Raw genomic sequence first — 70,624 nt, 5'->3', positions numbered from 1 at the left:
ACTCCCTCTCCCTTTTTTTAACAAAATATATATATATATATATTGTTTATGCCTATCAAGTTTATAAAGGTAAAGGTAAAGGGACCCCTGACCATTAGGTCCAATCGTGGCCAACTCTGGCGTTGCGGCGCTCATCTCGCTTTATTGGCCGAGGAGCTTCTGGGTCATGTGGCCAGCAGGACTAAGCCGCTTCTGGCAAACCAGAGCAGCGCACGGAAACGCCATTTACCTTCCCGCCAGAGTGGTACCTATTTATCTACTTGTACTTTGACGTGCTTTCGAACTGCTAGGTGGGCAGGAGCAGGGACTGAGCAACGGGAACTCACCCTGTCGCCGGGATTCGAACCGCCAACCTTCTGATCGGCAAGTCCTAGGCTCTGTGGTTTAACCCACAACGCCACCTGTGATCAAGTTTATACATTTCACTAATTTCGCTATCATTTTAACATTTCAAAACTTGACTTCCTCCCCCCTTATTCTACGGCCCCTTAAATTAATAATTTTTTAATATCTTCTGCATATCCAAATTGACTTGATCATTTATGCATCTGCTTTAAATATATACGCTTCTCAAACTGCAGGTTATTACAATAATCCTGCCAATGTTCTTATCTGTTTACAGTTTATCTGCAAATATTCAATAAGCCATTTCCATTTTTTAAAAAAGTTTATCTTGATTTCTTATTCTTCCGGTAAGTTTCGTCATTTCTGCATATTCCATAAGTTTTTGTATCCATTCTTTCTTTGCTGGGACTTCTGCTTCGTTCCATTTTGGGGCAAGTAACATTCTTGCCACTGTAGTCGCATACAGGATCCATTCCGGAGCCCTGGGCCGCTAGCCAAACAGCGGTTTGCACTTCTGTGCATGTGCAAAGTGTGATTTAGCGCTTCTGCACATACGCGAGCGGCAAACCCGGAAATAACCCATTCCTGTACTTCCAGGTTTGCCGCAGACATTCGCCAGAATGGACACTAGACAAGGCCGATGTTCACGGAGGTATTACTGTACATGAATAAGTTTCTATACATTCTAGGTAGTTGTGTCCCTATAATTGCCAAAAGAAAAGATTCTGGGTGTGTGTTCTTTTACAAACGTTATTTTTCAATTCATTATACCGTATTTTTCGCTCTATAAGACGCACCAGGCCACAAGACGCACCTAGTTTTTGGAGGAGGAAAACAATAAAAACAATATTCTGAATCCCAGAAGCCAGAACAGCAAGAGGGATCGCTGCGCAGTGAAAGCTTCTGGCATCTGGGATAGCTGCGCAGCCTGCATTCGCTCCATAAGACGCACACACATTTCCCCTTACTTTTTAGGAGGGAAAAAGTGAGTCTTATAGAGCAAAAAATACGGTATATCATTTCCCGGTAAGCTTTAACTTTCCCACAAGACCACCCCTCCCAGAACTCCCTCCCTTACATTCTTATGGAACCTCCCAGTCCAGTAGCAGTTCATCTGGATCCCTAAGCCAGGGTTCAGCAAACATTTTTCAGCAGGGGGCCGATCCACTGTCCCTCAGACCTTGTGGGGGGCCGGACTATATTTTGAAGGGGGGAAATGAACGAATTCCTGCGCCCCACAAATAACCCAGAGATGCAATTTAAATAAAAGCACACATTCTACTCATGTGAAAACATGCTGATTCCCGGACCGTCTGTGGGCCGGATTTAGGAGGCCATTGGGCCAGATCCAGGCCCTGGGTCTTAGTTTGCCTAGCCATGCCCTAAGCTCTGTCTGTCCACTGTGAGAACAGGATACAGTGGTACCTCGGGTTAAGTACTTCATTCGTTCCGGAGGTCCGTTCTTAACCTGAAACTGTTCTTAACCTGAAGCACCACTTTAGCTAATGGGGCCTCCCGCTGCTGCCGCGCTGCTGGAGCAAGATTTCTGTTCTTATCCTGAAGCTAAGTTCTTAACCTGAAGCACTGTTTCTGGGTTAGCGGAGTCTGTAACCTGAAGCGTATGTAACCCGAGGTACCACTGTAATGAACTGCTGGGCCATTGGTTTGAACCAGCATGTCCGATTCGAGCTAGTTAGCACATACAGGGTTAAAAACATGAGAGCCAATAGGCCCAGTATCCTGACTTCCTCAGCGTGGCCAAGCAGGTGTGCCGATGGTGATGAGAAAGATGAGTTCAAGAAGTTAAAATAACAATAATATCCTGTCTCGGGTCAGCATCCGCATCCCCAGCTTTGGTGCCAAGTATGGTGTCACAGAATGTTTATGAACACTCAAATAGCTCTGGGAGAATCATCTGTTGGTCTGGAGAGATGTCACAAAATGCTGAAGAACATTCCAACAGCTCCGGAGGAAGTGTTGCTCACAGGATGCTGGCGATTAGCAAAATTGCAGGGATGAATTGGGAAAACATCAGGAATGCCGGCAAGGGGGAGGGGAAATGCCACCTATCAGGAGCTCAGGAAAGCTTTCTGTCAGGGTTTGGGAAGTTGTACCTGTTTCCACAGCTTACCTTTGGATCTCTGCTAGCTGCTGTTATTTGCTCACGTTGAGAGATAAGAAAAACAACACCGTCCTTCTGAATGATGGCGCCATGCCAGGCAGTTCCTCAGACTCCCAAAGCAAGCATCACCTGCGTGTTTTTTTTAAAAGAAAGGGCGAGATCGTCACATCAATCAAATCAACGACTGCCAAGAGGGGAGGGGGATCAGATCAGACAGAGAGAAATTGCCACCGCCTCATATTTATCTCCCCAGTGAAGAAAATAACAAGAATAACGGAATTAAAAAAATTAAGTAAATCATTATTGGCCCAGAAATGGAAACAAGAAGAATTACTGACGAAAGAAGAATGGCAGATGAAATTAATGGACTATGCAGAATTAGATTAAGATGGCAGGAAGGATTCGAAACCTGCAGGAACAGAGATTCTCAGAAGACTGGAATAAATATGTGAACTATTTGAAAAGCAATTGTAATTAACAGATTGTGCTAGTAGGATTACAAGAAGTTTTGTAAGGAGAAAAATATGAAATATTGCAAGCAAGATTATGAAGAGAGTTATTAGTTAAGATAATTAAAAGTAATAGTGAAATTAAGAAATGTAAATTAAGTGAAAAAGATTGGAAAAATTTCAGATGTGATTGATAGAAGTCAAAAAAATGTATAAAATATGAAATTGTGTTAAATGATTGCTGAAAATGATAGGTTAAAAAATTAATAAATATATATATAAATAAGATAGTCTTTCCAGCTAAAATAAATAAATAAATTTAAGAAAATCAGCATGGGTATGATTCCCCAGCTGTGAAGAACCTCCATACTATTGCCTTGGCTGAAAGATTAAAAATAAATAAATACCTAGCAGCTGCCCTATGGGAGACTCCTTCTCCGCCCCAGCTATTGACTGACATGCAGTGATGTCACAGAATGTTCACAAACATTCCAACGACAGGGAGGGAGGGAGGGAGGGAAGGGCGAGGTGTGGAATGTTCTCAGAGGTCAGGGGAGCCATGAAAAGATGTACAGGCAAGCTCATCGTTTGGCAGGTGCCAATCAATTGCTTGGGTAATTGTGAAAGCTCTGCGGACAGTTGTACGTTTTAAATGCACATTGTGACTTGTGTTGCAAACCCCTAAATTTGTTTCCCTGGGGGGGGGGGCAAGGAGCTGCGTGGGTTGCAGTGACCCCACAACAGGTCACGCAAGCGGATAGTCAATAGCAAGCGACCCACCTTGCAGAGTCGTCGCAAGGATCACAACCAACAATCTCTCTGCGAAGGTCTTGCGCAAACGCAAGTTATAATCCGGACATGTTCTTGCAGGGGGGAAAGTCAACCCTCCTGATTAAAAAGCAGAGTTTGCTCCGCTGCCCCTTCTGGAATCGCAACGAGGTGACCTCTTTCCACCAGCAAAACACACACACACATACCAAGCAGTTTGCTCAGAAAGCACACAGATAAATAAATTTTGCATATTAGCCAGGGCCATAAGATTCCCTACCACCCCCAAATCTGTGAGGCTGAGTCTTAAGTGAATTTTTATGGCCAACATTATCAACCCCCCAAGGATACCAACATAGAGGAGAGGCTGACTCCTTCTCCCGAACACTGCCAATTATCTGCCAGCGCATTAGGAAAAGGGGGCAGGAAGAAAAACAGGGTCTTTATGCTGTTTTCTTTTGCGTCGGGTGGAAAACCACCAGGATAGAGTCCCATGCCCCGAATGTTTCCATCAATATTCATGGCTATGACATACAGGTCAACGCCTCTGCAAAGGAAAGCATTGTGGCATCTGGAATTAACACACCTCTTTTGCGTGTGGGTTAAACCACAGAGCCTAGGACTTGCCGATCAGAAGGTCGGCGGTTCGAATCCCCAAGACGGGGTGAGCTCCCGTTGCTCGGTCCCAGCTCCTGCCAACCTAGCAGTTCGATAGCACGTCAAAGTGCAAGTAGATAAATAGGTACCGCTCTGGCGGGAAGGTAAACGGCGTTTCCGTGCGCTGCTCTGGTTCGTCAGAAGCGGCTCAGTCATGCTGGCCACATGACCCGGAAGGTGTACGCCGGCTCCCTTGGCCAATAAAGCAAGATGAGCGCCACAACCCCAGAGTCGGTCACGACTGAACCTAATGGTCAGGGGTCCCTTTACCTTTACCTTTGCGTGTGTAGGGGATCTTTCTTAGTTCCTCAAATGTGGGGTATGCAGGGCTGCCTCCTCGAGGCCGAACCAGGAGCTGCCAAACACAGCAGCTTGGCCAACTGCTCGCCAGGGACCATGGCAGCTGATTAGCTGCCAGCGTCCCGTCAAGGTGGTGGGACCGGACAGGGCCGGCCCGCTCACGGGGGACGGTGTGGCAGTTGACTCAGGCGGCAGACTGGGGGCAACCAGGAGAAGTGGCAGATAGGGCCCTCATATCTATGGAACCGCCTCTCCTGGTCTGCCCCGCAGAGGACCTTAAGGTCCATGAATAATCATAGTTTAGAGGTCCCGGGCCCTAAGGAAGTCAGACTATCCTCCACCAGGGCCAGGGACTTCTTAGTGATGGCTCCGACCTGGTAGAATGCTCTGTCCGATGAAACCAAGACCCTGCAGAATTTAACTTCCTTCCACAGGGCCTGTCTTGTTGTTTAGTTGTTTAGTCGTGTCTGACTCTTCGTGACCCCATGGACCAGAGCACACCAGGCACTCCTGTCTTCCACTGTCTCCCACAGTGTTGGTCGCTTCGAGAACACTGTCCCACCATCTCGTCCTCTTTCGTCCCCTTCTCCTTGTGCCCTCCATCTTTTCCAGAATCAGGGTCTTTTCCAGGGAGTCTTCTCTTCTCATGAGGTGGCCAAAGTCTTGGAGCCTCAGCTTCAGGATCTGTCCTTCCCGTGAGCACTCAGGGCTGATTTCCTTCAGAATGGAGAGGTTTGATCTTCTTGCAGTCCATGGGACTCTCAAGAGTCTCCTCCAGCACCAGAATTCAAAAGCATCCATTCTTCAGCGATCAGCCTTCTTTATGGTCCAGCTCTCACTTCCATACATCACTACTGGGAAAACCATAGCTTGAACTATACGGACCTTTGTTGGACAGAGCTATTCCTCCTGGCCTTTAATTTGAATTCAGCCTGTTCTCCTATTTCCCTTCTCTTCCCTCCCCCTTCCCTTTTATGAAGATCACCTGCTCTGAGACCCCACAGCTAATTCTCCCCTGGCCTCCTCGCTGGCCCAAGTAGGACTAATTCAGCCAGCTAGCCCTGGGGATTATCTAATGCTTATTTCCTTTAAATGGATTTCTGAATTTTGAATTTTATTGTTATTCATGTTTCTTATACTGTATTTTATGCTGCTTTTACAATTAAGTGTTTTAAATTTAAAACGACCTTGACAGATTAGAGAACTGGGCCAAAACAAACAAAATGAATTTTAACAGGGAGAAATGTAAAGTATTGCACTTGGGCAAAAAAATGAGAGGCACAAATACAAGATGGGTGACACCTGGCTTGAGAGCAGTACATGTGAAAAGGATCTAGGAGTCTTGGTTGACCACAAACTTGACATGAGCCAACAGTGTGACGCGGCAGCTAAAAAAGCCAATGCAATTCTGGGCTGCATCCATAGGAGTATAGCATCTAGATCAAGGGAAGTAATAGTGCCACTGTATTCTGCTCTGGTCAGACCTCACCTGGAGTACTGTGTCCAGTTCTGGGCACCACAGTTCAAGAAGGACACTGACAAACTGGAACGTGTCCAGAGGAGGGCAACCAAAATGGTCAAAGGCCTGGAAACGATGCCTTATGAGGAACGGCTAAGGGAGCTGGGCATGTTTAGCCTGGAGAAGAGGAGGTTAAGGGGTGATATGATAGCCATGTTCTAATATATAAAAGATGTCACATAGAGGAGGGAGAAAGGTTGTTTTCTGCTGCTCCACAGAAGCGGACCCGGAGCAATGGCTCCAAACTACAAGAAAGAAGATTCCACCTAAACATATAGGAAGAACTTCCTGACAGTAAGAGCTGTTTGACAGTGGAATTTGCTGCCAAGGAGTGTGGTGGAGTCTCCTTCTTTGGAGGTCTTTAAGCAGAGGCTTGACAACCATATGTCAGGAGTGCTCTGATGGTGTTTCCTGCTTGGCAGGGGGTTGGACTCGATGGCCCTTGAGGTCTCTTCCAACTCTAGGATTCTACGATTCTATGATTCTGTGTTAGCCACCCTGAGCCCGGTTTCATGAACTGGGAAGGGCGGGGTATAAATAAATTATTATTATTATTATTATTATTATTATTATTATTATTGACCCCAAGGAGAGGACCACTAAGCGCAGGAGACAATGGAGGCTCGCCACTGCCTGTTCCTCTCTGGCCTCCTTCTTCCCCCAGCGCCTTCAGTGCTTCTCTGGGCTGCATCCAGTCAACTTGGACAGAGGCGGTGGTTAGGATCAGAAGGTTGGAGGTTCGAACCCACCCCGAAGCAGATGGGCAGAATTCCTGCATTGCAATGGTTTCGGCTAGATGACCCCTGGGGTCCCTTCCAACCTAACAATTATATGATTCTGTGAAATGAGGAGAGGGAGAACAGTGTTTCTTTATCTTCTTCTTTGGCGATCCCTCGTAGCCGAGTAACATTGTCTTCCATAAACACGGTTTTAACAGTGAGTCCGTAAGTGACTGTGGAGACCAATTCTGGATCCCCACATCCTTCCACAGTGGGGACATTGGTTCCCGGCTGGGAGTTGATCACAGTGAGGGTTTGCCAAGCGTGCCTTCCTCTTAGCACGTTTTTCCCTTTGGTCCTGAGTTCAAGCGTCTTCAAAACCCATGACACCTTTGGCAAAGGCTGTTCTCCAACTGGAGCGCTCACAAGCCAGTGTTTCCCAGTTGTTAGTGTTTATACTACATTTTTAAAGATTTGCCTTGAGAGAGTTTTTAAACCTCTTTTGTTGACCACCTGCATTACGCTTCCCATTTTTAAGTTGGGAATAGAGTAGTTGCTTTGGAAGACGATCATCAGGCATCTGCACAACATGGCCAGTCCAACGAAGTTGATGTTGAAGAATCATCGCTTCGACACTGGTGATCTTTGCTTCTTCCAGGACACTGGCATTAGTTCGCCTGTCTTCCCAAGTGATGTGTAAATTTTTTCGGAGGCACCGTTGATGGAATCTTCCGAGGAGATGGAGATGGCGTTTATAAGTGGTCCATGTTTCACGCACATACAGTAATGTTGGTAGTACAATAGAGAACCGTGCAGGCCACTTTGAGCCACTTGGAGTGCTTTATATACATTATTTCCACAATGGGCTGCACGTGATTGGCTAATTCCGGAATTCTCCTGTAGGCCAATCAGGTTGTGGATTGACTTCCATCTGGAGCTGGATTGGGTGGCACCTGCGGACCAATCATACTGCTGCATTGTTCTAGGACCAATCAGACTGCTGTATTCTGAATCCTATTGTTCTAGGACCAATCAGACTGCTGCATTTTAGATCCTATTCAACTCAGTACATAACATGGAGCAAAAGAGGGACATGGATATATTTGCAGCAAAAGCAAATAAGCCGTCGCCAAGAACACCTGCCAGTCTGAAGGATTTGCTGAAACAACTACTGAACTAGAATACAAAAAAGGGAGGTGAGAGGAGGTCGGGGAAATAAATAGATGAAAGATAAGAGATGGAAAGACTGATTTGTTCTTAACTGTTTTTATTTTTCTGTATTTTTTGTCCTTTTTCTTATTTTTTCTTTTCTTTTTTCTATTTTTGTAATTTCTTTGAAATTTTAATAAATATTATTTTTTTAAAAAAGGAAAAGAAAAAAAACACCTGCCAGTCTGTTGGTCTTGGTCTTGCTCTTTCTCAAAAAAGGAAGATTAGCAGTGACAAGATCCACTGAAGGCACAAAGGGGAAACAGGTCGCCCTGGAAAAACAGGCTTTGCGTCTGTACACAATGTGTCTCAGTCCTGACTCAGGAGAGGTGCAGCACATGACCGGCGACCATAATTATTGTTTATCCAGACGCCTGCCCAGTGATCACACTCAAAGATCCACGGAGGGGACTGAGCAAAGATTGTTATTATGATATATTATGTATTATATTAATATATTGTTTTAAATAGTAGTAGTAGTAGTAGTAGTAGTCAATGACAAACCTAGACAGCAGCTTAAAAAGCAGAGACATCACCTTGACAACAAAGGTCCGTATAGTAAAAGCTATGGTTTTCCCAGTAGTGATGTATGGAAGTGAGAGCTGGACCATAAAGAAGGTTGGTCGCCGAAGAATGGATGCTTTTGAATTCTGGTGCTGGAGGAGACTCTTGAGAGTCCCATGGACTGCAAGAAGATCAAACCTCTCCATTCTGAAGGAAATCAGCCCTGAGTGCTCACTGGAAGGACAGATCCTGAAGCTGAGGCTCCAAGACTTTGGCCACCTCATGAGAAGAGAAGACTCCCTGGAAAAGACCCTGATGTTGGGAAAGATGGAGGGCACAAGGAGAAGGGGATGACAGAGGACGAGATGGTGGAACAGTGTTCTCGAAGCTGTCAGCATGAGCTTGACCAAACTGTGGGAGGGCAGTTTGGTGGAAGACAGGAGGGCCTGGTGTGCTCTGGTCCAGGGGTCACAAAGAGTCGGACACGACTAAACCACTAAACAAGAAGTAGTAGTAGTAGATATGGCTATTTATACCCTGTCTTTTTCCCTGACGGGACCCAATGCAGCTTCCAGATAGATAGAGCACAAGACTATCAATCTCTGGGTTGTGGGTTCGAGACCCACATCGGGCAAAAGGTTCCTTCCGACGCTACAATTTTATGAAAACATAGGAAAACCAACCCTTGCAATGCCATGAAACATCAATACGATTAAAACTATGCACATCACTTTGCTGGCAGTGTTTGCCGATGGATCTGGTTGGCCGCTGTAGAAGCAAGGAGGTGGATTGGAACGGCCTTTGGTCTGATCCACCGGAGCTCCTTCTTACATTGCTCTTTTTAAAGGAAGATTGGGCATACGAAGAGCCCAAAGGAGGTCATCATTGCAGGGGGTTGGACTAGATGACCACCAGGGACCCTTCCAAGTCTAGAATTCTGTAATTCCAGTCTTCCTCCAATAGCGGCCAGCCAAATGCAAGCGGGACCCGAGTGCAAGAATGTTCTCCCTTCCTGTGGTTTCCACCAATGGGTATTCCATAGAATCGTAGAATTGTTAAGTTGGTGTGATGGCCTGGGACTCGGGCTCGGACTCGGAGCCAGAGGAGTCTCAGTCCGCACCGGATCCTTTGCCTCAGGCATCATCTGAACCAAGCCTGATCCTGATGAGTCCCAGTCTGCACAGGTTCCCCTGCAACAAGCACCAGCTGGGCCGAGTCAGGGGCCTGAGCCTGCCCTGGCTCCAGATGTGGGGATGACCTCGTTGCCTCCAGCTGAGCCATCACTTACAGCTGCTCTGCTACCAGTTGGATCAGGGGAGGTTGAGGCGGCCTCTGAGTCTAGTAACCCACCAACGTCTCCCAAGCTGCAGAGACTGAGATCTGAGAGAAGGAGAAACCTGAGTACTCACAGGAGGAGTACTCGCCTTCGGGTGAAACAGGGAGGTGAGTCACCAGGGGATCAGGACCGGCCGCTACCCCGACAAAGATAAAAGGCTGTCGAACCCTGTCCCAGGTTGCAGGAGCAACATTGCTGTATGCCAGATCCTGCCTGAGATCCTGTACCTGTTCTTGCCTGGTTTCCTGCCTCGTGTCCTGCCTTGGCCCTGTCGGACTGACTCCTAGCGGAACCTTCAGATTCTGGACCAGTCCTTACCCCCGGGCCCAGCACAGTTGGAAAGGGACCCCAGGGGTCATCTGGTCCATGCAGGTCTGTCCCCCCCATTTCAATCCATGCTGGGCCCTGCTTAGCTCTGCAAACGTGTTTGGCAGTTTTCCTTCTGTGTGCCACTCATGCACACCTATTAACCAGCACACACACGAGAGGCAGAATCCACCCACCAGGTAGACATGTAACTGTTGGCAAGCAACCAAGGAAACGGGGGCAGCTGGCAGGCCCCAGCTGGCTCCAGCCCACCGGCCGGTGTGCCAGGCAAACTCCAGTCCTTGGTGCAGCATGAATCTGTGACCTGAGCTTCAGAAGCTGGGGCACGCTACTCAGCATAGTAAACGCTCCACAAACGGAAGTGGCAGGAGAGGCTGTGTGAGCATATTTACAAGCCGTTTACCTTCCCGCCGGAGTGGTACCTATTTATCTATTTGCACTTTGACGAGCTTTCAAACTGCTAGGTTGGCAGGAGCTGGGACCGAGCAACAGGAGCTCACCCTGTCGTGGAGATTCGAACTGCCGACCTTCTGATTGGCAAGTCCTAGGCTCTGTGGTTTAACCCACAGCGTCATCCGCATCCCTTGCATATTCAGCGTACAGCAGGACAAAAGGAAACATGTCTGACCTCCTTCATGTCCAAAGCAAAACGGCAAAAGCAAAAGCTGTACCCAAACGGAAGTTCCCAGCAAGCTGTGCTGGAGTGTAAACAGGCACTTGACACACAACTATCATGCCTGTTCCTTAAGGTGGAACGGAATATCCTAACAGTAACTTCTTGAGATCTGGAAGGATCTAAACTCTGAAGGACAACAAGGTAAAACTGGGGGCCTGTAAATGGGAGGGGCAGTGGGGTAGGAATATAAGAAGCTGCCTTATACCCCTAGCCAGACAACTGGTCCCTCTCGCCCAGGAATCACAGAATCTTAGAACTGTAGAGTTGGAAGGATCATCTAGTGCCAGGCATGGCCAAACCTGGCCCTCCAGCTGTTTGGGGACTACAGTTCCCATCATCCCTGACCACTGGTCCTGTTAGCTAGGGGTGAAGGGAGTTGTAGTCCCAAAACAGCTGGAGTGCCGAGTTTGGCCATGCCTGATAGCCCAACCCGCCCCCTGCAATGCAGGAATATGCAGCTGTCCCAAGCGGGTATCAAACCTGCAACTTTGGCATTCATTGGTAGCACGCTCTAACCAACTGGCTTACCTGGAGATGGCAGGGCTTGAACCTGGGACCTTCTGAGTACAAGGCAGATGTCCTACCATTCATCTATGGCCTTTCCCCTAAAAATAGAAAGAGAGATACTAGTCCTCAAGGTTCCGGATCAGGGGCTGATTTAAACAGAAACACGGGAAGCTGCTTTATAGCATGGCAAACCGTGGTCCGGTTACCTCTGTGGTACCGCCTGCCCCAAGAATGGGTCACTGGTTGCCCTCCAGATGTTGCCCCACGAGTCTGCCACGGAAACAGCGAGAAAGAACCATAGGCCAGTAAGGTAAAGGTAAAGGGACCCCTGACCATTAGGTCCACTGGTGGCTGACTCTGGGGTTGCGGCACTCATCTCGCTTTATTGGCCGAGGGAGCCGGCGTACAGCTTCCGGGTCCTGTGGCCAGCAGGACTAAGCTCCCGTTGCTCGGTCCCTGCTCCTGCCAACCTAGCAGTTCAAAAGCACACCGGTGCAAGTAGATAAATAGGTACCACTCCGGCAGGAAGGTAAACGGCGTTTTCGTGCACTGCTCTGGTTCATCAGAATCGGCTTGGTCATGCTGGCCACATGACTCGGAAGCTGTATGCCGGCTCCCTCGGCCAATACAGCGAGATGAGCGCTGCAACCCCAGAGTCGGCCCCAAATGGACCTAATGGTCAGGGGTCCCTTTACCTTTTTACTGCATATTCATCCATTCTCCAATTTCTATATCCAACCATATTATCCATGGTCATTTTTACATTACAAGTGAAATCAAAACCCTGCTTTTGTTTCCATCTGCTTACAGCGGTCTCCTAAATAACTTATAAATTACAGTGGTACCTCGGGTCACATACGCTTCAGGTTACAGACTCCGCTAACCCAGAAATAGTGTTTCAGGTTAAGAAGTTTGCTTCAGGATGAGAACAGAAATCGGGCTCCGGCGGCGCGGCAGCAGCAGGAGGCCCCATTAGCTAAAGTGGTGCTTCATGTTAAGAACAGTTTCAGGTTAAGAACGGACCTCCAGAACGAATTAAGTACTTAACCCGAGGTATCACTGTATTCCCATTCTTTTATCAAGTTTTTGCCCTCTTGGTTTCTGAGTTTTCCAGTCGGCTTTGCCATCTCGGCATAGTCTGTTCCTCAGCCACGACTGGACCTAATGGTCAGGGGTCCCTCTCAGTCTTAAGGTAAAGGGACCCCTGACCATTAGGTCCAGCCGTGGCCGACTCTGGGGTTGCGGCGCTCATCTCACTTTACTGGCCAAGGGAGCCAGCGTCTCAGTCTTGCTCAGGGGTTAAAACCGGGAACCTTCATCTCCAACCGGGAACAGCCTTTCTCAACCTGTGGGTCCCCAGTTGTTGTTGAACTACAACTCCCATCACCCCTAGCTAGCAAGGCTCAGGGATGATGGGAGTTGTAGTCCAACAACATCTGGGGACCCACAGGTTGAGAGCCGCTGCCCTAAAAGCAGATGCTCTCCCACTCAACTACATCTCAGCCCAAGAGACATCAGCTGTGATTTCCTTGCATTGCCAGGGGTTGGTCTGGGTGACCTTTGGGGGTCCCTTCCAACTCTACAACTCCCCAAACAAACCCAAACCTGCGCGAACTTCCTAAGCATCTGGCTAAGCTTGGCTGAAGAGCGATGCCCAGGGAACCCACCTCTTGTCGCTGATGAGCAGGAGGACGGACCCGTTCTGGATCTTGGCCTCCTTCACCGTTTCGTGCTCCTCAATCACCCGGGCGTTGTAGAAGAAGGTCTTTTTCCACGAGGACACCCCTTCCCGCACCAGGTGGGCTCTCAGGTCCATCATGGTGTCGGTGGGCCTCACGGTCAGAGGCAGCAGGAGGTCTTCGTCGGCCAGGTGGACCTTGATGTGGTACTTCTTCCACCGGGAAAGGCTCCTCCGCAGGGTCTCCATCCCCTCCGGCTCGGCGAGAGATTCAGGCGAGAGAGAGGCCAGCGAAAGCATGAAGCCGAGAGCAGGGAGACCAGGAACTCCCAGGGAGGTTTCGGAAAGGGAACGCCAGCCTGCCAGGCTAGACAAACCGGTCCGGCCCTAGCCCGTCGGGTGGCATGTTTCGCATTCCAGGCAAGATCTAGCCCTGTCTCCTGTCCCAAGGAGTGCAGAGGCAGAGATCAGGGGCTTGGCGTGCGTCACGATATGGGAGGGCCTATCACCGCCACTTATTTCATAGAATCGCAGCATCGCAGAACAGGAAGGGACCACAAGGGCTATCCAGCCCACCCCCCTGAAATGCAAAGGTTTTTCTTTCTTTTTTCACAATAATATTTATTATTTTCCATACATAAACATAGCAAAAGAAAAGATTAACAATAATAAAGGGGAAAGAAAGAAAAAGAAAAAAGAATATAGAACATAAAATAGAACAAAGCATCACTACAATAACACTTAATTAATTACTCAAAATCCATCTTCATAAACATATTATTTGACTTCCTCAAATCTCTTCCATCTGAATTTCTTAGTAATTATATGTAGCAGTTTCCAATATCATTATTTCATAAAACCATGTCACAGTCATAATCATATTTCCTAACTTTTCTTATCAGACATTTTCTTCTTTATTTATTTAATCCCAATTTAGTCCTAGGCCTAGTTGATTCTTTCAAGGGATTACATATCTTTAATATTACAATATTTATTCAGATAGTCTTTAAATTTCTTCCAGTCTTCTTGGTGTTCCTCTTCTTTCTGGTCGCGGATTCTCCCGGTGAGATCAGCCAGCTCCATAAACTCCATCATCTTCATCTGCCATTCTTCTATCGTTGGTAGTTCTTGTGTTTTCCATTTTTGGGCTCGTAAAATCCGTGCAGCAGTTGTGGCATACAAAAATACTTTTACATCTTTTTTGGACAATTCAGAACCTGTTATTCCAAGGAGAAAGGCCTCTGGTTTCTTCATAAAAGTATATTCCATCATTTTTTTAAAAAACAAAATAAAAAAATTCCTTCCAGTAGCACCTTAAAGACCAACTAAGTTAGTTCTTGGTATGAGCTTTCGTGTGCATGCACACTTCTTCAGATACATGCACACGAAAGCTCATACCAAGAACTAACTTAGTTGGTCTTTAAGGTCCTACTGGAAGGAATTTTTTTATTTTGTTTTGACTATGGCAGACCAACACGGCTACCTATCTGTAACTGGAACTATTTTTTTTAAAATTCATCATAATTTTTTTCCCAGAAGTCTTTAACCTTGGAGCAAGTCCACCACATATGATAGAAAGTACCTTCTTTTTCTTTACATTTCCAACATAAATTATCACAATTGTGGTAGATCTTCGCCAATTTTACAGGAGTTAAGTACCATATGTACATCATTTTCATAACATTCTCCTTTAACATTGTACATGCAGTAAACTTAACCCCTTTCTTCCAAAGCCTATCCCAATCCTGAAAAGCAAAGGTTTTTCACCAAACTCGGGGCGTGAACCCACAACACTGAGATTAAGAGTCTCTGCTCCACCGCAGAGCTTTCCAAACTTTTCGTGCTGGCGATGCACTTTTTTATTTCATTTTTGTTAAATTTTCTGTTTTACATTTCAGAATATTCATTTAAACAATCTTAAAATGTCAATGACTTCCCTCCCCTTCTCTTTCCATAGTTTGTTCTGCATAACATAAAGCCCTGCATATTTTACAGAAACTATACCATTCAGTATTCCATTATGGCATCCATCATAACTTATTTACACTGTTGAATTTATCTTAATGCTGCCAGTGTTTTTAGTTGTACACATTTATTTCCCATATATTCAATAAACGTTTTCCAAACTTCTCTAAACGTATGTTCTTCTTGTTCTCTTATTCTATATGTTAAGTCTGCAAGCTGCGCATATTCCATCAACTATAGTTGCCATTCTTCTTTGGTTGGGACTTCACTCGTTTTCCATTTGGGGGGGCTAGCAAAACAAGTTGTTGCATACATAAATAACCTCTTCTGACACCTGGGAATTTTTACCCTTCTACAAGTCCACCAAAAGCAAAGATATTTCACCCAACCCTGAGATTAAGAGCTTCCCCAACTTATCACATTGGTGACACACTTTTTTAAGACATGCATCATTTTGCAACACGGTAATTCGGAGACATCACCTTGCCAACAAAGGTCTGTATTGGCAACCTTGCCAACAAAGGTCTGGGAAAACTACTGGTTTTCCCAGTAGTGATGTATGGAGGTAAGGGCTGGACCCTAAAGAAGGCTGATCGCCAAAGAATGGATGCTTTTGAATTCTGGTGCTGGAGGAGACTCTTGAGAGTCCCATGGACTGCAAGAAGATCAAACACATCCATTCTGAAGGAAATCAGCCCTGAGTGCTCACCGCAAGGACAGATCCCGAAGCTGAGGCTCCAAGAATTTGGCCACCTCATGAGAAGAGAAGACTCCCTGGAAAAGACCCTGATGTTGGGAAAGATGGAGGGCACAAGGAGAAGGGGACGACGGAGGACGAGATGGTGGGACAGTGTTCTCAAAGCTACCAGCATGAGTTTGACCAAACTGCGGGAGGCAGTGGAAGACAGGAGTGCCTGGCGTGCTCTGGTCCAGGGGGTCACGAAGAGGCGGACACGACTAAACAACAACAACAATTCAGTTTTTCAAGCACACCGGAGGTTAAACTAACCCCTTAGAAGAGATAAGGACACATATCGCTTGACACACCTGCACACTGCAGCCGACACACTAAGGTGTCGCGACGCACAGTTTGCAAAGCTCTGCTCTGCTGACTGAGCTCCCAGGCCGAGCTCAGGGGCTTGGCGTGCATCAGGAATGCAGAACCCGTCACCATAATCATTTTTTTCATACAATCATAGAACAGTAGAGCTGGAAGGGTTCCAGGGGTCATCTAGTCCAACCCCCTGCAATGCAGAAGTCACAGCTAAAATATCGCTGGCGGATGGCTGTCCAACCAGTGAAGGAGGGTTCGCCACCTTCCAATGGAGTCCGTTCCACTGTCAAACAGCTCTTGCCCTCAGAAAGCTCTTCCTGATGTTGAATCAGAATCTCCTTTCATCTGTTTTGAATCTAATGGGTTTGGGATGTTGCAGGACTCCGACTCCCATCATCCCCAACTGTTGGCTCAGGCTGATGGGGCTGGAGTCCAGCAAGATCTGGAGAGCCACAGGGTTCCCCCCGCCCCCATTCCTGAAGTCCCATGGTTCTCCCGTTATTTTCACAACAACCCTGTGAGTTGGGCTAAGCTGAGAGCTTCAGGACCAAATGCAAATTTGAACCCATGTCTCTCCCAGGTCCTAACCACTGCATCACACTGTATTTAGAGCTGACCCGACTGAAATGAATTGGACTAACTTACTCTGTGGGTTTTAGTCTGAGGAAAACTTAGCTGGATAACAATGCAGAGGATCTGTAGTTGCACGTGGCAAAGATTGGGAAGCAAACACAATCCCTGTAATATTTCACAGACACCAAACACTGTAGGCGAAATAATCTGTTCTCCTCATCAAGGGCGAAACCTTTGGGATAAACAGACTCCCTGCAAAAACGACAACAATACAAAGAGAGATTTCTGAACATTCTCAGCTGTTCTTCAGCGGCGAGGCTGTGAAAGGAAGGGCACCCTTGTTTTACGCTGCGAAGGCTTGTTTTAGTTTGGCTGCGCTTCCGAAATATGCAACAAACACAGAGGAACTGTTAAAAGATGTTGCCGTTTTCCCTTCAGGTAAGAAACCCAGGTTTCCGAAAGCATCTCTAAAGGGCACCTCCACAGAGGCGCATATTTTTGTCATCAATTTGCTTTACACTGTGCCGCCAACGTAGACGGGAAATGTAGGCAGGGGTCTGCACCCAAGGAGCTTACAAACTGAGACAGACAGCAGAGAAACAGAAGGAGGGAGGCGAAATGCGAAGCTGACTGCAGGTTTGTGGGTGTTCTGGGCAAAGTGTCTTCAGATAGCTCTTTGTAGGCCTGGTGGAGACTAAGACCATAAGACTAGCCTGTTGGATCAGGCCAACGGCTAGGGAAGGGCTGCCCACCCATGAGGCAAGTTGAGACGACCGCCTCAGGCAGCGCCACAGAAGAGAAGCAAGAGATAAAGCTACTGGGGGTCAGAGAGTCCGACTAGGACCTGGAGAGCTGGGTTCAAATCCTCCACTCAGGCATGAAGCTCACTAGGGGCCAGTCACTCACTCTCAGTTTAAACTACTCCACAGCTTTGTTGTGGGGATTGAATGAGGAGAAGAAGAACCTTGAGCTCCTTGGAGGAAAGGAAGGAGGCATTAATGCAATAAATGAATAACTAAAAGGTATAGGGACTCCTGACCATTAGGTCCAGTCGTGGCTGACTCTGGGGTTGCGGCGCTCATCTCGCTTTATTGGCCGAGGGAACCGGCGTACAGCTTCCGGGTCATGTGGCCAGCATGACTTAGCCGCTTCTGGCGAACCAGAGCAGCGCACGGAAACGCCGTTTACCTTCCCGCTGGAGCGGTACCTATTTATCTACTTGCACTTTGATGTGCTTCCGAACTGTTAGGTTGGCCGGAGCAGCAGTGGTGTAGCGTGGGGGTGCAGGGGGGGCCGGCCACACCGGGCACAACATCTGGGGGTTAGGGTTAGAGGGCGCAAATTCACGGGTTAGGGAGCGCAAATCCACGGGTTAGGGGGCGCAAATTACTTGCCTTGCCCAGGTGCTGACAACCCACGCTACGCCACTGCGGAGCAGGGCCCGGGCAACGGGAGCTCACCCCGTCACGGGGATTCAAACCGCCGACCTTCTGATCAGCAAGTCCTGGGCTCTGTGGTTTAACCCACAGCACTACATGAATAACTAAAACATGGCAAATGAGCGCATGCTGAAGGAAACAGCACCTGTTGGATTTCTGCCACGAAGCTGTTTCAAAGTTCAAAAGGTCCTCTGAATTCCTAAACGCTCCACCACCTTACTTCTCTTCCCGGCGGTGCAGCAATAAGACCGCTGGCGCTATTGCAAAGCTAAGCAGGGTCCTGTGCGGTTTCAAATTGGACGGGGGACCGTGTGTTGAGGTTTCCTGCACGGCAGGGGGTTGGAATAGATGACCCTCGGGGTTCACTTCCGATTGTGCGACCCTGTGATTCACCACAGCCAAGCGCAGCCTTGAAATATTAAGGCTGCCAAGCCCCCGTGCGATCTCCGAACGCCAGTTCCAATTAATTTTGAATTTTTCATTAAACCATTATTAAAAAGCAAGAGGGTAGCCGAAGGAAGGGGGGGTTGGGTTTCAACTCAGTCGGTATATTAACTGCCTTCGTTTTGCCTAAGGACTTTTTATTATCTGTCCCAAGCAATTATGTCAGGAAGTTCTGACGCCTCTTTGCAGGTTAACTGTGAGTTTGTGCATCAACCTGGATCTTTAAAAAAATGGTTTCAGGGGAATCCCCAGGAATCCCTCGATTGCTCACTGGGGAGGGGGCAGAGTTGCCAACAGGTATTTCTCAATGGGAAAATGGGGGCAAGGCTGGGGGCACAAAGGGAGAGGGCTCCTTCCTACAAGGTCGTTTTCTGGTGGAGAAATCTGGAGCCCCAAAAGCGAGATCTTAAATATGGGGGCAGCAAAAACTGATAACGGAATTTTATTTCTCCCTCTCTCATAACTTGTGGGCATTCAGTGAAGCCGAGCGATGGCTGGTGATGGGAATTAACGGAGGTACTCCTTAATAATAATAATAATAATAATAAACTGGGATTCCCCCTTGGACTTTTCATGGGAGGAAGAAGCGAATGAGACAGCAATACTAAAAAGACATATGGTCTAACAGAAAGTGAAGAAGGTGGATATTAACATGAACTGGACGCCTTAAATAGTCGTTTTCTTTCATATTTGGTGGATGGGTAAAGGAGTGTTGGGAAATGATTTATAATGAATTGAAAAAACTGTTTATAATTACTTTCTGCAATAAACCAGAGTCCTTTCTGTTGGGGATAATTCGGACTGAAATTCCCAGGTGTCAGAAAAGGTTATTGTCAGGGAACTGCCATCAGTACTGGAGGGGGAGCACAAAAGCCAGAGGGATTCCAGAGAGCGTCCACGGATCGGGAGGAGCAGCCCATCTTCTGGGGAAGAGAATCAGCGTAGCACCAGTGGAGAAGGGGGACAGGTGGGGGAAGCGGCAAGGCGGTTCCATGACTCCTTGCCTGGGACCAGCGGGGAGAGTAGGGGTCCTCCGTTGCCCACGCCCTCCCTGCGCAGAAGGCTTTCGCGCAGAGAGGGTAGGCAGAGACTAGGCGTCAAAGAACTTCTTTGCTGAAAGAAGTTTAAGAAACGCCCACTGACGGATTCTGCCAGCGATTGAGACAGCCACGGGTGAGTGGCTGTCCGGACAGAAGAGATTCACTTTGGCAGCCCAGCCAGGTGTTTGCACCCAGCCAGGGAGATAGGCACCTGCTTACGCACGAGCAACCCCTTAGAACCATTCCAGTTATTTATGTATGCAACAACTGCAGCCCATGTTTCGCTGGCCAAAATTGGAAAACGAGCAACGCATATTCCGTCAACTTAAGTTGCCATTCTTCTTTGGTCCTCGCTTGTTTTCCATTTTGGGGCTAACAAAACACGGGCCGCAGTTGTTGCATACATAAATAACCTTTTTTTGACACCTGGAAATGTCAGTCTGAATTATCCCCAACGAAAAGGACTCTGGTTTGTTTGCTTTTTGGGAAAGTACTTTTAAACATTTTTTTCAATTCATTATATATCATTTCCCAATACTCTTTTACCCTTTTACAAGTCCCCTCCGCTTCCTTGCATCTCTAGCACTTTTCAGAATCAGTCTTATACATCTTAGCAAGCCTACTCAGGAGTTAAATACCACCTGTGAATCATTTTCAAGTAGTTTCCCTTCAAATAATGTTGTTGTTGTTGAGTCATTTAGTTGTGTCCGACTCTTTGTGACCCCCTGGACCAGAGCACACCAGGCACTCCTGTCCTCCACTGCCTCCCGCAGTTTGGTCAAACTCATGCTGATAGCCTCGAGAACGCTGTCCCACCATCTCGTCCTCCGTCGTTCCCTTCTCCTTGTTCCCTCCATCTTTCCCAACATCAGGGTCTTTTCCAGGGAGTCTTCTCTTCTCATGAGGTGGCCAAAGTATTAGAGCCTCAGCTTCACGATCTGTCCTTCCCGTGAGCACTCAGGGCTGATTTGCTTAAGAAAAGACTTCCTTCAAAGAATAGCATGCTGTAAAATTTCAAATCGCTTTTCCAAAGTTTTCCCCAGCATCAACCCAGGTTGTTGATCTCCCATCAGCCCCAGCCAGAAGGCCCAATGGCCAGGGATACAGGACGGTTCTTTGCCACTGCATGTGACACTCTGAGATAGACTCTCCCTAGAAGGGGAAGAAATGGAGGCAGTGAGGGATTCTACTTTCTTGGGCTCCATGATCACTGCAGATGGTGACAGCAGTCAGGAAATTAAAAGACGCCTGCTTCTTGGGAGAAAAGTGATGACAAGCCTAGACAGCATCTTAAAAAGCAGAGACATCACCTTGCCAACAAAGGTCCGTATAGTTAAAGCTATGGTTTTCCCAGTAGTGATGTATGGAAGTGAGAGCTGGACCATAAAGAAGGCTGATCGCCAAAGAATGGATGCTTTTGAATTCTGGTGCTGGATGAGACTCTTGAGAGTCCCATGGACTGCAAGAAGATCAAACCTCTCCATTCTGAAGGAAATCAGCCCTGAGTGCTCACTGGAAGGACAGATCCTGAAGCTGAGGCTCCAAGACTTTGGCCACCTCACGAGAAGAGAAGACTCCCTGGAAAAGACCCTGATGTTGGGAAAGATGGAGGGCACAAGGAGAAGGGGACGACGGAGGACGAGATGGTGGGACAGTGTTCTCGAAGCGACCAACACTGTGGGAGACAGTGGAAGACAGGAGTGCCTGGCGTGCTCTGGTCCAGGGGGTCACAAAGAGTCGGATACGACTAAACAACTAAACAACAACACAGGCCCTGTGGAAGGAAGTTAAATTCTGCAGGGCCCTGGTCTCATGGGACAGAGCATTCTACCAGATCGGAGCCATCACTGAATTCTGGTGCTGGAGGAGACTCTTGAGAGTCCCATGGACTGCAAGAAGAACAAACCTCTCCATTCTGAAGGAAATCAGCCCTGAGTGCTCACTGGAAGAACAGATCCTGAAGCTGAGGCTCTAAGACTTTGGCCACCTCATGAGAAGAGAAGACTCTCTGGAAAAGACCCTGATGCTGGGAAAGATGGAGGGTGCAAGGAGAAGGGGATGACAGAGGACGAGATGGTGGGACAGTGTTCTCGAAGCTACAAACATGAGTTTGACCAAACTGCAGGAGGCAGTGGAAGACAGGAGTGCCTGGTGTGCTCTGGTCCAGGGGGTCATGAAGGGTTGGACACGACTAAGCGACTAAACAACAACAACAACAACAGATATGGATGTTCCATTTCTTTCTCTCTCACATACACACTGTGAGCCCCCAGCCCGCCTCGGAATCGGAAGGACGAGCCTTACTGAACCCCCCTCTCCCCATACTGTGTCTGGGCCTTATTTACAAATCAAATCCAACCTTATTGACTTAATGCGTTTTCCCCATCAGGAAGACAAACAAGAGCCGGGTCTGAGCATCACAGGGGCAGCATACATTAGGAAAACAAGGGAAGCAATTTAAAAAGGAGGCAGCTGGCTAGAGATAACACACCGATATCTCGGGGGGGGGGGGGACACACCGCATCAATATTAATAAAGGCGCCGTCTCGATACCCCCGTTTTTTTCTCGTTCTTCATCTCCAAGTCCTGGAAAGGGCAAGGAGGGGGAGGGGGCGGAAGCCCTCCCTGAGCCACACATCGGCCTGCAGGGTGGAGGCAATGCTGAAGTGGAATCCTAGACTTGTGTTGGAAGGGACACCGTGGGGTCATCTAGCCCAACCCCAACTTCAGGGGTCACAGAGCTCAAGAATCCCTGACCAGCCGGACTCTGACGGAGCGGAGGACCACCACCTTCCGAAGTCGCCTGCTCCACTTGTCAAATGGCTCTTACCTTCAGAAAGTTCTTCCCAAGGTTTAGTGGGAATCTCATTTCTTGTCCCTTGGATCTGGTGACTTGGGGCCTACCCTTCGGAGCAGCAGAAAACAAGCTTGCCGTCCGGCTTCCGTGGAGAGCCGCTCACAGAGTAGTGTTATAAGAATTTTAAGGTTTCAAATATAGAACGAATATTTATAAATGCACATATATCTAAATAGATGAACCATGTGTCTGAAATAGTAAAAGTAAAGGGACCCCTGACTGTTAGGTCCGGTTGTGACCGACTCTGGGGTTGCTGCGCTCATCTCGCTTTATTGGCCGAGGGAGCAGGTGTACAGCTTCCAGGTCATGTGGCCAGCATGACTAAGCTGCTTCTGGCGAACCAGAGCAGCGCACAGAAACGCCGTTTACCTTCCTCCTGCCTGAGTGGTACCTATTTATCTACTTGCACTGGTGTGCTTTTGAACTGCAAAGTTGGCAGGAGCAGGGACCGAGCAACGGGAGCTCACCCCGTTGCGGGGATTCGAACTGCCTACCTTCTGATCAGCAAACCCTAAGCTCTGTGGTTTAACCCACAGCGCCACCCGCATCCATTTAAAAATGTATATATATATATATTATAAAGGATCACCAGCGGGCCTGATTTAGATGGGGAGGCCATATCCACCCCACCCACCCCCAAGCGACACACACACACACCAAAAGCCAGGTTTGTTAGGCACTTGCAAGGCTCTGTGACTTTTGCCCATGTGGTTTGATTTCAAACTGCACTGGCAAAAGCAACTGGCAGGTGACTGGCGGTGATTGGCAGGTGTGAGGCTCCACCCCTTGCCTCCCAGGCCCCACCCCTTAAGTCAGGAGGCCCCGAAACCCAGGCAGACTGAGCCAGGAATAAACCCGGCAATCTTCCACACCCTTCAGATGGCACCTTGTCAAGCAAGCCTGCTTTCGTTTAAATTCATTTACCGCATCTATCAACAACCTTTCCAAACAGGTTCACGAGGCAAATGTAAAAATAATGATAATAATGCCCAAAAGAATCCAATTAAAACAGTTGTCAGCAAGTGCAAAACTGAGTTTAAAGCTTCTGTTTAAAAATAGTCAACAATTGTCAACACCAACAGAGCGTTGTTGGGGCCTGTTTATATTTTTTAAAATTTCGCCTAGATCTGCCTCCCACATTTCTTAGCCCCAGAAGGCCCTCCAAGGTAGCTGACGATAAAAAACCCATGGTTTATCAAATATAGCACATATATCACTAAAAACAAGAGACACCTAAAATAGCAGGGCCTCCTACTCCGGGATCAGGACTGTCAACACGGGCTGGCAGCAGCTCCTTCGGACGGGTAGATAAATAGGTACCGCTCCGGCGGGAAGGTAAACAGCGTTTCCGTGCGCTGCTCTGGTTCGCCAGAAGCGGCTTAGTCCTGCTGGCCACATGACCCGGAAGCTGTACGCCGGCTCCCTCGGCCAATAAAGCGAGATAAGCACCGCAACCCCAGAGTTGGCCACGACTGGATCTAATGGTCAGGGGTCCCTTTACCTTTAAGTGTGGGAGCTCAGTTGTTGAAGGAAAACATAGCATGACAAGGTATGGAACTGTCTGACTTGGGAGACAATGGAGGAATGCACTTTTGAGAGTGAGGCCAAACTGTTGGAAGGTGGACCAGATGCTCCAGAAGTCTAGTGTCCAGATCAAGGGAAGTAATGGTACTGCTCTATACTGCCTTGGTCAGACCTCACCTGGAATCCTGTGTCCAATTCTGGGAACCACAATCTAAGAAGGATGCTGACAGGCTGGAAGGTGTGCAGAGGAGGGCAAACAAGATGATTAAGGGTCTGGAAAACAAACCTTATCAGGAACGGTTGAAGGATCTGGGCATGCTTAGCCTGGAAAATAGGAGACTGAGAAGAGATATGAGAGCCATCTTCAAATATCTGAAGGTCTGTCAAGTTTGCTTTCTCTTGCTCTAGCGGGTCGGACCCGAACCAATGGCATCAAGTTACGAGAAAAGGAGATTATGACTCAACATACAGAAAAACTGTATGACGGCAAGAGCTGTTTAACCATGGAACCGTCTCCTTTGATAGGTTGTGGACTCTGCATCCTTGGAGGTTTTTAAGCAGATGTTGGATAGCCACCTGTCAGGGATGCTTTAGCTAAGATTCCTGCATTGTAGCAGGTTGGAGTAGATGCTCCATGGGGTCCCTTCCAAGTCTACAATTCTATGATTCTAAGGTTGCAGTGCCTGCTGTGGCGGGGGAGACCGATAGGGGAGAGACATGTTTTGTTGCAGCTGGGGCAGAGGAAGGCAGCTGGTGGCGCTGCTGCAGATGCACCGCGGCATTTCTCCTCTTTGCGCTCCCTCTCAGTGGTCATTCTGGTTACTGAGGCACGACCTGACCATCTGAGTCTAGGCACTGTGGCCAGCTGCAAGGGATTCCAGCACAGCAGGATTGACATTGCTGGGCTTCATATCATGTCTGCAGACATCTTTGTAGCACAGAGTTGGGCTGCCTGAGGGCCTCCCAGTAGGGCACGTCCTTTGGGGATCTTGCCCTCTTCCATTCTGTGGACAGAAACAAGCCTGTGTAGTCGTCGCTGAGACAGGAGTGCAAACAGGCTGGTGATGTGGACTTTGGAGACTCTGTCCTGCTATGTAAGGTATGGACAGGACCCAAGATGATCAGGAAGCAACATTCCTCTGCTACATTCTGTGTTTTTACACTTTCCTAACTTCTTCTTTGGCGAGTAAGATTGTCGTCCATTAACACAGTCTTAACCGTGAGTCTGTAAGGGACTGTGGAGGCCAATTCTGAATCCACACGTCCTTCCACAGTGGGGACATAGGTTTCCAGGCAGGAGTGGATCCCAGTGAGAGTTTTCCAAGCATATGAAGGTGATGGAGTACATGGAACTGGCAGAAATGACTGGCAGAATCCGAGACCAGGGAGAGAGTCGGTAGAAGAAGATTGGAAGAAATTTAAAGACTATTTACAGAAATATTGTAAAATTAAGGATTGTTAGGAGGATGCTGGAATGAAGTTATGTGGCTTTAGCAGTAAAGTTTAGAATTAAGTAAAATTGGATTATGAACAGGTGAGAATGTAAAGTTACAATATATTAAGATAAATTATTAAGATAAAAGCAAAGATGGAAAGGATTTGCTGAAATAACTAATTGAACTAGAATACAAAAAAGGGAGGTGTGAGGAGGTCAAGGAAACAAGCAAATGAAAGACAAGACATGGAAAGATTGACTTGTTTTTAATTGTTTTTATTTATTTATTTATTTTTCTTTTTGTATTTTGTATTTTCTGTTTTCTTTTTCCTTTCTTAATTTTGTAATCTTTTGAAACTTTAGTAAATATTATTTTTTTTAAAAGAGAGTTTTCCAAGCATGCCTTCTTCATAGCATGTTTCTCCCTTTAGTCCTGCGTTTGAGCGTCTTCGAAGTCCATGACACATTTGGTAAAGGCTGCTCTCCAATTGGAGTGTTTGCAGGTCAATGTTTCCCAGTTATCAGTGTTTATACTACATTTTTTTTACAAAGGTCTGTATAGTTAAAGCTATGGTTTTCCCAGCAGTGATGTATGGAAGTGGGAGCTGGACCATAAAGAAGGCTGATCGCCAAAGATTGGATACTTTTGAATTCTGGTGCTGGAGGAGACTCTTGAGAGTCCCATGGACTGCAAGAAGATCAAACCTCTCCATTCTGAAGGAAATCAGCCTTGAGTTTGTTGCATGAGGCAGTGGAAGACAGGAGTGCCTGGCGTGCTCTGGTCCAGGGGGTCACAAAGAGTCAGACGTGACTAAACGACTAAACAACAACAACATACTACATTTTTAAAGATTTGCCTTGAGAGAGTCTTTAAACCTCTTTTGTTGACCACCAGCATGACGCTTTCCATTTTTAAGTTGGGAATAGAGTAGTTGCTTTGGAAGACGATCATCAGGCATCTGCACAACATGGCCAGTCCAACGGTGTTGATGCTGAAGAATCATCGCTTCGACACTGGTGATCTTTGCTTCTTCCAGGACACTGGCATTAGTTCGCCTGACTTCCCAAGTGATGTGTTAAAATTTTCAGAGACACCGTTGATGGAATCTGTCAAGGAGCTGGAGATTGCGTTTATAAGTGGTCCATGTTTCACTCATACAGTAATGTTGGTAGTACAATAGCTTTATAAACAAGCATTTTGGTTTCCCTGCAAATGTACCCATCCTCAAACACTCTGCACTTCAGTTTACTTTCTTAACCAAACCAAACCATAGCGCAGAGTCTTAAACCTGAAGACAGTACATTGGTCTAACTCCATAGCGTAAGATGGCCAAGCTAATATGATCAGAGTGCTATAACTGAAGTGCTATAGAATAAAAAAAAGGGGGGGAGTAAGTAGAACGGAGATTAGGACAGCGTATTTTACCTTGACTGCAACAGAGAATGAATTAAGAAGCTTACGCCTCTTACATCGCTCGTTCTGACCGCTTTGGGGAGCTTCCTTAAATGACTGCTATTCTTGCAGTTAGATGGAGCAGCTTAGCTGCTTAATTCATTTGTGCAAAGGGTGGGGGGGGAGGGATAGGGAGAATTCAATTGCAACACTCCTTGCAATAAAAGATAAGATATATGCAAGTCAAGAAGCAGATTTGTTAATCCACACTGACATCTGGCGGTGGGTCTGGAAATAGCTGGAGGGGGTGGGGGGAATCTCAGGAGTCGATGAGATCACCCGATCTCAAGCTTCCCTCACCCCACTAAACATTTTGCAAATGAAAACAGGGAGGCTGTTGCAATGGATGCAGCAAGGAGGGACGTTAAGTTAGGGGCAGAGCAAATGCAAGATTAAAGAAACTCTCAAAGCCTAGTCCAGATCATTCTGTGGGAGTGGACCCTTCTGGGCTGCTTTAGGGGGGTGCAGGTGGCGCTATGGTCTAAACCACTGAGCCTCTTGGGTTTGTCGATCAGAAGGTCGGCAGTTCGAATCCCTGCGACGGAGTGAGCTCCCGTTGCTCTGTCCCAGCTCCTGCCAACCTAGCAGTTCGAAAGCACGCCAGTGCAAGTAGATAAATAGGTACCATTGCGGCAGGAAGGTAAACAGTGTTTCCGTGCGTTCTGGTTTCCATCACGGTGTTCCATCTGCAGACAAACACCGGCTACCTCGGCCTGAAAGCGAGAGGAGTGCCTCAACACCATAGTGGCCTTTGACTGGACTTGACTGTCCAGGGGTCCTTTACCTTTCTACCTTTCTCCTTTACCTGTCTAGATGAGCATCCACAACTATGTGGCAAGGCAATTGTTTTGCGTTTTGTGCTTGGGCCCAGGTGACCTGAGAGATCCCATCTCCTTCAACGAATCTGGAAGAGGATAAAGCTATTGATGGCTATGTTCATGAAAACAGAACACTTATGAAGACCGGTAGCTGGGAGTCGCAGCAGGGAGGTTGCTGCCGTGCTGAGCTCCTGCTTGGATGCTTCCCACAGGGAAAACAGGATACTAGGTGGGCTCTTGCTAGGCTCTTAATGGTTGCAACTTACTGCCCTCCCCACCACCGCTGACCAAAGTCTTCCACCAAGGATCCCTGCCCATCCCAATGGTTTGCCCTGCTCCGCTTCCTCTTGCTCCATCAACTCGTTCTAGTAACAACAACGGCGTAGCGTGGGTTGTCAGCACCCGGGGCAAGGCAAGTAATTTGCGCCCCTGACCCCTAACCTGCCACCGCTGCCAGCTTCTTCTTGCTGCTGCCTGGGCTGGGGTATTTACGGTAAGGTAGCCACGGCAGTGGCGGCAGGTCCGTGTCAGGTGATCTGAGGCGAGTTGCCGCTGGCACTGCCGCCCAAACGACGCCACTTGCCCGGAGGAGGAGGAGGGCAGAGAGGTGAGGAAAATGCAACATGGCCCAGCAGCAGCGGCGGGGCTGCCTGGCGCGCCCTCCACGGCCCTGACGCACGGGGACCGCGGCGAGCGCTGAGAGCCGCTGCCTGCCGGACGCCTTCAGCCCAGACGTGCGCACAGCTCGTCGGTTCTGCAAGACATGGGGCTCTGCTACAGTCTGCGCCCGAGGCTCTTCGGCGACTCTGGAGGCGGCGAGCGTGCCCCCCCCCCAGATGTTGCGCCCGATGCGGTCGGGCCCCCCCTGCACCCCCAACGCTATGCCACTGAGTAACAAAGGGGGCTTTTGGAATGACTATTCACAGTATGCTATTCCCAACACACCTCTGCCACCTTCCTGAACCTGGAACTCTCTCCATGATGTTTAGGGCTGTCAATCCCACCAGCACCAGGAGTCAGGGCTGAAGTCAGACACAGGTCAGCAACGAAGAAGCAGAGCCGGTTGTCGGTGATAAGTCTTTGTTCAAGGAAACAGGCATACGACTCAACAACGCTTCCCAGTAGGTCATGCCGGTATGGGGCAGTTGCCAGGACTGAAGATCCCTGCCTTCCACCCTTTCTAAGGCTCCTCCTCTCCCGGATGTTTCCAAGCAGCCTCAAACTGCGTATGAGCCTTCTTCCTCTGGGGCTTCCATTGGGGGTTGGAGGAAATGTGGACTGATGGGAACGTACAGTGATATGTGGTGGGATTGTCCGTTAGTTAATGAATTTTGGAAACAGACTGGTATAGAAATATCGGCAATCGTGGGAAGGTGGGAATAGCTAAATTAATTGTTCTTATTAGTCTGAGTAGCACAGAGTTAAAAACAAAAGAGGAATGTAAATGGGTAAAATTGATGGTAACTGCAGCCAGACAAGTTATAGCGAGTAATTGGAAAAATGCAGAAGAGCTAGGGGTGAAAAAACTGAATAATGTTATAATTTTAGAATATCTAACTGTGAAGGTACACAGAATGAAAGTGTTTAAGGTCAGTGAGAAAGAGGAGGATTGGTTTGAGAAGATATTGAATTATTTGGGTAGGTTTGAACAATTTGGGGCAATTAAAATGTTAAAAAGTTGAATAAACCTTGTGGAAAGAGGAGTGTTAACGTATATAAAATTGTACATATTGTTGATTTGAATATGTTATTATTGATTATGTATCAGTCGCCTGGGGAGTTTCACTGTTTGTGTTTTGGTTGTTGTTAAAAAAATAAAAAAGTGTAAGTGAATTGTATGTTGTATGTAATCCCAAGTAAACATGCATGGGTTTGTGGACTTGTCACGCTATGAATGGCCGTTGGCCCACAAAGTGTGAGTCTAGTAGGAGCCCCAGCTAGTGATGGGTGGTCTGCAGCTACCTCTGCCTCCCCCTGCCCCGTGCCACATCTTCTCTCTCTGTGCCACCTCTCCACCTGTCTCAACCTCTCTGCCGCTGAATCTCCACTTGAGGAAGGAGCCCCACAGGTTCTCCACCACAAGCTGCCCTCAGCAGTTCAAAAATAAACATCACTAGCTGCATCCCAAGCAGCAAGCTGTGCACAGCTGGCAGGCCCTAGCACCCATGCGCATGAATGGGCACAGGCACACACACACATGCGCAGCATCAGAAGCGGACAGCGGGGGGTTAAAGGTAAAGGTACCCCTGCCCGTACGGGCCAGTCGTGTCCGACTCTAGGGTTGCGTGCTCATCTCGCTCTAGAGGTCGTGAGCCGGCACCGTCCGAAGACACTTCCGGGTCACGTGGCCAGCGTGACGAAGCTGCAGCTAGTGAGCCACCACCAGCACAGCACACAGAAACGCCGTTTACCTTCCTGCTATAAAGCGGTACCTATTTATCTACTTGTACTTAAGAGTGCTTTCAAACAGCTAAGTGGGCAGGAGCTGGGACCGAACGACGGGAGCTCACCCCGCCACGGGGATTTGAACCGCTGACCATACAATCAGCAAGTCCTAGGCACTGAGGTTTTACCCACAGCGCTACCCGCGTCCCAGGGGGTTAGCACCCTGCAAATGAAAAGCTCGTCCTTGCAGCGCTGTCACCCGTCAAAAATGGAACCGAACAAATTGCAACACTCAACACACACACCCCAAATCCTTCTTTCGCACATTTCACACACCTCCACCTGAGACGACACAAGGCAGTTTTTTTTGCAAGTGGCCTTTTGTGCATTTTGACCCCCTGTTTCTTCCAAGCGGCTCCACTTTTCACTTCCGCTTAACGTGGAGAATTGGAGCATAAAGAGGTTTAGGATTTGGGGGTTTGTTTTTAATCTCGTACAGGTTAAGTCGTAACCAAGTTAAGTAGTAATCCGACAGCACAGACAATTCTACTTTTATATGTGTATTATTAAGCGCTTAGTGGAGACGAGGAGTCTTACCGAGAATTTTTAAAGCAGGTGAATCCCTCCTGGCAGGTTTGCAAATTGAGTGGGGTGGGAGGAGAGGACAAGCCAAGATACCAGAGTGGAAAAGGCAACAGAGGGTAGGGATTGCTAGCTGCCCAGGGGAGGTGCTGTCAAAACCCTCACCCTTGTGATGGCTTTACTAAGCTGGGGGTTGGTTTCCCTGACCAAGCTAGATCAGACTCAAGGGAAGGGAACGCAGAAAGCCATTTTGTACACTGGAACAAGGAGACAAATCCACAAAGCACTGCTCCTCAACCTCCTGTAGAATGGTGGTCGGAAGCAGGGAGCCTCCCCTAATTCAGGGTGGCAAACCGTGCAGTTTGGAACCCAAATAATCCAGGGTTCCAAATAATGCAGCGGGTAGTTCCACACGTCAGACTTTCACCCTCTGACCAGGCAACCAGGGTGGCAGCAAAGGGGGGGGGGCGCAGAGCTCTGTGCATTCTTCCCCACTCACACAGGCTTTACTTGCAAGCACAGCACTAGAAGAGGCACTTATGCAACCAAAATTACCAGCAAATAATAGGGACGCGGGTGGCGCTGTGGGTTACACCACAGAGCCTAGGACTTGCCGATCAGAAGGTTGGCGGTTCGAATCCCCGTGACGGGGTGAGCTCCCGTCGCTCGGTCCCTGCTCCTGCCAACCTAGCAGTTCGAAAGCATGTCAAAGTGCAAGTAGATAAATAGGTACCACTCCGGCGGGAAGGTAAACGGTGTTTCCGTGCGCTGCTCTGGTTCTCCAGAAGCGGATTAGTCATGCTGGCCACATGACCCGGAAGCTGTACACCGGCTCCCTCGGCCAGTAAAGCGAGATGAGTGCCGCAACCCCAGAGCCGGCCACCAGTGGACCTAATGGTCAGGGGTCCCTTTACCTTTACCTTACCAGCAAATACACCCTAGTCAAACCACAGTTCTGTCTTGTGTAGCACTAGGCAAACCCATTTGCAAAGAACAGAATATTTGGGATGCGTCTTTCAATCCTTTTCCAGAAAAGGACCACCTGCTTAACACTAAACTTCCTTTAAATAGAGACTTCAACTTTTTGTTTAGAGCACTGCTTAAACCTCTTCCACATTCCCTGAGGATTAAGATTTCTGTTGTTGCTGGCTTCATTTTTTTCCCCCTCCCCAGAGAATTTTAGATTTTGCTTATTGCAAGCAGCTTCCAAAGTAGGGTACAGGTGGGGCAAGCAGGACAGAGGCTTGCAAAACAAATCCAAACAGTGGTCTGGTCTGGCTTGGTGTCCCCCCCCCCCCCCCCAGTTCCACAAGCAGATATAAATAAAATTAGAACCATCTCACAGAAAGGGCTTCAGAGGCCTGGAGCTTTCACAGCTAGGACGTTACATCTGGTATCCCAAAGGGAAGAGGTTATGTTAAATCCAAGAATATTCTCACAAGTTCGTTTTCCCCGTTCTCTCTTCCTCACACAGGCCTCATACCACACCAACCAAGACTTGACGCTAGAAACCACCAGTTTCCTCCAATCCCTACAGGGGATGTACTGTATTTTTCGCTCTATAAGACGCACCAGACCACAAGACGCACCTAGTTTTTGGAGGAGGAAAACAAGAAAAAAAATATTCTGAATCTCAGAAGCCAGAACAGCAAGAGGGATCGTTGCGCAGTGAAAGCAGCAATCCCTCTTGCTGTTCTGGCTTCTGGGATAGCTGCGCAGCCTGCATTCGCTCCATAAGACGCACACACATTTCCCCTTACTTTTTAGGAGGGGAAAAGTGAGTCTTATAGAGCAAAAAATACGGTAACTTCTCCTGATCTTGAATGGCTGCAAAGTTTCTTCAGGGTCCTGAGTTCCTCAACACTCCTCTAATTCTCAAGCTCCCTTCTGCCTTTGAGCTCTCCTTCATTCTTCCCAGACTTCTCCCTAGTCCTCACTGCCGTGCCATGCAAGGTTTTAATCCCAACCGTACTGACTACTTTCCCTGCCCTCACAGAAGCTGGACTGGGAAGACACTCCCAAAGCTCTCAGAACCTTCTGAGCTATGGCGGCGGCTCAGCCAATCAGAGTTAGAGACTTCACCACCACAAGTGCAATACAGATTTATTGTTCATGGAAAATGGAATGTTTCCTCCGAAACAACTGAGTGGTGTCCTGCTAAGAACACGTTGGGGGGGGGGGAGATGGGAGGCAACAACACACACTTGAGTTCACGTCATACGCAAGCTTTAAGATAGGGTGCTGTGGTTTCGTTTCAGTTGGCAAAAGTTCAAGGCGATGACCAGGAAACAAAATTTGATGCAGTTGCCGCGTCGTGGCGAAGAAGCAAAAAGTCCTCAATAGCGCCGGGTGAATCGAGGGTCGCTGGGGTGGCTTGTTCTATCTGGGCTGGCAAAACTGCTTGGCAGACTGGCTCCCTGTGCCACGGGAGCTGGGGCGGCACCTTGCACGAACCCTCCGCGCCTGAGGACAAGAAGCAGAAAGTTGACTTCCTGCTCAAGGGCTCAGTGCAACACCCTGCACCCTCCTTAATTAATTTTATTTCTTAATTAAATTTGTATACCGCCCAATACCCGCAGATCTCAGGTCGGTTCACAACATAAAATTCCAATATGTATAAAAAACACAGACTACATAATAAAAATAGAAACAACCCAAGAACCCCCCCATTCCACTGTTTAAAGGGCAGTCTTTAAAATCATGGTCTCCGAGTTTCTTAATCCATACATTTTTCCTGACCAACCATGCGTACTAAGAGGCCACTGGGTCATCGTCACTCACCCCAAAGTCTTTTGCATGTGCACACAAACCTATCTATTACCTAACAAAGAGAACAACAGTCACTTAAAATATTTCAACCGCAACCCAAAGCCCCTTCAAGCTTTCCCGGGAGACGTAATGTGGGGTTTTTGCAGGGCGGGGAGCAGCAAAACCCTTTCAGGTAACTCTTACCCCGACATTCCTCCTCTGTTTATCACATGGCCAGGCCCTGTCTGAGCAGGGACACTCCTCTCACCAGCTAAGAAATGAAAAGAATGGGGCAGGGAGGTGGGAGGGAACAAGTCACTAAGGAATTATTGTATTGTTTAAATTTTCTAACAAATGCCTGCAGTCCCAACCACCCTTACCCTTACCCTGAATTCAGCAGGACTTACTTCTGGTTAGGATTGAGTTGCCATGTTTCATTTATTTGTGCTTTTCTATACCCCCAAGGCAGCATTCGTGGTTCTCGTGCTTAGGTTACGCTATGAAACGGCGACAGGCCCAAGATCGCTCAATGTGCTTTATGGCTGAGGAAGAATTCAAACCCTAATCTTCCCATGTCTAACCAGGATGATGCTCTGGTATTCAAGCTCTCTGCACATGGCTTTCCAGCTGACTTCTGCACACAGTTCAAGGTTTGGCTCATACACCTTTGGTCAATCTCCTTGCGTCTCCAAGAGAATGCAGGAAGCTGCCCTATGTCGATTAATTTGTCCATTTAGCCTAGTGTGGCCTGACTCTCATGGCCAGCAGATGGCCAGGGTCTCTCTCAGGGAGTCTTTCATCACCAGCTGTCTGCCCTTTAAACCTGGGGGCTCTTTTGTGCATTTAGAAAGGGAGTCTTCCACCTGTCAGTTTGCATTTCTTAGTACAGAAAGTATTGATCTGATGTGTAGAGATCTTTCCTATTCTGCTTAAGTCAAGAGTGTTCTATGTGGTTTCTTTCTACGTGAAAGAAACAGGCAGGAAGTTCTTGTCTGGGTTATTCCATCTGGGAAGCCGGGTACAGCTGGTTGAAACTGGTTCTGTTATCCTTTCTGTCAAGGTCACGCTGACTATAATAGTCAGGGCTGGAGGAGCCTGGGTTTCTCATTTCCTCTTTCTATCTCTTTGTTCTGGTGCAGTGTTCTGTTCTGTATGTAGTGTTAAGGTTTATATAAGCTGTAAGTTAAATTTAAGATAAGTCTGCTGCAACTGAGTTTCTTATGGACTGTGCCAATCTTGAAGGTATTGGATTTGTGACCACTATGCTCATTTGCCTTCAGCAGTAGTAAAACTCTGCTGGATGAAGCACAACTGCCTCTGGTCTATTTTGGGGGGAACGCTGCAGTGTGTTTAAGTTTTTGCTCCACACACGTCACCACCCAACTCCAGCCCTAGGCTCTTGGGAGCCGTTAGCGGCGAGCCTACAAATGGGGCTTGTTACAATTAATTTTTCTCAATTACAGGCCTGAATCAGACATGCTGAACCTCAGGAAGTGGGAAACCCACCAGGGAACACTTCGCTCCCTTGACTGTGCCACCCTTGCCCTTGGTTCTGAAATGCACCGCTGAACTGTGCTTCCGAACATTTCAAAGGTAGAGAGGGGAGCGCCCTGCAAAGTCTGTTTTGATTTTTTTTTTTTTACCTTGCCACCTTTCATGCTCCCGGCCGATGATCCCTTCTTCCACACTGCCCTGCCAGGAACGGTCTTCGTGACCTTCAAGTTTGCGGCTGTGATCTCCCCAGTCGCGCCCGTCTCTGGATGAGGGAGCCGCCCACCCAAAAGAGAGAAGAGTGCCGTTAGCAAGCATGGAAGGAAGCTAGTGACATTTCCTCATAAATACGACTTGCCTTGACAGTGTACAGTGGTGCCCCGCAAGACGAATGCCTCGCAAGACGAAAAACCCGCTAGACGAAAGGGTTTTCCGTTTTTCAATGCGCTTCACAAGACGAATTTCCCTATGGGCTTTCTTCGCAAGACGAAAACGTCTTGCAATTTTTTTCGCCCCCCCCTTTTCTAAGCCGCTAATAGCCTCTTAGCCGCTAAGCCGCTAATAGCCGCTAAGCCGCTAATAGCGCTAATCCGCTAAGCCGCTAATAGGGTTGCTTCTCAAGACGAAAAAACCGCTAGACGAAGAGACTCACGGAACGGATTATTTTCGTCTTGCGAGGCACCGCTATACTTAGGTCACCTCTGGAGGGGGGGGGCCTCAAAGAGGAAGTCCAGCTCCCTTATGACAGAACATAAGAAGACCTCCACTGGTGATCGGGTGTGGACAGAGGGCAGCCTTAAGATTTAAAACGGTTTAGTGAAATCCAATTTTAAACAGGCGGCAGTTTGCCAAGGTGGCAAAATATGGCCTCCACATTCAGAGGAAGTCTACTTCCGAGTAGCAAGCGCTGGGGATAAAACAAAAGGGGAGCCATTGTGTCTCCCTCCAATGACTTGTTGGCTTCCCAGAAGCATCTCCTGCTGGCTAACCGGTGCCCTTAGAGCCCAGTTCTCTACCATCCAGACACTGCTCGGGTTTTTCTGACTTACTGAGGGCTAGAAAACCAAGGTTGCCTGTTCTGTGCTGCCCAAGAACACCAGAATTCACACACCACTTCCCAGCACACTAGCAGCATTCAAAATTCCCCAGGTGCCAAGCGCATTTTACTACTAGTGCGGGTGTCCAACTGCAGCCCCAACCACATGGAGATTTCTGGGCAACTGACAGCTCCGTCAAGCCTGGCTGACTCACACACAGACCTCCATCATCGCATCAAGGAAAATTAAGTGAAGGGCTGAGTACAGATATATTTGACTGTGCTGCAGGGCTTTCCACAGGCACCCGAAACAGAACTCACAAAGCACTGTTTAGTCCACAGTTAATACCATTTCCATTGTGTGTGTTTCTCCTTCTGGGACCAGACACTGAGATCCAGCGCCGAGGGCCTTCTGGTGGTTCCCTCGCTGCGAGAAGTGCGGTTACAGGGAACCAGGCAGAGGGCCTTCTCGGTGATGGCGCCTGCCCTGTGGAACGCCCTCCCAGCAGATGTCAAGGCAACAAACAACTATTTTACTTTTAAAAGACAACTGAATGCAGCCCTGCTTAGGGAAGTTTTTAATGTCTGACGCTGTATTGTTTTTAATATTCGGTTGGAAGCTGCTCAGAGTGGCTGGGAAAACCCAGCCAGATGGGCAGGGTATAAATAATATATCATCATCATCATCATCATCATCATCATCATCATTATTATTATTATTATTATTATTAGAGCAAGCAGTGCAGTTGAGGCAATAGAATCACAGAATTGTAGCACTGAAGGAAGGGACCCCCAGGGACATCCAGTCCAATCCCCTGGTGAATAGATACAGTGGTACCTCGCAAGACGAATGCCTCGCAAGACGGAAAACTCGCAAGAAGAAAGAGTTTTCCGTTTTTCGAGGTGCTTCGCCAGACGAATTTCCCTATGGGCTTGCTATGGGACCTCTTTTAAAATGCTGGCGGTCGGGAGCAAAGACTTTCGCCTCTTCTGAGAGCCGGCGGGGGGCAAAAGTCTTTGCTCCCCCCGCCTGCCTTCCCGGGACAGCGGAGACTGCTCCGCTGTCCCGGGGGCTTTTAAAATGCTGGCAGTCGGCAGCAAAGCCCTCCTGTCCCCGGAGCTTGCAGGGCAAGCAGGCTGGCGGTGGGAAGAAAAGCCCTTGTCGTCTCCCCCCCCCCCCCAGCCTTCAGAAGAGGTCGGGGGACAGACTGTCCCCGGACCTGGTCTGAAGGCGGTTTCCATAGGAACGCATTGATTGATTTTCAATGCATTCCAATGGGAAACCGTGCTTCGCAAGACAAAAAACTCGCAAGAAGAAAAAACTTGCGGAACGAATTAATTTCGTCTTGCGAGGTACCACTGTATTCTGTTGTGGTGACTGCAAGCTAGGTTTAAGGCGCCACCTGGTGCCTGGCTTCTATATCCGAGTTTCTAACACAGCTCTGCTTTACGGACACTCACCGGGATGGTGGAGGCAACCCTCGCCCTTTGCTGAGCCTCCTCTCCGACCCGTAACTTCCCCAGCTGTCCCGCGAGTGGCGGTCAGGCCCTCCATGCCGCTCGTCAGAGTAGTGCTGAAAAGGCAAGCCCACACAGTTGGAGTAAAGCACAAGGCATTAGCATCTGCAAAAAAATGTTGGGTTTTTTTTGGGGGGGGGTGGACAGCTCCAGCCTATAGGCCACCGGTGAACCATCCTTGCCCTAGCCTGGTCACAATGGCTCAGAGAGCGCACCACCTTACTACAAGGACAGAGATGCACCAGTGGGGTTTTCTTGTACATATTGGGAAGGCTGCAGTGGAACTTCCTACAGACCCAGGAGATTTCCCTATTGGCCTTTCAGCTTTAATCCCCCTTTCTCTGCCTTGTCCATGATGGCTCTTCCGCAAACCCGAGATGACGCTTCAGCAATCAAGCAATGCAAGACATGAAATACGAGTCCATGGTGCTGAAGCAGCCGATGAGAATTTTGTGGTTGGGATCCGGATAAAGGGATCTTAGACCCTGGCTCGCCCAAGGTGTGAGCAATAGACAACCTGGCTTTGCTTCTCATGTGCAAATTGAGACAAATCACCTGCCACTCTTGTTTGGCCTGCCACACTTCCAGCATATTCATAATGCCATGTTCTTACTGCTTTTAATTATTGCTGCTTTTTCATATTGTGGCTGCAAACCGGCCAGAGCAATTTTTTTAGCTGGAAAATCAGAGATAAAAGGTATTCGAAATAAATGTTGTTCTTCAAGAACACATGAAGCCAGAGGTTTGCACTCTCTGTTACGAACAGTTCACTCCATTGCCAAGAGAACAGACCATTATTCAGGTTTGGGCTGTTTTTGGTTCTTGTTTAAAAAGGCTTGGCTCTTCAGCAGTGGGAATCGCTGAAGAGACACAAGTAAAATGTTAGTGCCTGTCTCTTACGGATATCAGGCTGATGTTTTGAGTCTGATTTTCCAGGTATTTGGGATGTGGTGCAGCCAACAGGAAGCGCTCATGTCTGGAAAACATGACTCGAGAACATTCTTCTTAATCTGTCCCTACGCAGCAAGACATGCAAAAGCTCTCACGGAGCAGCAGGCAGTCCCTTCGTTTTACTTGTAATCTGTTTCTCTTTCTAAGAATCCAAATCGCCTTTCTTGACCAGGATCCCCAAATCTCTGACAGCCAAGGCTGTCAACGAGAATGTGGAGTTACACTTCACAGGAATTCCTGACTGGATTTATTCTCAGACTCTGTCAGGATTATCTGCTTTCCAAGGATCCCACCCCAGATACAAAATGACTGAAATGATGCCAACGATGCTCAAACGTGTGAGAATTACACACAGCCCTGTTACATGGAGTGAGGCAGTGCCAGAGCAGGAATCATGCAGAGGTGCGACAGTTAGCTCCTTCTGTGGCTACCGTATTTTTCGCTCTACAAGACGCACCTAGTTTTTGGAGGAGGAAAACAAACAAAATATTCAGAATCGCAGAAGCCAGAACAGCAAGAGGGATCGCTGTGCAGTGAAAGCAGCAATCCCTCTTGCTGTTCTGGCTTCTGGGATAGCTGCGCAGCCTGCATTCGCTCCATAAGACGCACACACATTTCCCCTTACTTTTTAGGAGGGAAAAGTGAGTCTTATAGAGCAAAAAATACAGTACGTGTCTCCCTCTTGCTGCAGCCTTTGCCTGAATTAAATTGCCTGTGGCACTGCCTCAGCCTACTATTCACAGCCTGGGAATTCCCAACCCATACCGTAAGACCATAAACCATTGTGCAAGGTTTTTGGACATCAAAGCATTTTTTATAACAATACTGCTTTGCATGGGCATACCTGTCCATCCCGATCTGGCACAGTTCTTGAACTTTCTCTCCTGGTCGGGAGGGAAGAGAAAATCCATGTTAATGCACACAGGTGGGTAAGCTTTGGAAACAAGCAGGGGACAGGCTGGAACCCAGTAGTAGAGCCACTGGTTTGCATGCAGTTGCCCTGGTTCGATTCCCAAGGTGGGCCGGGAAAATCTGGAGAGCTGCTGGCAGTCAGCGCATACAGCATTGAGATGCATGGACCATGGTCTGACTCAGTCAGGGACAGTTCCCTAGATTCCTAAATTCTGCTGCTGTGCATCTTGTTAAAGGTAAAGGGACCCCTGACCATTAGGTCCAGTCGTAGCCGACTCTGGGGTTGCGGCGCTCATCTAGCTTTAGTGGCTGAGGGAGCCGGCGTACAGATTCCGGGTCATGTGGCCAGCAGGACTAAGCCGCTTTGGGCGAACCAGAGCAGCGGATGGAAGCACCATTTACCTTCCCGCCGGAGAGGTACCTATTTATCTACTTGCACTTTGACGTGCTTTCGAACTGCTAGGTTGGCAGGAGTGCATCTTGGTACTTTGGGATTAATCAATAGGAAATTACGATAACCACCAGCATCTTCTCAACTTCTGACAGGTCATGGCCAGGAGAAACCAACTTGGCAGCTCTTAACTGGTCTGCTATCTGCCATGGTCATGGTGACTCAAGGTCGTTCCACACATTACAAAGCAAGAAACTGAACCGTTTTGGGTTCTGAGGTCAGTATACCAGTACAGCACGCTTGTCTTCAAACACCAAAACGTCACCTTTGCACTTTATGTTTTTGGGTGAACAGCTAAAACTGTGAAAAACAGTGGTGCCTCGTAAGACGAAAAACTCGCAAGACGAAAGAGTTTTTCGTTTTTTTGAGTTGCTTCGCAAGACGAATTTCCCTATGGGCTTGCTTCGCAAGACGAAAACGTCTTGCAAGTTCCAATGCATTCCTATGGGAATTTGGTTTCACTGCATTCCTATGGGAATCCGTGCTTCGCAAGACGGAAAATTCCCAAGACGGAAAAACTCGCAGAACGAATTAATTTCGTCTGCGGGGTACCACTGTAGCCAAAACCCAAAGTGGCCTAGGAGCAGAGGAAGCCGCTTTATCTAAGTCAGACACTTCATCTGCCTGGCTCAGTACTGCTTCCTCTGACTGACAGCAGGTCTCCAGGATTTCAAGCAGAAAGTGGTCTTTCCCATCATCGGCCTGGGACTCTAAAAACATTCTAGTTCTGAATGAAGGGTTGGCTTAAAAGGGAAGACAGGAAAGGGCCTTAAACAGAGACAGATCTAGTTCAGCACTGTCTTCCCTGACTGGCACTGGCTCTCCAGGGTTTCAGACAACCTCTCCCACTCCTACATGCATGTGCCAGGGCTGGAACTGGGAAGTTCCTGCTCTGTCAACTAAACTATGCACACTTCCTTAAAGAGCTGCCTATGAGTGAGGAAGAAGAGCACAAAAAGTTTCCATTGCTCATTTGAACCACAATGAGCCGTGCAGTCATTCCCATGGTCAGAGGCAGTAAACGCTTTTGAATACAAAGGAAGCCACAGGAGAGGGTGCTCTTGCACCTGGGCCTTGCTTGCAGGCCCCCACAGGCTACCCTCCCTGTGAGACGCGAGGGTACAAGGAATCAGGCAGAGGGCCTTCTCAGTGGTGGCACCTGCTCCCACCAGATGTCAAGGAAATAAACCACTATCTGACTTTTAGAAGACGTCTGAAGGCAGCCCTGTTAAGGGAAGTTTGTAATGTTTGCTGTTTTACAGTGGTACCTCGCAAGACGATTGCCTCGCAAGACGAAAAATGTGCAAGACAAAAGGGTTTTTCGTTTTTTGAGTTGCTTCGCAAGACAATTTTCCCTATAGGCTTGCTTCGCAAGACGTCTTGCAATTTTGTTTCCTTTTTCTTAAAGTTGTTAATACCCAGGGAATCCGCACTCCGCAAAATGAAAAAAATCGCACGACGAAACAACTCGCAGAACGAATTAATTTCGTCTTGCGAGGCACCACTGTATTGTGTTTTCAATATTCTGCTGGGAGCCGCCCAGTGGCTGGGGAAAGCCAGCCAGATGGGCGAGGTATAAATTATTATTATTATTACATAGGCATCTGGTCAGCCACTGTGAGAATAGGGCGCTGGTCCAGATGAGCCACCAGCCTGACCTGGCTGGCCCTGCGTGGCCTTGGGTTTCTGACAATGCAAGACACAGGAGGGAAGACTTCGCTACCTCTCCACCGAGTGGTCCTGGTACCGGCTGCGGTCTCTGTGGTCAAAGCCGTGGAAGCGATCTGGTCGGCTGAAATCAGAGTGGTACCCATCATCCAGGGCCACCCGCTTTGCTTCAGGCCAATACGAGTCGTCCCGCCTGCAGGGGAAAGAGATTCAGTAACTCCTTGGCTCCGTCACCCCCATCCTGAGAAGCTGGCCGATGCTCGTTACCCTTCCAGCACCAGGAAAAGACCTTGTGCTTCTCCCATAGTTCTTGAAATGGCAGCTCTGGGTTGTTGTTGTTTTTAGGCTGCTTTTACTGGCACTCTTTTTTTTCCCACTGGTATTTTTAAAAATTAATTCAAACAAACAAACAAACCTCAGCAATCCTGCAAAACTGAAATTAAAGGGTGGCGTAGAATTTAAGAATATTTAGATTTTTTAAAAAAAAAATCCATATGAAAAAGAACCATATTAAGAGACACGAAGAGGCAGAAAACAAGAAAAGTCAATTAAAAAATATTATCATCACACAGTTGCTAATGCAACATGTGGATGAATTGCATCCTACACCTTATCATTCCAAAACTGGATAAAAAAATACCCCGCTTTTCAAGACATAATCCATCACAAAGATATCATAAATAAGATTTTTTTTTTTTAAGTAAAAATCCAGTAAAATCCAATTCCTGAAGTGCTTTTTAATCTCCTCCTCCTAAAACAGAGGATGGGTGCATAGGTGTCTGTAAGCAACTGGGCACATCTCCAGCACAAACTGATAATGCTTTTATACTAGCAATGGCTTTCCCAGGACTTTTCTTTCTGCTGCCAATCTCCCCGGGAGGAACGTGGCAGGGGTCAGTTAGGATAAAAAATCAGCCTGGCAAAGAGTTCTTTGAGCTGTACTTAAGTCAGGCTGACTCCTTTGGAAAGCAGCAAGACTAGAAGCAGCCGTGCGGCTTGGCTTCAGTCTTAGGTCTTTATCTTTATTGAATATAATTTATATTATATTTATATTAAATTTTGCGTTTTACAATTTAGAATATTCATTTGGACATCCTTAAAATATCAATGACTACCCTTCTTATCTTTCCGTGGTTCATTTTACAAAGCATAAATCCCTGCATATTTTATATAAACTAAACCATTCCGTATTCCATTGTTACTTCCATCGAAACTTATTTACACTGTTGAATTTATCTTAAAGCTGCCCGCGTTTTCAAGCGTACACAATTATTCCCCATATATTCAATAAACATTTCCCAATCTTAAACATATGTTCTTCTTGTTCTCTTATTCTGTAAGTTAGGTCTGCCAGCTGCACCTATTCCAACAGTTTTAAGATGTTTTGTTGGCCAAAAATGGAAAACGAGTGACACATATTCCGTCAACTTAAGTTGCCAATCTTCTTTGGCTGGGACCTCGCTCATTTTCCATTTTTGGGCTAACAGAACATGGGCCATGGTTGTTGCCTACATAAATATGCTAGCCATGATATGATAGCCATGTTCAAATATATAAAAGGATGTCACATAGTGTAGGGAGAAAGGTTGTTTTCTGCTGCTCCAGAGAAGCGGACACGGAGCAATGGATCCAAACTACAAGAAAGAAGATTCCACCTAAACATTAGGAAGAACTTCCTGAAAGAAAGAGCTGTTTGACAGTGGAATTTGCTGCCAAGGAGTGTAGTGGAGTCTCCTTCTTTGGAGGTCTTGAAGCAGAGGCTTGACAACCATATGTCAGGAGTGCTCTGATGGTGTTTCCTGCTTGGCAGGGGGTTGGACTCGATGGCCCTTGTGGTCTCTTCCAACTCTATGATTCTATGAAATAACCTTTTTTGACACCTGTGTATTTCTGTCTGAATTATCCCCAACGAAAAGGACTCTGGGTGTTTTTTGGTTTTCCCCCCAATACCCTTTTACCAGTCCACCACATATGAAAGAACGTTCCCTTAGTCTCATTGCAGTCTCATTGCATCTCCAGTACTTACCTGATTTCAGCCTTACGTCTTTATTTATCGGGTCATTGATTTCTATTCTGGCTCCGTACCTGCAGGGCTTCCCAACCACAAGCAGCCCCCCTCCCTGCCCCCCATATGACCAGGAGGGGACCCCAACCCTCAATTTAAAGGGACGACTCAAATGATTGACACGTTTTGCCGCATTTGGGTAAAAAGCGGGGTATTCGCGATTTGCTGCAGGGAAGCAGCCTTTAGAACGAGCTCTACAGTTTTCCGAGGCACAACTCGGCCGCCTCACCTCCCGTCCGTGTCGTACGGCCGCCTCAAAGCCGAGCGGCGCTCCTGCTCGTAGCGCAGCTGCTCATGCTGCCGGCGCAGCTCCTCCCTCTCGCGCTGGATGCGCTCCTGCTCCCGCCTCCTCTCGTGCTCGATGTGCATCCGCTCCCGCTCCAGCCTCTCCCGCTCCATCCGCTCCCGCTCCAGACGCTGCCGCTGGAACTGCAGCCGCTCCCGCTCCCACTGCAGCTTCTGCCTCTCGTCCCGCTCCCGGACGGCCTGGATGTGCTGCTCCCGCTCCCGGCGCTCCCGCTCCCTGTTCAGTATTTAAAATATAGGTTGCGCTCAAGCAGAAACGTGAATACCTCCGCGCTGTGGGTTAAACCACAGAGCCTAGGATTTGCCAATCAGAAGGTCGGCGGTTCGAATCCCCGCGACGGGGTGAGCTAACGTTGTTCAGTCCCTACTCCTGCCAACCTAGCAGTTCGAAAGCACGTCAAAGTGCAAGTAGATAACTAGGTACCACTCCAGCGGGAAGGTAAACGGCGTTTCTGTGCGCTGCTCTGGTTCACCAGACGCGGCTTAGTCCTGCTGGCCACATGACCCAGAAGCTGTACGCCGGCTCCCTCAGCCAATAAAGCGAGATGAGCGCCGCAACCCCAGAGTCGGCCACGACTGGACCTAATGGTCAGGGGTCACTTTACCTTTACCTCTGCTTACGTATCCCTCTGGATACGTAAACTTCGGGATGCGAACGCAGCAAACCCGGAAGTATTTTTCTGGGTTTCGCCGCACGTGCATACAGAAGCGCTCTACGCGCCATGCGCATAAGCACTAAATTGTGCAGCGCTCATGCACAGAAGCGATCCTCTGGTTGCAAATTCCTCGGGATGCAGCCGGACCTCCGGAACGGATTCTGTTAGCAACCAGAGGTAACGCTGAACACCCAAGAATCCTACGCAAAGTTAAAGACCTGGACCTCTACAATGAATAAATCATATGTTTAAAAAACCGGAATCTTCGATCTCAAGGAAGGCTGCATGGGTTTAGGCAAGCTGCGCAGCAGTCTTCACTGAGAATTAATTAAGTTGTTGTTGTTGTTGTTGTTAATTATTTAATTATATATCACCCTATACCCGGGCGTCTCAGGGTGATTCACAGAATTAAATCGAGATATAAAACCACAAAATGCATAATAAAAAATAAAAACAACAACCCAATAGTCTCCCCCCACACACACAAAAACACATTTTAAAAGGGCATAAGGTGTAAATCAGCTCAACCAAAGGCCAGGTTAAAAAGGAACATTTTTGCCTGGTGCTTAAAACGTACAATGAAGGCACCAAGTGAACTTCCCTGGGGAGAGCATTCCACAGACGGGGGGCCACTACAGAGAAGGCCAGATCTCGTGTTGCCACCCTCTAGACCTTAGCTGCATCCTGATCAAATTTGCAGATGACACCAAACTGGGAGGGGTGGCTAACACCCCAGAGGACAGGATCACACTTCAAAACGACCTTGACAGATTAAAGAACTGGGCCAAAACAAACAAGATGAATTTTAACAGGGAGAAATGTAAAGTATTGCACTTGGGCAAAAAAAAGGAGAGGCACAAATACAAGATGGGTGACACCTGGCTTGAGAGCAGTACATGTGAAAAGGATCTAGGAGTCTTGGTTGACCACAAACTTGACATGAGCCAACAGTGTGACACGGCAGCTAAAAAAGCCAATGCAATTCTGGGCTGCATCAATAGGAGTATAGCATCTAGATCAAGGGAAGTAATAGTGCCACTGTATTCTGCTCTGGTCAGACCTCACCTGGAGTACTGTGTCCAGTTCTGGGCACCACAGTTCAAGAAGGACACTGACAAACTAGAACGTGTCCAGAGGAGGGCAGCCAAAATGGTCAAAGGCCTGGAAACGATGCCTTATGAGGAACGGCTAAGGGAGCTGGGCATGTTTAGCCTGGAGAAGAGGAGGTTCAGGGGTGATATGACAGCCATGTTCAAATATATAAAAGGATGTCACATAGAGGAGGGAGAAAGGTTGTTTTCTGCTGCTCCAGAGAAGCGGACACGGAGCAATGGATCCAAACTACAAGAAAGAAGATTCCACCTAAACATTAGGAAGAACTTCCTGACAGTAAGAGCTGTTCGACAGTGGAATTTGCTGCCCAGGAGTGTGGTGGAGTCTCCTTCTTTGGAGGTCTTTAAGCAGAGGCTTGACAACCATATGTCAGGAGTGCTCTGATGGTGTTTCCTGCTTGGCAGGGGGTTGGAAACGATGGCCCTTGTGGTCTCTTCCAACTCTAGGATTCTATGATTCTATATGTTGCAGACCTGCCCGAATGAAACGAGGTATTTAATCTTACCCATATTCTTATGGTAGCAACCACTACTATGGACTTCTCTAAGTATTTATGCCCAAATGTTTCCTACAGTTTATAGAACAGCATTAAATGTATGGTGTCCTCTCAACAATACTGCAGAGGCCCAGCTGCCATCCTCCAGCTTTTTTAAGGTTAAAAAGTGCCTGTATAGGGTAAACCCCCAGGGATCCTTGCAGATTGCAGAGACGGACCATTTTCCCCAGCAAGAGGATCAGTAAGGGCAGTGTGCCAGGCTGCTAGGGAACTCTGCATCTCCAGCCCCAGCAGCATGAGGTCACCTGAGTGTGCTGTCTGTGTCCTAGGCTGCGTAGATCGCTAGGTTGTTTGCAGTAGATTAGAAATGGTTTTTGACTCCCAATGGTTTAAGCCAGGCTTCCTCAAACTCAGCCCTCCAGATGTTTTTGGCCTACAACTCCCATGATCCCTAGCTAGCAGGACCAGTGGTCAGGGATGATGGGAATTGTAGTCTCTGGAGGGCCGAGTTTGAGGAAGTGTGGTTTAAGCAATAGAAAGTCCCACGCACGTGCAAAGCATGAGCACTGATTGGCTGCCCCTGGGCAGATCTTTGAACAGTTCTGTCGGCTAGTGATGAAAGCTTTGGGTTAAAATGCTCAGTCTGTGGAGTTGTGCTTTCCACTCCATCCCAGAACATAGGTCATGGGGTGCACTGAGTAATACAGACACCTCTCTTTAAAGCCATCATTTTGCAACTGGCTACACAAACACACAGAGAGAGCTACTATTCTGTTCCTGGGCTCGGGGTTGCCGCAAAAGCATTAAGTAGGTTCTGAAATAGTCCCATTCCTGTTTTAAGGCACAAACGGGGCCCAGCGGCTGAGTGGGAAGCCTCAAAGGGTTTGGCTGCCCCCCCTTCCCTGTACTGGTTGAGCTGGTTGCCCACCAAAAAAGGCTACTGGCACACTGGAGATTTGCGGCAGACCCTTCGGCATATGAGCTGCCGCAGTGAGGATTCCTCAAATGTAAAAATCAGGAAAAGTCCTTGCCCCTGAAGAAGCAAAAGGGGAAACCCAGTGTAATGGTTCTAGGGGGTTGCTCGTGCGTAAATCGACGCCACACCTGGCTGGGTTACCTGGGTGAACCCTTTCTGTCTGGACAGCCCGTGGCTGTCTCGATCACTGGCAGAATCCGTCAGTGGGCGTTTCTTGAACTTCTTCCAGCAAAGAAGCTCTTTGACGCCTAGTAGCCGCCTACTCTCCCTGCGCGGAAGCCTTCTGCGCAGGGAGGGTGTGGGCAGCGGAGGACCCGTGCTCTCCCCGCTGGTCTCCGGAGAGGAGTCATGGAGCCACCTCGCCGATTCCCCCATCTGCCCTCCTTCTCCACTGGTGCTACGCTGAATTCCTTCCCCAGCAGATGGGCTGCTTCTCTCCCTCCCGGGACGCTCTCCTGAACCCCTCTGGAGCCCTCCCTCTCCCTCTGGCTCCGATGGCAGTTCCCTGACACCCAGGATCCTCCACACCTCTAGAAACTCTGGCAGAGAACTTGAAAGACCGATTGAGAAAAAATAAAATGGAGGGAGCAGGGAAGGGAAGCGACAGAGACCTATAGAGAAGTGAATATATGAGCTCTGGGGTGGGGGGGGGGGAGAGGAGAAATGTAATAATTACGTGTCAGAAAAGACAAAAAGGTACTTGGGCAACGTTTAATCAGCGGAACGGGAAAGGAAGAAAGAGTTTCACCAGCCAGCCTGTGAGCACCCGTCTAAGAGGAAAAATGTGTCAGGCTCTTACATAATAAAGAGCCCTTTAAAATATCCACTTGGAACAATGGGAGCGGCAGGGGGGAAATATGCAGGAGGCTTCACTTGGAAGCTGAACAACCCCCATTAAACTGAAGCAGATAGCACAGATGCCGAGGCAAGTGACAACTGCATAATAGATAATGTCAACGGAGCACAAAGTCATCACTGCATAATGATCTCTGGCTGCTGCGCCAAGGCAGAAATATTTCAAAGCCCGTGGGGGGGAAGGCGCGGAGAGAGAAAGAGAGAGAAAACGAATCCTCTGGGGTGCTCGTGCCATGCATGGAAACAAGGGTGAAACAAATGAGAGTCAGCCCATATTGGAGTTCCACTCCATTAGTGTAGAAAGCCTATCAGTTCCTTTCTTCTTCCAGCCACAGACTTGAACCAAGCATAAGCACGCCTTTATCATTGCTACAACAGCAGCAAGAATACTTATTGCAAAGTACTGGAAGACGCAAGATCTACCCACCCGGGAAGAATGGCAGATGAAGGTGATGGACTACATGGAACTGGCAGAAATGACTGACAGAATCCGAGACCAGGGAGAAGAGTTGGTGGAAGAAGATTGGAAGAAATTTAAAGTTTATTTACAGAAACATAGTAAAATTAAGGAATGCTAGAAGGATGCTGGATTGAAGTTTTGTGGTTTTAGCAGAAATGTTATAAAGGATTAAGTAAAAATGGATTGTTAATTGGTGAGAATGTAAAGTTACATTATATTAAGATAAATTATTAAGACAAAAACAAAGACGGAAAGGATTTGCTGAAATAGCTAATTGAACTAGAATACAAAAAAGGGAGGTGTGAGGAGGTCAAGGAAACAAGCAAATGAAAGATAAGTTATGGAAAGATTGATTTGTTTTTTAATTGTTTTTATTTTTCTGTTTTTTTTTCTTTTTCTTTATTTCTGTAATCTTTCGAAACTTCAATAAATATTACTTTTTTAAAAAAAGCACGCAGCTATCAAGCGATAGCTGCCTTTATCACTGCCTTTTTCTAAAAAAGGACAACAGCACCTTCTCAGCACCAGGACCAAGTGGGCAGCCCTTAAGCTGCACAGGAGATCCAGAAGCAGTTTTGGGGCTCCCTCCAGTGGTTCTACTGAAAGTCACCCTGGGGTAAATGCTTGCCCCAGAGTTTTACTCCTAATAGGAGAGGGGGAGTTTTAAGTGGCACAGTAAGCCCACACATAAATATTCTCTCTCTCTCTCTCTCTCTGCCACTGCCTAATCATAAAGCCCTGACAGCTAGGGCGGCCCCTGTGAACTGCTCTCAGGAATGCAACCGAACAAGTTCAACCCAGGGAAATGAACGAACCTAAGTTAGCTACGTCCATTACATATCACTGGGTCTGCTCTAAGCAGGGTTAATGGAATAGATTACTTCAATGCGTTATAAACAGGGCCGCCTCTGAAGACGGTTCGGAAACTTCGGCTAGTGCAGAATTCACAGGCCAGGTCGCTCATCAGAGCAAGGCAGTCTGAGAATATTGCACAAATCCTGGTCCGACTGCACTGGCTACCAGTTAATTTCTGGTTCAAAGTGCTGGTTTTTACCTATAAAGCCTTAAATGGCTCAAAACTGCAATACCTCAAAGACCACCTCTTTCCATATGAACCTACCCAGACCCAGATCTTCTGAGGTTCTCTTTTGTTTACCTCCCCCTTGAGAGGTCTGGAAGGTGGCAATACGAGAACAGGGCCTTCTCTGCAGTGGCTCCCAGTCTGTGGAATGCTCTCCTCAGGGAATTTTGCTTGCTCATCATGCACCTTTAGGCACCAGGCAAAAACGTTCCTTTTTAACCAGGCCTTTGGTTAATCTGAGTGACATCCTATGCCCTTTTAAAATGTGGCTCTTTGGGTGGGGGGTGTTATTGGGCTATTGTCTTTTATTTTGATTTTATATACAGTGGTGCCCCGCAAGATGAATGCCTCGCAAGACGAAAAACTCGCTAGACGAAAGGGTTTTTCGTTTTCGAGGCGCTTCGCAAGACAAATTTCCCTATGGGCTTGCTTCGCAAGACGAAAACGTCTTGCGAGTCTTGCGATTTCCCCCCCCCCTTTTTCTAAGCCGCTAAGCCGCTAATAGCCGCTAAGCCGCTAATAGCACTAATCTGCTAAGCAGGTTGCTTCGCAAGACGAAAAAACCGCTAGACGAAGAGACTCGCGGAACGGATTCTTTTCGTCTTGCGAGGCACCACTGTATTGTGATATTTTCTGTGAACCACGCTGAGACCTGCAGGAGAGGGCAGTATATAAATTCAATAAATAATTCATCATCATCATCATCATCATTATTATACCCTATGAAAGGTATGTCACCATTCCAAGGCTCACCACCCAGAAGACATTGCTGGTGGACAGCATGTAAATAAACGGTCTGGAGATGTAAGCATACTTGCACTTAAAACAGATGATGACGAGAGGTGCTTTGTTTTAAGGCTGAAGATGACTGGAAATGCCTGCTGGTGTTTATCTCAGAAGCAGGGACACCCTTTTCAGGCCAAAAACTGCATTCCCTCTTGGGCAAGCTTCGGGGGGGGGGGGGAGACAGGCTGATGTTGTGGGCGTGGCCTGGGCGCCAGAAGTGGGTGTGGCAACAGCTGGGACTCTGTGCAGTAGGATACATTCCACCCACCCACAAAACCCAGAGGTTTCCCCGCCACCAGCACCTCAACACCTCTCCATCCCGGCAAGGAAGAGGAATCACAATTTGAGGACACATTTCAGTCAGGTGAAAGCACTCAGAGGCGGCGCAAGGTGCAGCCAATGAAAAGAGAAGGGGGGGGTTGAACCGAAGAGAGGAGGAGGGAGGGTCGCCTTAGGTCCACGGGTCAGAAACTGTGTCGATGCCAATCACCTGTCATTCTGCAGAGGGCAAAATTCCGCAGGTGAGGCGAGGGGGACCCCAACCTACCTCCGCCGCTCGGTCTCTCGGATTTCTCTCTCGCGCTGCCTCTGCCGCTCTCGTTCGCGCTGCTCTTTGATTTTGTCAAAAGACAGAATGTCCTGCTTCTCTTTGCTCTCCGACTTGCGGTCGTGGCTTTTTGTGCTCTGGAGTCGGGAAGAGGGATGAAAGGCAAGGGTTAGAAAGATTGACACAAAAGAACAGGGAGATGTCCATTTTCCTGCCGAGACGACAAGGAGAGAAATTACCACCACCACCACCCCAATTGTCTCTAACTCCCAACACAGCGCTGGTGTAATCCTGTTAGGAAGGGCCCACATCCTTGGCTCAAGGGGCACTTCTGGACAGATCACATTTGAGAACGTAAGCCCAGCCCTATTGGATAGCACAGCACAGAAGTCCATCTAGCCCTGTGAAAAACAGGGGTGCTCAAGTAAGTCGAGGATCTTTAGAACACAGGCCAGGAACTGTTTTTTAGGTCAATGACCACATTCCCTCGGGGCAACGTGCCAGGGCTGTGCACTGGCAGGAGGGCAGCAGCACAGCCAAAAGTGGGAAGACAGACTCTTTTATTTCTGGCACCTCCTTTTCCTCTTTCTGGCACCCATGTGAAATTGGGCTGAGGGGCATAGGCTGCACACACCGCTGCTTAGAAGCAGAATGATGCCTCCTGGAACTTTTAAATCTCTGGGTCCTCCTCTCACTGCCCACAGAGGCTCAGTTAAAACCATTCCAACTACCAGTATACCTGAAGGAGCGTCTCCACCCCCATCGTTCTGTCCAGACGCTGAAGTCCAGCGCTGAGGGCCTTCTGGCCGTTCCCTCATTGCGAGAAGCAAAGCTACAGGGAACCAGGCAGAGGGCCTTCTCAGTAGTGGCGCCCGCCCTGTGGAATGCCCTCCCATCAGATGTCAAAGCGATAAATAACTACCTGACATTCAGAAGACATCTTAAGGCTGCTCTGTTCAGGGAAGTTTTTAATCTGTGATATTTTAGTGTATTTTTGGTTTCTATGGAAGCCGCCCAGAGTGGCTGGGGAAACCCAGCCAGATGGGCGGGGTACAAATAAATTATTATTATTATTATTATTATTATTATTATTATTATTATTATTATTATTATATTATTATTATTATTATTATTATTATCATCATCATCATTACCGTGACGCTATTCCATTACACAAAGGGTGACAGTACTTCTCTGCACATCCAGGGACTGCTGGGTGTGACGATTTATTAGAACTACGAAAGAGAAGGTTGTGGCCCCCTCCCCTGGCCTTCCTTTCTTTGCACCGTCTACTTTCAAGACACCAAACCAAGGGCTTACTCTCTCTTTTGATGTGGTTGTGGTTTTCACACTAATCACCGGCTCTCCTTTGGACTTGTCCATGACTACCGTCCGCTCTCTTCCCCGGCTTTCTGCAAGGCAACAATGGGTTTAGGCACTTCAGACCTCCGGAGCAAGTGCAAAAATCAGACTAGTCATCGCTCTTTATTGGCAGGCAACTCATTTACAAAGGAGTTGCATTCTAAGGCAGCATGAACATCAGAACATGCGTAAGCCAGCCCTGACCCATTCCACCCCCTATTGGTGCTGAAAACGGCGCACGTCAAGAGTCGTGCATGTAACAATCATGCAGAAATGCAGAGCACTGACCACATTGGCTGGGACTGATGGGAGCGGGCGTTCAGCAATATGGGAAGGAACACAGGAAGCCATCTAGCTCAATACTGCCTACACTGACTGCCAGCAGCTCTCTGGGGTTTCAGGCAGGGGGAGGGGGGAAGTGTCTTTCAAAGCCTTACTTATCAGGGAACTGAAGCTGAGAAGTTCTTTAAGCAAAGTAGATGCTCAGCTGTAGCCCTTCCCCTAGCACATAGGCAAATTGAGGGGGCCAGATCCAGCCCAATCGACTTCTAAATCCGCGCCGCGGACGGTCTGGGAATCAGCATGTTTTTACATGAGTAGAATGTGTGCTATTATTTAAAATGCATCTCTGGGTTATTTGTGGGGCATAGGAATTCGTTCTTTTTCTTTTTCAAAATCTAAGCCCCCCACAAGGTCCGTGGACCTATCCCTTGCTTTAACTATCTGACACTTAACAAGACAGAAGTCCACCGATGCTAATGTATGCCGAAGAAAATGGGGCGTGGGGGGATGGAGAGAGAACAATTCAAACAAGGTAAAATTAGAGGCTGTGAGATGCCTTATTGTTCTTATCCTTGATAGATCAGACAGGTTGATTTGTGTCTAGTGAGGAAGCCATCACAAAAGCAAATTGAACAAAGGGAACGACATATCCATATGAAACAGGATACATCCGAAGAGGCTGGAAACAAAAGCAATTGCTCTGAATAGGTCAAAACGTACTTTCAAGGTACCCCTCTGAGACACACAAGTGAACACAAGCCAAAGCAAAGGTGCATTTCCCCCTCTGAATGAAAACTGGAGGCATGTTTCAATGCTGTTCTTGAAAAGTTTGCCTTCATCAAATGAGTCTATGTTCTGTATATTTATCTGAGTCACTGCTTTGTCCAGAGTAACCCATTGTGTGGAGGAACGAAAGGCAGCCTGCTCCTGAGGCAGGTCGTTCTGCTGCACCAGGAACAAGTGAATGACCCCATCGCACCAAGCGCAGTCACATGGGTTATCAGCACCCACTACCCCAACTTAGGCCAAATGGAAGCAGGCAAGATCAGAGTTGCAGATCATGCAGAGAAGCAGCAGGCAGCCTCGTCTGGGGTTGTTTTGGAGTCGAGGGAGCTTTTCAATTCTTTAATTTATTCCTCACTGCGCACAGCAATATGGGAATGACTGGTTTTAAGCAAGCCTCTTCCGAGAGCATTTGTTCAGCTGCCAGAATTGAGCCTCCTACAAGAGCTTCCCCTTGACGAAAAGGTTCAAACTGGTTAGTGAGAGCCTCTCTGCCAACACAATCCCACCCACGCCTTTCCTAAGGGTAGCGTGATATTATTCAGAGGCCTTCTATATCGGATACAAATGTCCAACCCACTCACACGCCCCTCACATGCATGAATCAAGCTCTCAGCAGGGCCATAAATCACACTAAAAAAAGCCACCCACCCCCCACAGCTTTTGTTACCTGATTTAATCGATCGCGAACGGTCAGAGGATCCCTTTTTTTGCTCCTCCGTTTGAATCCCCTCTTTCCCGTCTCCCACCTCTTTCTCTTCTGACTTTTTGGGGTCATCCTTTTTCTCCAGTTTTTCTTCTTTCTTAAGGCTAGAAGACCTACAAGTAGATTATAGCACACACAAAAAACCTTAAAATACACACACACCTTTGCCGTAAAGCTACGGGATTCTAAAGGCGCAGCTAAGATCTCCTTGCAGATCGGAACATCCCATCAATGTTAACAAATAAAGTGATCATCAAAAAGCTTTAAAAAAGAAAAGAACTGAGCACCTTTAAAATAAAATTTAAAACGCTTCCTTTATTTGCTGGTTTTATTGTATTTTCTGTTTCCTTTCCTTTTTCATTTTATTTATAAGCAGACCTAGAAACTGATTCTGAAGGGCAGCAGAGAATTTCCTTCAAAAGAAGTCAAAGCTGCAGAAGCCAGTTTTGAGGATTCTAACGCAATGAGATTCCCATTCTTGACCATTGACTGCACACATCCAGAACCCTGGGCTGGAAAACGAGGTGACGTGCTTCTCTGTGTGCACAAAACACAGCTGCATCGACCAAGAGCCCTGACCTCTTTTCCTTCAACTCCTCCCAGAACAGCTCCACTGCCCCCAAACCTGGAGGGCAGCAGAGAGAGAGAGAGCACACACAGACAGGCTGTCCACATTTCTGGCTTAAGAGTAGCAGTAACCTTCCTTCTCTCGGTACTAGAGCTGAGCCTGGCCCAATGCTTCCAGCAGTACCACCAGATCTTGGCTTGTTCAAGCAAGTTTGCAGTCCAAAGGTAAAGAACCTCTGGACCGCAAACCAATCATGGCAATTTCCCCAAAGCCACACCCACCCAGTGACATCACTGGTGACATCACCGGACGTGCAGGAAGACCCTGTTTAATTCTTCATTGGTTGCTTGCCCGAGTCTCAGTAGGGAACAGGATCATGCAGCCTAGGCAGCAGGATTTGATCGCTGCTCATCACCTAATGAAGCCTTGTGCACAAGCACGCTTGGAAGCAGCTTTCATGTCTCCATGACCATTAATTTCTTGGGGTCTACTCTGAACATCATCATCATCATTTATTTATTTATATCCCGCCCTCCCCAGCCGAAGCCGGGCTCAGAGCGGCTAACAACAATAAAAGTAACACAACATTCTAAAATCAATTCATTCTAAAATCAATTCAGAATCAAATTAATGGCAACCATTGGGCTAGAGGATTACAGAAGGAGGGGGTCAGACTGTGCCCTGGCCAAAGGCCTGGTAGAACAGCTCTGTCTCGCAGGCCCTGCGGAAAGATGTCAGGTCCCGCATGGCCCTAGTCTCTTGTGACAGAGCGTTCCACCAGATCGGGGCCACGGCCAAAAAAGCCCTGGCTCTGGTTGAGGCCAGCCTAACCTCTCTGTGGCCTGGGACCTCCAAGATGTTTTTGTTTGAAGACCGTAGGTTCCTCTGTGGGACATACCAGGAGAGGCAGTCCCGTAGGTACGAGAGTCCTAGGGCTTTAATTAAAGGTTAAAAGCAGCACCTTAAACCTGATCCTGTACTCCACCGGAGCCACTGCAGCTGGTATAGCACCGGGCCCCAGTATCCCAAGCAGGCCGCAGAATGCCAAATTGCTTTCCCCGGTGGAAGGGCTGAGCCAGCAGAATCCCTTTGCAAGGAGGTAGGAAATAACATAATGCAGAGCAATGTGAGAACACAAGGACAGCCTGCCAGATCAGGCCACTGGCCCATCTAGTCCAGTATCGTATTCTCGCAGTGGCCAAACTAAATGCCTGCGGGAAGTGTGCTAGCCAGGCCCAAACAAAAGAACACTCTCCCCTCCTGTGGTTTCCAGCAACTGGCATTCAGAAGCGTTCCTGCCTCCATTTGCTCTGCTCACTCATGCTTTGTCACGAAACGGCTTCAAAGCCCGACACACAGGGGATTATTAAAACTCCCGCTTTACTTTTCCGATTTGGAGTCGGTTGAGTGACGCCTGTCCTTCTCCTTCTTGGCTTCTGTTTCTTTCTTGTCTGACGATGCTTTTTTCCCAGCAGGTTCATTTTTGGCCTGGAATGATATTGAGGAAATTGCTTAGGGCCGGGGCATGCGAGTACACAAGTCATCAGGATCGCACAATAAGATGCTGTTCCTGGGATGAACCACTTGCAAAATAGGGGGGGAAGAAATTTTCAAATGCTTGTCCCCACCCACCCCTGAAGGTGGTCACGTGGTTCCCGCTTTCCGAACACAATGCGTTCCCAGAAAATCGTTCACAAGGCAAGCATTCGCATAATGAGCTGATGATTTCCATTATTCTCTATGGGAACATTTCTATGATTTGCTCAATTTCTTTCCCCTCCCTCCATGGTTCCTTCCTGAAATGGCTGCAGCAAACCAACAAGAGATAAACAAAGGAAAAATGATTTGCCTGATCACTCTTGCTCCCTGATTCGTCCCATCTCCATCTCTCCCTAAATGATTCCTGCCCCAAAATAGCTGCCAGTGACCAACAAAACACAAACAAGTAAGGAAGTGGGCAAACCCTAGCTGTTCGGATATCTGAATTGTGAGGTTTGGGCATAATTCTTTACGTTCAGATAACTGAATTTGTGAATAACAAGCATTCTCACCGTGGGACCTGTGCGTACGTTTCAGGGTAAAGTTTACCACGAAGGAGTGGGCTGTTTTCGGTCACATTTCTCGTGGGTAGCAAAAAAAACTCACTTTTTCAACGGAAATCATTTTCCCATGCAGTTCTGTCCGATGCAGATGGTTGATGCATTTAGTCGCTTCCTCGGATGAAGACATGGTGACAAAGCCGTAACAGCGAGCACCGGGACTGCGGGCATTGGTCACCACTTTTGCACCCACCACCTGCCAGGGAGACAGGGAGCAAAGGAACATGGGCAACTGGCACAGCAATGCCGGAGGAAGCAAAATTACCAAGAAAACAGGGGGGGGGATCCATTCCAGCAGTCCATTCAACTCCCGAAACGGTTCGAAAACCAAGGCGCGGCTTCCGATTGGCTGCAGGAGCTTCCCGCACTCAATCGGAAGCCGCAGAAGCCGCGTCGGACGTTCGGCTTCTGAAAAACGTTCACAAACCCGGAACACTCACTTCCAGGTTTGCAGTGTTCGGGAGCTGATTTGTTTGGGAGCCAAGCCGTTTGAGTACCAAGGTACAGTGGTACCTCAGGTTACATACGCTTCAGGTTACATGTGCTTCAGGTTACATACTCCGCTAACCCAGAAATAGTGCTTCAGGTTAAGAACAGAAATCGTGCAGCGGGGGCGCAGCAGCAACAGGAGGCCCCATTAGCTAAAGTGGTGCTTCAGGCTAAGAAAAGTTTCAGGTTAAGTACGGACCTCCGGAACGAATTAAGTACTTAACCCGAGGTACCACTGTACAGTTACGAACTTAATTCGTTCAGGAGGTCCGCTCCTAACCTAAAATTGTTCTTAACCTGAGGTACCACTTTAGCTAATGGGGCCTCCCGCTGCTGCCAGCACACGATTTCTGTTCTCATCCTGAGGTAAAGTTCTTAACCCGAGGTACTACTTCCGGTTAGTGGAGTTTGAAAGCCAAAGTGTTTGTAACCCAATGTGCTTGTAACCCAAGTTACCACTGCACTGCAAGAGTAGAAGCAAGTTTCTGCCAGCAACTGGATTAATGCCTCCTAAACTTACCATAGGGCTGGGGCCAGGAATAAACCATAATTTCAAGAACCTGGAGTTTCCCAATCCCCCCCCCCTCCTTTTTTGCCTGTCAACAGTGCTCCCTGTTTATGGGGTTAGTTCCTAAATGTCTCATACGGTGGAACCTCAGTTTTCAAACGTAATCCATTCCAGAAGACCATTCGACTTCCGAAACCTTCAAAAACCAAAGATCAAAGAGCGGCCGGCAAAATCCATTGATAAAATGGAGAAATGTCCCTCGGTTCAAACGGTTTTCGGCATTCGGGTTCCAAATTGTCTGTCAATGGAGACATTCGAGAACCAAGGTTCCACTGTATTATTGCTGTATACAACACTAAAGACAATGTATTGCAGAAACAGTTTGGGGTGCCATTCAGACCAAATATTTCTGGCAAAAAGTTTCATGACTAAGTCAGACATCATTAAGAGACAAATTACAATTTTCTTCACATTTACATTTGAATGAAAGAGCGCAGATGTGCTGGAGGGGGGTAATTCAAGTCCTGCCCCACCCCTTTGCAGGAAATCAATGTAATGTAGCCAATGTGATCATCAATATAATTGATGCATGAATAATACACTGATAGGCCTGCGCTGTTTTGGTTTCTTGGAAGAAGGAGCTAACTTCACTGACGCCAGTGTTTGTTTACTGCTGACATACACTTGACAGATTGATCATTTGCAAATACAAGGTGAATGAAAACCCGTTACAAAGCGAATAGGTGTTTTCAGCTTAGAATGGTTACTTCAAAACTAGTTGCAGCTTCCAGCCTGAAGGAAGCCCAGCCTGTTTATGTTCCAGAGCTATTTATTTGGGTTGGTTTTTAGTGATATGGGTTAAATTCAAGAAGGGTAGGGGTAGTGGAAGGGAGGGAAGACGAAAGAGGCTCACCCTGGCATGTATAAAAGGACAACTTGAATAAAAGACTGACAAGCTCAATAGTTTCAGCCTTGTTTGTTTCTGAAAAATGCTTACCTTTCCATATTTGCTAAATAGGTTCTTCAGATCTGTAGCTCTGGTGGAAGAGGAAAGACCACTAACCCACAGATTTCTGCCAGAACTACCACCAGCCCGACCTAAGGGGGGAGAGGAGAGAAATGTCTACATCCAAAAAGAAAGGAAGACAGCATCACAGAAGCAGACAGACTTGGAAGTTTTCTTTGGTTCCGGCCCACTTGAGAGCTCATGAGGGATTCTGATCTAACTTCAACAATACTATATCAAGGTGTGCTTGAACTATGACTTTCATCAGCGCCAAAATATGGCCATGCAACTGATGGGAGTTGTAGTCCCAAACCAATTTTTTCAACCCTATGTGGTGTTTTAATGCGTTTCTCTCCACAGGGGCTGAAAATGTTAAAAAGCACTTGTTTGGGCAGAAGCAACTATAGCTAAGAACGTTGGACGAGCATCACCTGAAGACTTATGGAGTAGACAAGAAGGGCTAGAAAGATGCAGAGCATAACTAAGCATCACAGGAAGGACTAAGGACAATGCCAAAGATACCTTATTTCGTTGGGGGGCAGGAATGGCATTGTTTTTCATCAAGTTCACAGAGGTCACTTTTCTCATTTGTTTTCCCTTGGGGGCCCAAATCAAGCTCACAGCAGGGCCTTAAATCACACTGCTGGTTTAGGCAAATTTCAGTGTATCATGTCATACGCGCAGAAGACCCACGGATATGGCTAGCTTTCAATGTGTCTATTCCATGTTTAGCTTAGTGATACTACCCACTACGTGCAAAGAGGATTGGAGACCTTTGTAGGCATTTATATTTTAGAAACAATCTTCTTCTCTCTTTTTACTGTATATGTGTGTGGGAGTGAGCTTTATATAGCAGGGAAATGTCCCATTATCTTCCACCCATTTGGTAGAAGCACCGATTCAAGTTAGAAATTACCGTATTTTTCGCGCCATAGGGCGCACTGGCCCATAGGACACACCTAGGATTTTTTTGGGGGGAAGGAAAAAAAAATTCCTTTATTTCCCCCCAAAACCAGGTCGGGGAATCCAAACCAGGTCAGGGAACAGCGGGATGGCGGCGCTGCGCCATGTCGGGGGACAGCGGGATGGCGATGCTGCGCCTCCCTGCTGTCCCCCGAGATTGTGGGGCTGCCCGATATCTGCACGAAGCCCAGGGCACGCTGTGCAGCGCCCCCCAAGCTTCTGGGTCCAGGCAGCTCTCCGCAAAGCGGTGGGAGAGCTGCGCGACTTCGCACAGTTCTCCCACTGCTTGCGGAGAGCTTCCTGAAGCCTGGAGAGCGAGAGGGGTCGGTGCGCACCGACCCCTCTCGCTCTCCAGGCTTCAGCGAAAGCCTGCATTCGCCCCATAGGATGCGCACACATTTCCCCTTCATTTTGGGAGGGGAAAAATTGCGTCCTATAGGGCAAAAAATACGGTACATTCAAGAACATTTAATATTAACCAAATTACTCTTTCAGAGAAACTTAGTGTCCCACTTGGTCATACTTGGACGTAGACCTGCTGAAATTAATGGAAATTCATTTAGATCCGTTAATGTCAACGGGTCGATTCAGAGCTTAGCTGGATTCTGGTCCCTACCTGAAAGTAGGATTTGAGGATAACTATGAATGACGACAGCAAAGAATCATTGTTACAGCTTACCTTTCTCATCCTTTGAAACACTTTTAGCCTCTGCATCCTTATTAGAGCTAAAGACAGGGGGGGAAACGAAGAACTTTACTCAACAAGAATGAGGCCGTGAGAAAAAGAGCACACAAGGCTGTGTCTGCTATGATCAGGTACCTACCAGAAAAATAATGTGAAAGGAATTAACCCTTTTTAAGGGGTATCTTTAAGAACTCAACAAGGAGGGTCAGAGGTGATGAAACAGAGCTACCACTTAGAGTGGACAAAGGTCAACTTGCAAAACTGAGAAATAAAATAAATGCTTAATGAGAAATGGGCTGGGGAGGGGGGGAACATAGCGAACCACGTTCTACAAAAAAGGTGCGCAAGGACAACTAAAAAAAAAAAGGAAAAGATTTTTATTTGGAACAAGCTATCATCAGGTTAAGGCCCTTGCAACAGGGCCCCTTTGGAGGAATTCACAGCGCATTTGCATTCATAAACGAACCAACGGGGAAGAAAAAAAGAGAGCATCTGGTCTAAAACGGAGAAAAAACAAACCTCGTGTTCTGATCACCACCCTCTTGGGCAGAGGACTCTTCCTCACAATTAGCCTTGGCTTCCATCTTCTCGGCATCTTGGCTAACCACCTGGAAACCTGCGTCCTTCTCCGCAGTTTCCTCACTACTGGCTTCCAGACTTTGGGCTGCTTTGCTACTCTCACCACTTCCTTCTCCTCCTCCTCCTCCTCCTCCTCCACCACACCTGCTCTCTACCGCTAAAGAGTCAGAGTCCAGGTTAGCTTCCTCTACTGTCTCTTCGCTCGGCTCCCCTTTCGCTACCACTAAGTGCTTCGCTTCATCCTCCTCGCTCTTGGCCGCAGCCTGGCCTGACTGGCTGTCCGTATCTAAAAGCTCTTCGTCCGACTGAGCGACGGCAGCGGCAAGTGCGTCTTCCTCTTCCTGGGCTTCCTGTTTGACCGGCAACGAGATATTCTCTTCCTGTGCCTGCTCTGCTTCAGGAGCTTCTTCTTTAAGGGGCTCAGATTTACAAGTGTCACCCAAAATGTCGAGCATTTTCTCATTTTCTATGGATTTAACAGGAATAGAATGGCACAAGGTTTAATCACCAGGGAAACACAGCAAAGACAAATGCGGAACGGGCATGGCTGCCAGACTTAACACTGAGAGAACGGCTAAGGCTACACAGAGATTGGAAAACCCCTTGGGTATACCACATTCAAATGCCTAACGCTAACTTCAGTCTTACATGGCTATCAAGGCAACGCCTGAAAAGAGAGAAGGAAGAAAAACCTTTATGTGCGGCGTTCCCAGCTTGCTCCTCATTTGTCTTCACGCGGTTGTGCTGCTTTCCATTTTTCCACATCTTTACTCTCCCCGGAAATGAGCTTTGAAAGTCCATGATGCTTATACAGACTGCACGGATTCTCTTTCAGGCAGTTCAACTCCCGGATTTTATTTATTTATTCTACTGAAATTCTTTCAAGGAGACCAGTCCGTACGTGAACACCAAGAACAACTTCAGGTGGGAATGAGAAGATATTCATAGTCCAGAAGAGCAAGTGATGGGAATTTGCATGACCGACCCATCTTCCGTCTTTCCAAGAATCCACTTTGCAATTTGGGTCCCTGCCTTTGCTGACTCTAGTCAAAGTTACAGAACCAAGGCACTGGGTAATATCACAAGATCTGCTCCGCACACAGGAATTGCTCATGAAGCTCAGTGTACTCCCCAATTAAGGGATTTAAAAGCAAACTGCTGTCTTGAAAGACTGGTCTTGGGCCATATTAATAATAGGATGCTGTTGCAGATCTGGTGATATGACCAGATTTCCAATCTCTGTGGCTTTTTCTCCCTTTTTTTGGTGTGTGTGTGTGTGTGATCTGGACTTTGCGCCAGTTACAAATAAGTGAACCACAGATACTAGTGGAATAAAACCTAAAAAGAGTAACTAAAGGGATTTGTGTGCAAAATCTATGTGGAAGGTTAAGGGCCAGGGAGAGCAATGTGTTTCGTTTCGTTTTTAAGTATCAGTACCTGATTCCAAGGGAAATTCTTCGAGCTCCTATTAAAATAATAAACAGGGGGAGGGTGGAAACAAGCAAAAGTTACAAAACTCCATTGTACGGCAAGATGAAAAGTCAACGCGACGCAAAATCTGCCGCAACAGCGTAACACCTCCCCCAGCGATGGCTAGCGTGAAGCATTTGTATGTTTTGTCCCATCTGTGGGTTGTCTGAAACTATGTAGATTCATTTAAATTAATGTAACCCAGGTTAGTCCTGCCCATCAGCTTCAATGAGCCTACTCTGAGTCAGGCAAGCTTCGGGTACAGCCCACAATCTCAACGCCACAATGATGGCTGAGCAGCAAAGGCGAAAGAGCTACCGCAATTGTTTTTAACCCAATGAACCATGGTTCTTTAGCTGAATGAATCCCACCCTACCTATTTGCTGCCGCCAGAATGTATGGCTCTTTCTTTCTACATATCCATTCTACGTCTATTCTACATCTATCTATCTAGACACACAGAGAGAGGAAAGAAAAAAGTTACCTTCACATCTGTAAAATCAGAGGGCACCAGATCGAGGGTGTTTCTGGCCTCTTCACCTTCCACCTATAAGCAGTGAAGAACAGTGTCAAATTTCCTGAAACACCACAGTTTCTTCACTGAAAACCAAGAATGAATCGGAAATAGGGAGACCCCCTCCAACTGCCCTTTAGTTGCCACCTCATCCCCCCAAACCAGCTGGTAGTTAAATAATATTTTCTACCTCTTTAAGAACAGTGGTAAACGAAACTGGGGGAATTTTAAAAAACGACAACGATGAAAAATGACAGCAAATTCTTTGAGAGTGATGTTGCTGCAATGGTTAATGGGTTTAATGGGGTTAATGGGGAAGAGCCACAGCTGAGCAGTAGGGCGTTCCAGGTTCAATCCCAGGCAACTCAAGCAAGGAAACTCTAGGGAGCAGCTGCCAGTCAGTGCAGGCAATTCTGAGCTAGATGGGTCAAAGGACTGACTCAATATGAGGCAGCTTACTCAGTTCCCATATTCCAGGGCACACCATGCCTTCAGATTCCTCCCTCTTACCTCCTCTCTAAGTCACCTGTTATATACACAGTAAGAGGATGTTGCTTAGCATGGAAGCAGACCACTGGTCTCTCCACCCACAAAAAAAAGAAAACTAAACTAAACGGTGTTGCATTAAAGAAGCAGGACCTAAATGTACCCCCGGTAGGTTTTGTCTAAACCACTAGCAATGCTAACCCAAACTGCAAGGGACATGAGACAATGCTATTCTGCCCAGGGTGAGGCTGGTGAGGGAAGAGAAGCTCAGCTTGGCCTCCAGGTGGCCATGCTGGACTCTGAAGTACAAGAATAAGCCCTAATAAGCCTTTAAGTTTTAAAACCAGTGCTCCAGAGTGTGGGCAGGTGCACACGTTTTGCCACAACTCAACTGGGGATCACATATACTAAGGCCTGGCCTCAGCATTTCATGCACACACATACACCCTAAAGTAACGATTCCCCAGCACGTTTACTTTGCACAGGTAAGCCCTTGCAGAGGTAGCATTCAAGCCCACGTCACCCAAATCCAAGCACTCCCTGAACTAAACTAGCTCTTGCCCTTCCCCAAGACCTCAGAGAAGTTAAGATGCTTCACAAATGAAATCATCCCTGGCACCTGGCTTTGGAATCCGCTCACAAATTCCTTTTGAAGTTTGTGGGCCTAGCGTTAGATCCAACTCTCATTCTTCTAGGCGCATTCTGCGATAGGGAATTTCATTAGCATGAGCAGTTTCTGAGCTCTGAGTGCAGTACTGCGCCTAAGATTTCAGATTAAAACTGCAGAGTAGAAGGATAGGAGGACCTTTTTCTGCCTCCCCACTTCCAGCTACTCTCTGAAGACTGTAGAAGAGATCCTCTTAAGAATATTAGGGGGGGCAGGGGAAGGACTAGACCATGTGAAAAATGAATGGAATATTTTTGCTGCAGTTCATTCATTTTCAGCTTTGTATTCTTATTACTAAAAAGTGTGCCTAGACATTCCGTTGTTGCGCCCATGTGCCATTTAGCTCCTAGCTTTCATATCTCAGTTTCTAACAATGGTTAAATCCCAAGATAGCTTAAATCTGCACAGATTCTGGGGTTGCATGCAATTAAGTTCAGCAAAGAGGAGACCCACTAAAACGAACAAGATTTAAGCTGGCCATGTGCGTTCATTTCACCGGATCTACTCTGGAGTAGAACAAACATAGGATACAACCCCTGGTTTATTTTGTTAACTACAAGTATAGAGGAGCTAAGCTGGCTATCAATTCTCGATAGATTCAAGTGTCCTGATTCTAAGGACAACAAACGGCTTGCTCAGAACCGTTTTGCTTCAAGCAAAACTTGAGCTGGGATGCATTCGGCAAAGGCCTCCAGACACACAGGAAGATGAGCAAATGGAAATGCATGTGAAAAGAAAAAGAAAGAAAAAAAATTTTAACCATATTTTTTTTAAAAAAAAACTATTTCTGGAATCTTTCTACTGCAATGTTTATGATGCATGCATTTAAAGCTTATAGGTTTTAGTAAAAAAAAATGCAACGGCTTTGGACAAACACAAGGGGGGCAAGAATGAAATAGGATTTTTTTTAAAAAAAAATATTTCCACTTTAAGAAAATTAAAGGAAGTTGTGGCGATTATTCAGACGGCATGTATTTTTTAAAAGAGATGCATACCATGGCTACTGGTATTTCTCTCGCTTCTTCTTTAATGTCTGACATGTGTGGAAGTGCCTCCATGTTACCTACAGGACATCCTGAAAGCTGCTCTGGAAGTTCTCTCTTTTCTGCACCAGCATTTTCTTTACTATCAGACTCAGAGGAAGAGCCAAGTCTACTATCAGCACAGTCATCTACACCACTGCCGTTATCTATTTCAGCTTCATCTAACAAATTAATATCCATCATGTCAATATCCTGCAAGTTATCCAAACTTGCTTCAATATCCTCCTGTGAAAAGAGAAAAAGGCCGTATATATAATTGCTGTCAGGATTCCAAGGCAGAACTGTTACTGTGCAGCTGCAAGGCTAGTTGTACCTGCCCATCTCCAGAGTCATCCTCAAGCCCGTTGTCTTCAACTCCCTCTTCCTCTGGTCTACGCCCTAGTAAGATAAGGGTTATTAAAACGCATGCATGCATACATACATACAGACAGACAGACAGAATAATCTTTATTCAGGGCCCATTCTGCAATGCAAATGAAAAATGTAAATAGAATCAGGTCAAACTAAGGCCTAGTCCTCACTAACAACTCTGGATCTAACCAGAAAGCCAGGGAAGTAATGATTAAAGAATGCTGCACTAGGTTAAAGGTAAAGGTAAATGCTGGACTAGGGACCTTGGAGACCAGGGGTCAAATTCCCGATCAGCAGCGAAGCAAACAGGGTGGCCTTCAGCTAATCACTCACTCTCAGCCAGGTTTGTTTTGATGATAAAAATCAGGTAAAGTATGTATGCCACCAAGGGACGCGGGTGGCGCTGTGGGTTAAACCACAGAGCCTAGGACTTGCTGATCAGAAGGTCGGCGGTTCGAATCCCCGCGACGGGGTGAGCTCCGTCCCAGCTCCTGCCAACCTAGCAGTTCGAAAGCACACTAGTGCAAGTAGATAAATAGGAATGGCTTCAGTGGAAAGGTAAATGGCATTTCTGTGCGCTGCTCTGGTTCGCCAGAAGCTGCTTAATCATGCTGGCCACATGACCCGGAAGCTGTCTGCGGACAAACGCCGGCTCCCTCAGCCCCAGAGTCGGTCAAGACTGGACCTAATGGTCAGGGGTCCCTTTACCTTTACGTATACCCCCTCAAGCTCCTTAGAGGAAAAGTGAAGTATAAATTTCACAAATATATAAGGCCCACAATGTTGTCAAGATGGGTCGATGTAATGTCTACCTCAGTACCATATGCTATTTTCCACTATGATTCAAACATCCATTTGGAGATCCGTTGCTAAATGCTTTGCCGTATGTACGGCAAAGCGTGCTATTACTGCCACCCAACCTAGATCAGGCCACAACACAGCAGCGGGTCCTGAACCACTGGTTGATGATGAAGTCTGCTCCAAATCAGCAGCCTTTTAGGCTACAGGGCGATATCTAAATGGCATAAATGAGTAATAATTAAATAAATGCATTGCACCAATAGGAAAAGGAAAAACCCACCAGAAAAATCAATGTATCTGCAAAAATCTGGGGTTGGTTTTTTTTGTTTTTTTTTAGCTTCCGCTTTGTTAAATATGCTGTTTGGCATTTTCATTTGTTTTGGTGTAAGTTGCCTAGAAGGTATAGATTAGGCAGGTCATAAATTGAATACATACAGCAAATGAAGCAGTAAACATATTTCAGTGCTGCTTCAGACTAAAGGGGAAGGGGAGGGTGACTGAGTGCTTGATATAGGAATTCTTGAGCACAACTCTGTGATTTGTTCAGACACTCTGTCTTAAGCAAATGCTCTTTCTTAGCATTTTGGGGGAGTCACAGGTACAGGCAAGTTAACCCTACACATGCAAACAGAACTCCTCCCCTATTCCCCGGCGTACCTTTGCTGTTCCTCTTGGGCGTCTTCTTTGTGGTTATTTCTGTCACTACTGGAATCTCTTCAGGGTCTCCCCCCTCCTCCTCAACAGCCTGTTAAAAGAACATAGGGTTAAGCATTTACTTTACAACTCACTCTTCAGGACAATCCCATGGCCCTTCTCAGGACAAAATAATTACACTGCAAGATTTTGAAGCAGGAATGATCAGATCTCTGGCGGGCTAGGGACAAAGGTGAAAGCTGTTTTCTAGTTTTGCTGGATCTCTCAGCGGCCTTTGATACCATCGACCATGACATTCTTCTGGACCGTCTAAAGGAAGGAGTTGGGGACACTGTTATACAGTGGTTCCACTCCTTCCCCCTGGGCCGTGTTCAGAAAGTGGTGGGGGGGGATGAGTGTTCAGACCCCTGGGCTCTCACTTGTGGGGTGCCTCAGGGTTGCATCCTCTCCCCCATGCTTTTCAACATCTACATGCAGCCGCTGGGAGAGATCATCAGGAGGTTCGGGCTGTCCATTCATCAGTATGCGGATGATGCCCAGCTCTACCTTTTTTTCAAATCAGGACCAGTGAAGGTCCTGTGTGAGTGCCTGGAGGCGGTTGGAGGATGAATGGCGGCTAACAGATTGAGGCTAAATCCTGACAAGCCAGAAGTACTGTTTTGGGGGGACGGGGGGGGGGGGGACGAGTGTGGGGGACTCTCTGGTTCTGAATGGGGTAACTGTGCCCCTGAAAGACCAGGTGCGCAGCCTGGGAGTCATTTTGGACTCACTGCTGTCCATGGACGTGCAGGTAAGTTCTGTGTCCAGGGCAGCTGTCTACCAGCTCCATCTGGTACGCCGGCTGAGACCCTACCTGCCTGCAGACTGTCTCGCCAGAGTGGTGCATGCTCTAGTTATCTCCTGCTTGGATTACTGCAATGCGCTCTACATGGGGCTACCTTTGAAGGTGACCCAAAAAACTGCAACTAATCCAGAATGCGGCAGCAAGACTGATGACTAGAAGTGGCCATTGAGTCCATATAACACTGGTCCCAAAAGACTACATTGGCTCCCAGTACGTTTCCAAGCATAATTCAAAGTGCTGACTTTTAAAGCCCTAAATGGCCTCGGCCCAGTATACCGAAAGGAGCGTCTCCACCCCCATCGTTCAGCCCGGTCCAGCTCCAAAGGCCTTCTGGCGGTTCCCTCCCTGCGAAAAGTGAGGTTACAGGAAACCAGCAGAGGGCCTTTTCAGTAGTGGCGCCCGCCCTGTGGAACGCCCTCCTGTCAGATGTCAAGAAAATAAACAACTATCCAACTTTTAGAAGACATCTGATGGCAGCCCTGTTTAAAGAAGTATTTAATATTTGAAGTTTTATTCTGTTTTTAGTCCTCTGTCGGGAGCCACCCAGAGTGGCTGGGAAAACTCAGCCAGGTAGGTGGGGTATAAATAATAAAATTACTATTGTTATTATCGTTATTATTATTAGCTGTCACAAATTACTGCTGTTCTGTTAACTGTCACTTATCAGACTGTACTTTTGCATTATACACACACAAATGTACAGAAAAAATGCACTAAGCTCTGCATACTATACTTTCTGCATTTCATTGCCTGTTGACTTCTGTTTTTATCACTTTTCCTTCTATGTATGTGTATGTATAAACACACACAAATATGTACGCATATATACGTTGCTACAACACGCACTATTAAATATAACATTTCATGAGCTTCAGTGAAACCAGGCAGGGAGGGCTTTGTCTTTTTTTACGATATGTTCGCATCACAATACTGCTGCCATTATGAGCCATCTTAAGCTCAAACTGTGGCCTGTAACTATGTCCTCTTTCAAAACCAACACAGACCACAAAAGCTGTAGAAATAAAGCTTGAAACATTTCCACATTGTGGGTTTGGGACGATGGGCAGAGCTGGCAGGTGCAATCAGTGATATTGTGAGAGCACAGCCCAGTTCTTACAATGACAAGCCAAAACGGGGGGAAAGGCCCTGCTTTTTATGATAGAATCATAGAGTTGGAAGAGACCCCAAGGGCCATCGAGTCCAACCCCCTGCCAAGCAGGAAACACCATCAGAGCACTCCTGACATATGGTTGTCAAGCCTCTGCTTAATGTTGCCACCACATAGGATTTTTCTGGGCCTCAATTGTGAATTTGCGAACTTCTTTTCTGGTCAAAACAAAAAAAATTCCTTCCAGTAGCACCTTAAAGACCAACTAAGTCAGTTCTTGGTATGAGCTTTCGTGTGCATGCACACTTCTTCAGATACACTTTTCTGGTCTCTGTTTTAACTAGACCAAAGTGCATGTAACTAGAATCATGTCCCCGTCCCCCCAACGCACTCTCCTTTAGATTCTAGCTTTAGGCCCCAAAGGCTCATCTCATGCAACACCCCTGGGAAGGCAGGAAGCATAGCTCAAGAACCCCTGGCAAAAACCTCCAAGGAGGGGGAGCCCACCATCTTCCAAGGTCCCCTTGTCCCACTGTCAAACTGCTCTTATTGCCAAAATGTTCCCCTTAAAGTTTAGTTTGGTTGAGAGAATTTTGATCCAATTCACTTTTTGTACGCTTGTGTAAGCATGGCTGTGAATTTTCTTCGGCTTTTTCATGCTTCTACCTCTTTGCAAGCAGCTCTGAAGTTGCTGTTTTGTTTAGTTTGCGACCAAGCGGTGTGTGAGATTTTATTAAATCAACAGAGAACCTCCTTTCTTTTCGCATCCGTCTGGCTCCTTCCATTTTGGAGGAGGAACAGCAGAAGCAGCAGGATAGTAATCATAACAATTATAAAGCTTGCTAATGTTTCACAACTTTTTTGTAAGCCGCCCAGAGTGGCTGGGGAAACCCAGCCAGATGGCAGGGGTATAAACAATAAAATTACTATAATGATTATATGTTGTTGCTGTTGTCGTCATCTTCCACGTGACAGCGCTTCGGCTACCAGTAGATTGTAGGCTCTTCTGGGCAGGGGTGCCAGCACTCGACTTTTTACAGGCAACCAGAGATCGATACCTAAGCGGACTCGGAATACCGCGCTCCCAAAGGGCATCTAAATGCTCTGAGTCTACAGATCCACAGGAGGGAGGGGGAGGGGGAGGGCTAAGGCCACCGGAGGCGCATGCGCAGTATGCATTTAACCTCTTGCACGCCGGCGCGTTTTTAATCTCCCCCCCCCCCTCACGACGCTTCTTCACCTTCTTGAGCCGCTCGAGGAGGACGCTCTTGATGCCGCTGCTGTCCAAGCTGCGCCGCTTCAGCTCGGCCCGCAGGTCGATCACCCGCAGGTCGCTCAGGCGACGCGTCGCCCCGAAGGAGACATCCGACTCGCCGCCGCCGCTGAGGGGAACCGCCGCTTCGCCGGACAGGTTCTCCGCCGCCATCGGAAGGAACTTGCCTCCTCGGCTCTTTTCTCTTATTTTTTTTTTAACAAAAACTGTTTTTCTTCAGAAAGGAATATTTAAAATATACAGTAATAAAATAAAAATTAAAGTGGCGGTTTGCGCGGCGCGCGCCTCCTCTCGCTACGCACAAAATGGCGGCCGCAGCTCTACGCGCAGGCGCAGAGCAGGCTGGGCCCGCTCCGACGCATGCTCAGAGTGCACGATCCGCGCTGGCGCATGCGCCATTGGTTGAGCGAGCCCAGGCGGGAAGGAAAGTTGTTGCTTTGCGCGCATGCGTAATAGGGAAAGGTGGGAGGGGTGATTTAAGGGGGTCAAGAATTCTCAGTACTGTAGCATTTTGTCCTGGAAAAGTCCCATGGGTGGGCAAATCACTTTCCTCTCAGCCTCAGTTCAATAAAAGCAACCACA

The 70,624-nt window shown here is 47.5% G+C and overlaps 2 protein-coding genes across 4 annotated transcripts in view; both read right to left on the bottom strand.

Moving 5' to 3' along the window:
* Nucleotides 1-13,687, bottom strand: part of TINCR (TINCR ubiquitin domain containing) — a 14,507-nt gene extending 820 nt beyond the window's left edge. The window contains exons 1-3 of the mRNA XM_083720833.1: nucleotides 13,106-13,687; nucleotides 11,460-11,536; nucleotides 2,477-2,596 (exon numbers count right to left, since the gene is read on the bottom strand). Coding sequence (XP_083576959.1) covers nucleotides 11,512-11,536; nucleotides 13,106-13,416 — 336 coding nt within the window. The 5' untranslated portion in view covers nucleotides 13,417-13,687 and the 3' untranslated portion in view covers nucleotides 2,477-2,596; nucleotides 11,460-11,511. The remainder of the gene's footprint in view (nucleotides 1-2,476; nucleotides 2,597-11,459; nucleotides 11,537-13,105) is intronic.
* Nucleotides 13,688-32,770: 19,083 nt separating this feature from the next.
* Nucleotides 32,771-70,413, bottom strand: LOC310835553 (scaffold attachment factor B2-like). Of its 3 annotated transcripts, none has more exons than XM_083720258.1 (21): nucleotides 70,010-70,369; nucleotides 66,821-66,908; nucleotides 65,325-65,389; nucleotides 64,964-65,236; nucleotides 62,786-62,848; nucleotides 62,269-62,296; nucleotides 60,772-61,297; nucleotides 60,247-60,293; nucleotides 58,596-58,696; nucleotides 56,648-56,797; nucleotides 55,887-55,990; nucleotides 53,899-54,047; nucleotides 52,122-52,213; nucleotides 50,802-50,938; nucleotides 43,755-44,048; nucleotides 41,516-41,653; nucleotides 39,274-39,313; nucleotides 37,422-37,534; nucleotides 35,077-35,189; nucleotides 33,638-33,704; nucleotides 32,771-33,148 (listed from the first exon to the last, which is right to left on the bottom strand). In XM_083720258.1, exons 1-21 carry the CDS (start codon nucleotides 70,193-70,195, stop codon nucleotides 33,022-33,024), a joined length of 2,901 nt encoding a protein of 966 aa, XP_083576384.1. In that variant the 5' UTR covers nucleotides 70,196-70,369; the 3' UTR covers nucleotides 32,771-33,021. The 3 variants fall into 3 exon arrangements, with proteins under 3 accessions (XP_083576384.1, XP_083576385.1, XP_083576386.1); XM_083720259.1 differs by having other exon boundaries at nucleotides 65,036-65,236; nucleotides 70,010-70,363; XM_083720260.1 differs by lacking the exon at nucleotides 64,964-65,236 and having other exon boundaries at nucleotides 70,010-70,413.
* Nucleotides 70,414-70,624: the final 211 nt, after the last annotated feature.

This window comes from Podarcis gaigeae (genome assembly GCF_964106915.1).
Source record: "Podarcis gaigeae genome assembly, chromosome: 18".
Taxonomy (NCBI): Eukaryota; Metazoa; Chordata; class Lepidosauria; order Squamata; family Lacertidae; genus Podarcis; species Podarcis gaigeae.
This window is presented reverse-complemented; position numbering and strand designations above follow the sequence as displayed.

What these genes read in the sequence shown, in the direction of transcription:
- LOC310835553 (XM_083720258.1), bottom strand. Translation starts at nt 70,195, where the DNA reads ATGGCGGCGGAGAACCTGTCCGGCGAAGCGGCGGTTCCCCTCAGCGGC. An exon ending in CGAGAGACCGAGCGGCGGAG is followed by an intron (nt 44,049 to 50,801) that starts GTAGGTTGGGGT and finishes AATACTGAACAG; the next exon opens with GGAGCGGGAGCGCCGGGAGC. An exon ending in TGCCAGATCGGGATGGACAG is followed by an intron (nt 37,535 to 39,273) that starts GTATGCCCATGC and finishes TTGCCTTTTCAG; the next exon opens with CACTACTCTGACGAGCGGCA.